This window comes from Colius striatus, chromosome 18 (assembly GCF_028858725.1).
Source record: "Colius striatus isolate bColStr4 chromosome 18, bColStr4.1.hap1, whole genome shotgun sequence".
NCBI classification, from domain to species: Eukaryota; Metazoa; Chordata; class Aves; order Coliiformes; family Coliidae; genus Colius; species Colius striatus.
In genome coordinates this window covers 3,031,490-3,098,925 of record NC_084776.1, presented here as the reverse complement: position 1 = coordinate 3,098,925, position 67,436 = coordinate 3,031,490, and the positions used below count along the sequence as shown (strand labels likewise).

General features: G+C 48.1%; 1 protein-coding gene and 1 long non-coding RNA gene across 4 annotated transcripts; one reads left to right on the top strand and one right to left on the bottom strand.

The window, feature by feature from the left end:
• The first annotated feature begins 11,634 nt into the window (after positions 1-11,634).
• Positions 11,635-37,036, top strand: AXIN2 (axin 2). Of its 2 annotated transcripts, none has more exons than XM_062010943.1 (11): positions 11,635-11,871; positions 13,006-13,935; positions 19,953-20,093; positions 25,281-25,383; positions 27,274-27,414; positions 27,823-28,319; positions 28,433-28,606; positions 28,892-29,110; positions 29,691-29,786; positions 30,973-31,140; positions 35,214-37,036. In XM_062010943.1, the coding sequence occupies exons 2-11, from the start codon at positions 13,112-13,114 to the stop codon at positions 35,338-35,340; spliced, it is 2,490 nt and encodes an 829-aa protein (XP_061866927.1). In that variant the 5' UTR covers positions 11,635-11,871; positions 13,006-13,111; the 3' UTR covers positions 35,341-37,036. The 2 variants fall into 2 exon arrangements, with proteins under 2 accessions (XP_061866927.1, XP_061866926.1); XM_062010942.1 differs by having other exon boundaries at positions 28,430-28,606.
• On the bottom strand, positions 34,650-42,407 carry LOC133627179 (uncharacterized). Of its 2 annotated transcripts, none has more exons than XR_009819991.1 (4): positions 42,257-42,407; positions 38,838-38,996; positions 35,188-35,367; positions 34,650-35,093 (listed from the first exon to the last, which is right to left on the bottom strand). It is a non-coding gene; the product is annotated as an uncharacterized LOC133627179 (long non-coding RNA). The 2 variants fall into 2 exon arrangements; XR_009819990.1 differs by having other exon boundaries at positions 35,188-35,313.
• Between the last annotated feature and the right edge of the window lie 25,029 nt (positions 42,408-67,436).

Sequence of the window (67,436 nt, the reverse complement as noted above, 5' to 3'; positions counted from 1 at the left end):
ACCCTGCTTTTTTTTCCCTTCTGGTTTTTTCCTCCTTTTTCTCTCTATTTAAGGACCATATCAGAGCTCAGTGTCACCCCCAGCCCCTCCAAACTCCCAGCCAGCCGTTAAGGGAACATTCACACCTATTTTCCTTGCCTTGTCTCCCCTTTATTCTTATGAAGCTCTCATTGATTATTGCCCTTAAATTCCTTAGTCCGGTCATAGATAAAAGGATAACCACTTCAAAGCAAAGTGTTAAGAGTTTAACCTCGAGCTAAAAGAGTGGACAACAAGGTAATTGAGGGTAATAACTGATCACAGACCTACTTTCAAAGGCACATGCAAGCCTCACTTTCAGATGGCTTTAATTTTATTAACATTTGTAGCAGCTCTAGATGCTTTTGAATCATTACAAACTTCAAAGCTTGAAGTAACACTCCAAATGGAGAACCTGACACCAGGTTTTTTGTTCAGACCCACATCATATCGATAGTCTCTGTTGCAAGCATGTAACATCTCTTCTCAAACTATAAAAACCTAGATGAAAAAAATATTGCCAATAGAAAAGATCAAAGCCTGAACCTCCCTTTGAATGATCCCAAAGAAGTCAAAACAGAAAACAACGTGCAAAAAAAGGGAGAAATGTATCTGTATTATTCCATATTTAAACTTGTCTGTGGAGGTGGGTGGATAATTCTCCCTGAGTTTTATCAGACTGTTTGGCTAATCATGTGTTTTTCTTTTGGGGCATTTGGAGATGGCCCTTTTGTTGCCTGTGGATGAGGCATTTTAAACCCAGGAAAGTACAAACATCACATAGAGGAACAGCCCTGACTGAGCTGGGAGAAATGTGGAAAACACACTTAAAAACATGAACTAAAAGTAAGATCACTGAAGTACACAAGAGCCTTCCTATCTCCAACCCCTGGTAGTTACAGGAAGAAAAGTCCTCTGTGGATGTCAAGGTGTTTTACAGCTCAGTGGGTCTCATCCCCCCTGTCACCCCAGCCCCATTTGCCATGGGGCTCCTCTGCAGCCATTCCTGTGGCCACAGGCTGAAACAGCCCCAGGAGTTGCTCCAGAGTATAAATAGCCTTTTCCTTTGTCTGTTTGGGGTGGGTTTTTCTGTGCAGGGGAGGGTTATTTTTAACTGGGTGATTTCCCTGAGCTCATGCACGAAGCATTCACAATGAAGGGGGTGGCCCAAGGAAATGGGGTGTCCCAGCTGCCAAAAAATACATCCTGGTTCCCCTCTGCAGAAGGGCAGCTGCCACTTCAGGCGGGTGCCCAGGCTCTGTGCACCTTGAGGTGGCCAGGGAGAACCTCCCCAGCTGCTCCAGCCTCCCTGAAGTCATCAAGAATAGAAAAATCACTTGATTTTCTGTTTTCTTACTGGTTTATAGTGGTGTACAGAAGGTTTGATGGTGTAAACATTTCCTCATTCACAGCAGTGTAACAGCAGAGAGAACTCTTAGGCACGTTACTTATTGTTTTTGCAATGCACTTCAGGGCTGGGTTTGAGTCCAGGGTATTGAACAGTGTGTCTGCTGCTGAAGGGGGCTGGTGCAATGTCCCCCCCATGACAACCCACTCTAGCACAAAACTCCCACTGCTCCAGCTTGGAAACACAGAGCTAGCCCCAAGTTTAGTGTCTCTGAAGCACTGTGGCTTTATTAAGACTGCTGAAGGCAGCCAGGGTTCGATGCTGATTAACCCCAGGTATCTGGCCCACAGGTTTTTGTCATTTTCCCTGCAGCCAGCACCAGGGATCAACATTTCCAGTGTTGTCTGGTGTCAGGTGTATCACATAAGAGGCTCATTATCTATGTTCACTTCAATAGCAGATGTGAGCATGTATAAGCTTGTGCACACTGCATGCTTTTAAGCGTATTAAATAACTTCATTTTTGGCCTGCACTGATGTTACACTCTTTGTGAACCAAAATCAATTTAATAGAAGCTGTTCTCTCTGTTAGATGTAATGAAAGAACAATGGTATGTTGGTTAAATCTATGGAATTGATGTTATTATCTAAAGTTCTGGCTAGAATAATAAGCAGCTATTTCAGCACTTCTGTTGTGCTTTTAATGAGTCTATTATCAGTTGCACAGACGGGGTGGGTAAATGGGACTCAGTGCTAAAACATACGTTACAAATGCCCAAGGCAAGCCCTGACTTGCAGACCTGGATCTGTACAAAACGTGCTCAGATATCACTGCCTCTGCTGCCAGTTTGTATCTGCCTCTGCCCACTGGAGCTGCCAGACATGCCATGCCATCCCAGTGATGGGCATCCAACCAGCAGCAGGGAGCAGGAGCTGCCCCATTGTTCTGAGAGCCACACTATCCCCAACTCACCTCAGCAGGGGGGACATAGTCATGGCAGTGCTCTTGTTTGATTTCACCACCCAGGCAGGTGAATGGGGATCACAGTTATCCTCACACATCCTTGTGTTTTGTAATGTCCAGTGACAGGACTGGAGGAAATGGAAATAAGCTGGAACACAGAAAGTTCCACTTAAAAGAAAAAACTACTTTAAGGGTGAGGGAGCCTTGGCCCAGGCTGCCCAGGGAGGGTGTGGAGGCTCCTTCTCAGGAGGTTCCCAAACCCTCCAGGACATGCTCCTGTGCCTCTTGGTCGAGGGGAACCTGCTTTAGCAGGAGCTGGGGCTGGAGGAGCTCTGCAGGGCCCTTCCCACCCCCAGCATTCTGGGATTGTGTGATTCTCACCATTGCAAAGCTCTCTTTCTGTAATATCATTTCCAAGCAAAACCCTTCATGCATGATTAAGACAATGGAGTGCTCACCTTTCAGCTTGCAAAAGGTTCCACTTACATTATTGGTAGTTATGTACACAGAGGTAAATAGACCCAGAAATGCATCACTAACAGATTCCTCAGAACCAGTATTGTTTATAGATTTGAAGTACTGCAGCAGCCTAGTCCTGTAGCTCTCACAACTTGACCCTACATTAGCCACGGGAGGGTTTCTGCTTTTCCTGCTTTCTAGGAGTTTTTAGAGCTTCCCCCAGGTAGAAATGTTCCTGTTACAAGACCAACTCCTCTCAGGAAGAAGCAGCTGGGACTTAGGAGGTGACAGCAACCTGTTGCTTGCCTCAGTGCTTCCTGCCATGGTCACTGTTCCCTACCAGGGGCTCCTGCTGCATCATCACTAATGAGCTGATCTGCATGTCTGATTAGAAGACCTTAGTGGGGGACATGGAACACCTGGGAGAGAATATGCTGACTTCTTCCAGTCTAATATTAGCAAGATAGGAACAGCTTCAGTCTCCAGAGGACCTTCATGGGGATGGGCTACCTCTTGTACAACCTCATGAACTGGAAGGGCTCTTGGAGAAATGGGAGGACCATGGGGAATGACCATCCTGACAAATGCAACAGCTATGAAAAAGGAGGAGGGTAGTTGTCAGTGGTGATGTGAAAGGGCCAGAAATATGTTCTCAGGGTACAAGGAGATTTTCTCAGTTAGAGACACATTAGGAAGAGAGGGAGAAGCCCAGAATATGGTTCCAGTGACTGTAGTTGGAGACTGAAGTGGGGATGGGGTCTGATAGCACCTTGGTTTTCCACAATTGTCAGTGATACAACGAGGTTCCCAGTCCCACCAGTTTCTTATGGGAGAAAGGATAATAGGTAAGTGATTTCCAGGCTTCTATAAAAGTATTAGAAAGCACAACTAGCAAAAGGAGAATAGATTAGTGTTTTGATGGTCTCTTCCACTCTTCTGCTAGACAGGAAAAATCATGAATGACTCTTAATGAAACATGTCCAAAGAGCCATTTTTGGGGTCTAGCCTGGAGTGACACTGGCTTTACATTTACTGAGCTTCCCCTACACTTAATGAAAAGGGGAAACAAAGATGCCAATATTATTTAACCTTTCTTGAAAGGATTATGATGGAGGTTCCCACAGTGGTAGAAAACACCTTTTCACACAATCAATAGGGCTTTGGCAGAGGAAGATAGGATCTGCTACCAAAAAAGCTTTAGATAAACTGGGAGAAGGGGGAGCAGTGCAACCTGATACCAGCTGAAATGGTACCAAAAAGTGGCACTTTGTGCTCGTTGGGCAGAAAGGGCTCAATGGAGCCAGTGCCACAGCACCCAGGCAAACTCTGCCAAGCACCATCAGGTATTTGCTTGAGAGCAGGTTGGCCCCATGGTCATAAATAAGTTTCTGGATGTTGGCAGCTGGATCTATGTGGTACCCCCAAATCCCAGTGACTTCAGGTACAACTTTAGGGTACTCAGCTTTGACTGTCCACCTAAAAATAACTGTGCATAAAGGGTTTGGGGTTTTTTGTTCCCCTGGAAGTGTTTTATTTGACTTTGTGATCTCAGAGTTTTCCACCAGCCAGGAAAGCCTGTTCCCTCATAACCATTGTGTCTCCTCCTGCTTTTTCCATTATTAGCATCCTTTAAGGGCTGTGTGATCAGGATGTTCAGGATCCTGCTCTACATCTGGGATACCCAGTATCAGGTAGGGCCCAAATTTACGCTGTGCCAGCCAAGCAAGCACCCCACTGCCTGGGAAGGGTTAAATTTCATGCTGCAGCTGCAAAGCCCAATTTCTTGATTTCCTGTTAATGACATTATTGCCTACATAAAACCATTGAAACATGTTTCTTTCATTTGTTTAATTTCAAATTCTGAGCACACTAGCTGGAAACTATGTTTAATAGTTAAACTCAAAACATTTGGATTTCCTTTCCTCGCTGAGATTTGCAGTGAGTACACTTCATACTTAGTTGAGTTTTTAAGTAACCATTTTTACACAGCTATAGAAGCCAGCCAGAAAAAGGGGGGAAAAAGAGGATTATATTGCAGAATCAAATCACATCAGTTCAGGCTAGTAACACAGCATATATTTCACTTCCTCCATGGTTGTGCCAAGGCACCATCAAGTCAGATCTGTTACCAAGCTGGCCATGTTCTCTTCCAGGAGTGCCAGCACACCCTGCTCACTCTGTGCATGCAGCAGGAGGACTTCCCTGAGCATGCATGGAAAAAATGTTCCTGTTTCCATGAAAAAATAGGATGGAATCTGCTTCAGGCCTTGCTAGCCCTGATGCTCCCATTACCTCCCCATGTTTCTCCTATGCCTTCCTGAACCTCCTGTGCTGGGTGAGGTTCTTGCTGCCAAGTGCTCTCTGGGCAAGGGAGAAGCAGAGCGCAGTGTAGACAGGATGAATGCACGTGTAAGTGGATCTGAACCATGTCCAATGTGAAAGGGAAGCCCTTAAATCTGAACCCTTTTGGCAGATAAAGATCCAAGTGGTCAGGGACACATTATCTGTTGCTGCTTTTAGCAAACTGCCACCAGTCCTGAAAGGAGCAGTGGGACCAAGGGTGATGGGCACCTGCCTACAATCAGTTGTTGTGTGAAGTTTGTCTGCTTGTGTGGTGAAGAGGCTATAAATCACTTCATAAGCACTCACAAGGTTAGTGCATGGAAAACCCCAAAGAAAACTTGACTTTAAACCATTTTAGACTGTGAGTGTACTCCATAAGAAGCTGATCCCAAACCAACAGTACGATGAGCAGAGACTGAGCAAGGGGAATGTGGCCCTGAGTTATCACCTGGTCCTGACTAAAGGACCACACTCAGTGCCTCTGCCATGGCACCACAGATACATCCTCAGCAGCCACAGCAGTGCTCAATTTTTCATCAAAAAATTCTATATTTGAACAAAAATTTTCGACGGGACTTAAATTCTACCTTCAAGGGTGAAGTTTGGGGTCTGTGTTGCCTGAGCTCAGCTGGAGAGTACATAGCACCAGGGAGTACAGAGCATGGCTGCACCCAGAGGCACACATCCAGGCAAGCACTTGCCCATCACAGGTCCTGTACACCTGGTCTTCTACCAGTTACTTAAATGAGATGCTAGCAAGGAAATTATGTCTTGTCTGTATATAGTGAGGAAAGGAGTAGTGGAAAAAAATGTCATAAATATGGGAAATTGGTCATAAATATCTTCATTTGCCTTTTTTTTGCCCCCATCCTCTTTTCAATTGCTATTCTGTGCAGGTGGAGGAAGCAGTTCAGAAATGTTAATAGATAGCAAAGTGCTTATGTGTGTTTTATCAGCTCTCATAGAACGGTTAATGCTGATACGGTGCCCCTTTTAAGTCTAAAAAATCTGGCCAAGCGTGTGCAGATAGCAGGGAGTGAGCTGAACAAAACATCAAGGAAAGAAGTCTGTAGGGGGCAATGGAAATGTTAAAAGGATTATAGGAAGGGAAAACGTATCAGACTTATCTGGCAATACTTGGTAACAAAAGTATGTCGGTTTGTGAAATGAACTTCAAATCCCATAAAACTAATTGTGTGTTTTCTTGTCTTATTTTTGAGTCTCTCTGGCAGTGCTGCTTTTTTTTTGTCTCCCCCACTGCAAAAGCGTGTCTGCCTGTGGATAACACTCTGTGCTTGCAGTATAGTGGGAGATTATACAGCTGGTTGGTTTTATACTTCTTAAACTAATGATGTTAAACTAGTTTATATATATATATAAAGAATAATAACTTCAAAGGTTCACATGTGAGTTGCAAGCCTCTCATGTCTTGTATACAGGGCCTTCCTCTTATTTTGATCAAGACTGTTCCCAGCACTTCTGTTGAAATATGTGCAAGCCTTTGATCTTGTTATCAACGTGACCACCAGTGAGAGCACAGGCGCTCGCTGAGCGAGTGACAGAGCAGGTGACGTCAGTTGCCGTCTCTAACTCTGCTTTCGGGGTTAGGTGGTGCCCCTGTGCAGGTCCTGCCTGGGCTGTGCTTATCACAGTGGGGTCTTCCTGTCAGGAAAATGATTTATACCCCAAGACTATGGCTATGCCATTTCACCATGGTGGAAAGAGTAAATAGTGCTGCTCACCCTCCTCTTGCATGACCAGGGAAAGAGATGCAAAGGGATGGAGCAGGACTAGGGAGGGGAGAGTCTGAAGAGTCTTGAGGGAGTTGTCGTCTCCAAGGGAGGGGGCAGTGAGAGGTATGCACAGAGAAGAGGATCATAGAATCATATCATTTCAGTTGTAAGACCTTTAAGCTCCTGCAGTCCCAGCCCTCCCCTCACCCTGCCCAGCCCACCACTAACCCCTGGCCCTCAGCACCTCAGCTCCACGGCTTTGGGATCCCTCCAGGGCTGGGCATCCCCCCAGCTCCCTGGGCAGCCTGGCACAGGGGCTGACATCCCTCTCAGGGAAACAGCTCTGCCTCAGCTCCAGCCTCAACCTCCCCTGGGGCAACTTGAGGCTGTTTCTTCTTGTCCTACCAGTCATTACTTGGGAGAAGAAACTGACCTCCACCTCACTACAACCTGCTGTCAGGGAGTTGCAGAGAGTGATCACAGCTCCCCTCAGCCTCTTCTTCAGACTGAACAACCCCAGTTCCCTCAGCTGCTCCTCGTCAGACTTGTGATGTCACTGCAGTTTTGGGGAAGAAGCACTGTTGAGGGCCACCAGTATCATCAGTGTCAGGCAGCAGCACTGCACTCTGGCCTGGCTGGGTTTGAGTGACATCTCTTGGCTTCATCACCTTTGGTGTTGTCCATAAAGAAGATGCATCCCCTGCCCTCGGTGTCTACCTCTGCACGGTGAAAGACATTGTCTTTGACCTCTGGTATAGAATTTGTCTGGTGTAGGACATGAAAAGCATGACCTAAAGTTTAGTTAGTACTCTTTATGTATTTGCTGAGGCTGTTTGCTTGTGCTCCTCATACTGCTGTCATCTCCAGAAGGCCTCACACAGCGACAAACAGAACAGCTGTACTGTAATCCCCAGAGCCTCAACACTCCTGGCATTTGACCTTGTGTTCTGCAGGAAGACAACAACCTGGAGACATCTCTTTTGAAGCAAAATATCAGCTTTCTGGGCAGAGAAGTCAGTGATGGAGCCAGATGCATTGGTGCCATGAGGGCAAGCCCAGTGTGTCTGGCACATGTGTCAGTGATGCTCTTAAGCCTGCACTCCAGTCCTTAATGGCTCCCACTGCTTTTTTCTTTCCTACTTTTATTTAACCTGTGCTAAAAAAGCTCTCACAAAAAAAAAATAGGATAAATTCATTTCTCTTTATTATGTAGCTTCACTGTGAAGTGACTCTTTTCATCTAAAATTATTCCTTTTTGGTGCCAAAATCTGACTTGAAGCTTCTTTGCTCTGCCTGTGAACACGACCTGCAGCAGCAGCAAGGAGAGGATGTGCCTGGCCTTTGCAGTGAGGGCATTAGCACGGCTACCTGGTGTCACTTTGTGCAGCTTTTCACAGTCATTTTCTTACACATTTACTGATTATTTGGGGGTTTTTTTAAATCTAAAATGCAGAAGGGCTAACAAACAGGAACAGCTAATTTTCCTTCTGCTCAGCCTGGGAATTCAGATTCAGGTTTAGCCTGGAAAATCAGAAGGAAATTCAAAGATACTCTCCTTTCTTGATGAGTGCAGCTGCTACCTGAACACAGAGATTCCCTGTAGATCTACGAACAAGGACTTCCAGAAACTGATAAAGATGAAGAAAACTCTGGAAGACCTTCTTGTACCTGCCACCGCCTGCCTAGTTCATGGGATTACTTTCAAATCTCAGGCACGACGTGACTCTTTTCTGTTGGCAGGAGGAGAAAATAGACTCCCTGACTGGACATGCAGAAGATGAAGAGGGCCACTGCAGCTTTTGGGAGGACAAACTGCTCCATGGGCACTTCCACACAAAGCCACATCCCCAGGGGGTTGCCCTCCTCTCATATTTGTTCCCAAAACATCCCTTTTTGGTGGCTGTCAGGAAATGGCTGGTGGGCTGGATGGGGCTTTGGGTGGGCTTACCAACGTGCCATCGCAAATAATGCAGTAAATCAAGTACCTGCTTGGTACAAGGCTGTGTTAGTGCACAAGGGGACTGGGGGGAAACTACTTGGTTAAAGGACATTTTTTATGAAAGGTAATAAATGGTACTTAATGAGATTTTCATCCAAAGTGGAAAATTCCAAGGTTTTCAGCCTCTGTTATAATGGCTTAATTTTCTCTGCTGTAGCAGTAAATGGGTCTCAGGGAGCTTTTTATGCCAACATCATTTCAAAGGCAGTTCAAGATGTAAGTAGCAGGAGGTGATCAATCAGTTGCTGGTGGCTGGGAGGTCCTGGGCTGGAGGGGTTCACCATCACAAGGGGCCCAGGGGATACAGGCAAGGATCATTTGGTATGGCTCTGTGGCATCTGGCATAGTGGCACATTGGGACTTGGCATTATCAGGAGTGAAATATTAGTAATTCTAACAATCCATTACTGCTTGTTGTAGCTAGAAATGGCTTTTACTGCTCACCTTGTGGGTTTGGCTGAAAGTTTGCCTTCTGTGACTAATGGTAGCCATTCCCAGGCCTGAAAAATGTGTAATTAGGCAGCAACAACAGATTCACCCACATGTTATTTCATATTATTAGCCCAGGTTGCTCAGCTCAGGCACCCAGCAATATGTGTGCTCAGCTCCTTGCTGCCACCCTCTCAGATGGATTCAGCCATCCCAGAGCTGAGGACATGGCAGCTTCAAGAGGATGCCACGTCCAGAGCCACAACACGTGGCCTCTGGTGTTTTGCTTGTCATCTTGGTAGAGATGGTGGATGAGGATGGTGATTTAGGATCACGTTAAGCCTCTGAAACCAGAGTTGGGGTTTCCCTGCTGCTGGAATCCCATGGGCAGGAGGCAGCTGGGTGAGGCTGCTCAGGATGAAGTTTGGCAGTGGTAGCTATGTCTGTCTCACCTCCATTTCTTGGGGCTGTGGGTATTTTTGCTGGTTGGCTTGGGAAGCTCTGGCCTCTCTGCCAGATGTGAGCTGGAGGGACAGGATAGGGATGTGCCTACATTGGGAGTGGGCAGGGTGAGAAGAGCTGTTCTAATGATGGGCTGAGTTTTTCTGCTGTATTTCTCAGGAAATGCTATAAATGATGTTCAGGCACACCAGAAACTGCTGGATCCATTGCCACCTGCATTGCCCTCCCCAGCTGCCATCCCTGGCCCCATGTGCACACATGCAGCAGGCCCAGCCATTGAGGGCAAGTGGGCTCATTTTCCAAAGCTTTTCCCTAGGAAAAGAGGAATCATGGGATGTTGAGAGCAGCTGCAAGCTTGGGTGCAGGGAGACAGGAGTCTCCTGCCCAGAGGCATGAGACTAGCACATGGGGTCTTCTGCTTATGTGCAGAAGCATTTTCAAGTGTGGGGTTTGATCCCAAAGTCGTTGCTCAGGGTTATGGTAGAAAGAATCCACGTGGGGCCTCCAGAAGGACTTGCAGTCTAGGAATTAGTAATGATAATTATGATTAAAGCAGAGTTTGACTTCAAAAGCTCGACTGACTGTGCCCTTACACTCCATCCTGCTCTGCCACTCAGTTTTGTGTTCTGTGCCTGCACATAAAGCTCTGGCAACGTTTGCTGCACTCCAGGAAGAGGGAAATGGAGCTGCAGAGCTGGGTGGGCAATGAGGATAAGGTGGAGGGCAGACCCCAGGCAGAGTTCTGCTGGCTGGGGCCACGGTGGGCTCCTGTGGCATTGAGGCAACCACCGAGACCCCTCATCCAGCCTTGGAACAGGACAGGGAGGAGTGCAGGAGGTGCCTTGGATGTGGAGGACAGGTTTGGGGGCCAATCCCTAATTAAAACCTTTTGTATGAAGTTAAAAAAAACTCCATTCCATGTCTGTTTAATATTTAACAGATGGGGGGGGGGGAAGATGTGAACACAACTGCAGACAGAGTTTTGCTGTTGTGCCAGTTCTCTCTCAGATATTGTGGAATTAGTATGCAGAGCGAAAACACGCCTTCGGATTATTTATTAAAAATAGATAGATATAGATGGGGACCTGCCCCATTTATCTCCCCGAGGTGAAAACTTTTCGCCAAGTTTTTAAGGCTTGAAAAGTATAAACCTTCCGCCCCGCGGTGCTGCGCCGGGGGGCGCAGGGGAAGAGGCAGCGAGCGCGGCGGGGCTGCCCGCGGAAGGCTGCGCGGGCGCGGAGCGGGGCGGCAGCGTGCGCTGTCCCTTTAAGGCGGCGGCGGCGGCGCGGGGGGCGGTGGAGCGGCGGCTGCCGATCGCTTCCCTTTGATAAGGTCCTGGCAACTCTGTAGCCGCTCCGGGATGCCGGCAGAAAAGGGGAAGGGGCGAAAAAAACCCCTAATCGATTCCGCTTCCCCCTGCCTCTTCCTTCCCGAAACAGAACGATGTTGTTTTCCTCGGGAATTGTGAAACGGCCGCCGTTTCCCCGCGGGCAGCGGCTCCCCCCGCGCACGCCTCGCACCGGGGATGCCGGGGGGGAGGCGGGAGGCCCGGCCGAGGCTGGCGTTTGGCTCCCCTCGCGGCTCCTTCTGCATTGGTTTTTAAATCGTTTTAACGTTGTGCCTGCCTTTTCTGCCTTTTTTCGGGGGTGGTTTCGTGTCGTGCTTTGGAGCGGCAGGCGGCGCGGAGCCCGCGCTACCGCCCTTGCAGGACCGCTCCGCCGGCCTCCGCTTTGATGCGCGCAGCGCTGGCGGGGAGAGCCCGGGGGCGCGGGGGGGGGGCGGGGAGGGGCGGGGGGAGGCGGGAGGGAGGGGGAGGAGGCGGGGGAGGGACCAGCGCTTTTGTATTTAAAATAAATAAAATAAATAAGCAGGGGAGGGAGAGGAGGCAGGCGCGGATCGCAGTGGGCTCCTTCCCTCGCAGCCCCCCACCTCTCCCCCCCCGACCCTCGCTCCCCCCCCTTCCCGATGCTCTCCGATGCGGTTGCACCGCCGGGGAGGAGAGGAGGAGGAGGAGGAGGAAGGACAGCGAGGGGCTCGGGGGGAGCGGGGCCATCCTGCGCGCTGCCGGCGGCGCAGAGCGGCGGGGCCGCGGGCGCGCAGCGAGCTCCAGCTCCGCGGTGAGTGGCAACTTCGGGGGGCAGCGGGCCGCGCTCCCGGCCGCGCGGCTTCTCCTGCAGGCGGATCGCCTCGGGGTGTTGTTTTTTTTTTTTCTTCAATTTTTAAAGATTTTTGTGATTTCTTTTTCCATTTTGTTAAACATTTTCTCCCGTTTCGGCGGTGTGCGCGCCGTGCGGTGCCCGCGCTGCGCGGGCGCGGGACTTCCGCGGGCGCGGCCGGGGCTCGGCTGTTGCACGGAGCTCAGAGGATCTAAGTCGCTCCGGACTTTTTCTCTACCTCCCTCCCACCCGCCCCCCTTTCCTCTCCCCCCCAGCTCCGGCTCCGACCTCTCTCCTCCCAGCCCGTCGCCATTGCTGGAGCAGGTTTTTATTATTATTATTTATTATGATGATGATTTTGCACGCCAGGCCAGCGCCGGGAAGCCCGGCTGCCTGCGCTTGGGGCTGCTCCCACCTCCCCGCTGCTCCTTTCCATTGATTTTTCCCCGTTCCAGAGACGGGTTCGGTGGCTCCCGGCTCCGGGGGGGCGGCGGGGGGCCCGGCCCGGGATGCCCAGGTACGGCGGCCGCGCCTTAATCACCCCCCCCCCCCCCCCGGATGATTTTGGGGATGGATTTTTTGGAAAGGGGGATATGTGTGCTCCAGCATCTGTTTTCTGCAGAGAAGTGCCTCGGTATTGTTTTCGGGGCGGGGGGAACGGACACGCGGGACCGGCCGCCCCCGGTACTGCTGGGGTGCGCAACGTGCGCGCGGGAGTGGGGGAGAGGGGGTTTGGGGGGGGGGTGCGAAATGGAAACCAGATGCCGGGGCAGGGACACCCGGTGCTGCCGTGAGCTGCCGCGGGGGAGGGTGGTCCCGCTGCACCCCCGGCCCCGCTCAAAGTGCGGCGGGAGTTGAGCGGAGCGGGTCCGGTGGTCGCGGTGGGGCTGCGATAGAGCCGCGCTCCCCCTGTCTTGCCTTTCCTCCCTCTCCCTTTCTTCCCCCCCCCCCCCTTTTTTTTTTTGAATGCGAAGAGTTGAAAAGCCTGTTTACTTTTTGTCTTTGATGTTGGGAGGATCTGGTTTTGATTAGATCAATACTCCTTTTTTTCTCTCCCCCCGCCCCCCCCCTCCCCCTTTCCCCCCCCCTCTGCAGAGCGGAGGCTCAGAGGATCCCCTGCTGACTCCAGGCAGAGGAAGGCAGAGGCACAGGCAGCTGCTGGAGGAACTGGGAGCCCCTCTCCCCACCGGGCTCCGGAGCCATGAGCAGCGCCGTGATCCTCGCCCACCTCCCCGACCCCAGCAGCAGCTTCAGGGAAGACGCTCCGCGACCCCCTGTCCCGGGGGAGGAAGGAGAAGCACCATGCCTGCCGCTCGCCAGCTCGTTTCTCCCCAAAAGCCAAAGCTTCAAGGCCATGCCGGTGCCTCCTGCCCCGCGCAGGAATGAGAATGGACTCGGGGAGCCGGAAGGCAGCGCGTCCCCAGACTCCCCTCTGGCCAGATGGACCAAATCCTTGCATTCCTTGTTGGGAGATCAAGATGGTGCCTATCTTTTTCGGACCTTTCTGGAAAGGGAAAAATGTGTGGATACCTTAGACTTCTGGTTTGCCTGCAATGGCTTCAGGCAGATGGACCTTAAGGATACCAAAACTTTAAGAGTAGCCAAAGCTATTTACAAAAGGTACATCGAGAACAACAGCATCGTCTCCAAGCAGCTCAAGCCTGCTACCAAGACCTACATAAGGGATAGCATCAAGAAGCAGCAGATAGATTCTATCATGTTTGATCAGGCACAGACTGAGATTCAGACTGTGATGGAGGAAAATGCTTACCAGATGTTTTTAACTTCTGATATATACCTCGAATATGTAAGGAGTGGGGGAGAGAATCCTGCTTACATGAACAGCAATGGACTGGGGAGCTTAAAAGTTGTCTGTGGCTATCTCCCGACCTTGAATGAAGAAGAAGAATGGAGCTGTGCAGACTTTAAAAACAAAATCTTGCCTTCGGTGGTTGGACTATCCAGCAAGACACTGAGGGTTACAGCGAATGTCAGAGCTACAGAGACGATCGAGAACGGATACAGGTAAGGGAACCCCTGGAAAACGGGCTTTGTTTTAACTTGAAGGACTTTAAGAGTGCTTTTCGGAGGGCTGTTGGGGTGGTGTGCTGGGGAGCTGGCAGGGAGTGGAGGGGAGGCTGGGCTTCCCGTGGGGCACAGATGCCTCCCTGCAGCTCCAAACACTGGAATTTAGGGGATGTTGGCTGGGGTTGGGGGCTTTTTACCCGCCTCTGCAGAGAAAAACAAGATACTGTGCTCTTAAGCCCTATTGGCTCTTCAGTTCTCTTATAGATCAAAAACTTCAGAGCAGCTATGTCCTCCAGACATACATTAATTATTGCTTCAACTTTCAAACCGATTAAGAGGAGTAGTGGAGTGGATCACAGGCACATGAATAATGTGACCTACTAGTTCCCCAACTCCACCATCAACCAGTGTTTAACTGCGTTGGTTATGTGGGAAACAATTGTGTGGTCATGGAGGAGGAAACATCTGCACCTAACTACATCAAACTCTGAGACTCACACAAAAATCTGCTCTTCTTTGGGCTGTGTGTGATGTACAGCCTCTCCCATTGCCTTGGCTGTCAGTTTCGTGTCAAAGCCTTTTAAGGGTGGCCCTGAGCCCATGTGTACAGGAGGAGGCTTAGAATGGAGTACTTCAGGTTAAAAGAGACTTTCCAGATAGAGAGGAATAGTAGGTCTTTGGTGCCCTCCTGTAGGTCTTTGGTGCCCTCCTGTAGGTCTTTGGTGCCCTCCTGTAGATCTTTGGTGCTCTCCTGTTGCCCGTGTGCTCCAAGCTGAACTGGTTGAAACGTGGTTGTGTCTAACGGCATCTGGCGAGGACAGGGGGGTGTTGTGTGGTGACGGGGTCTCGTGCCCGTGTCTTGGGCTGTGTCTGCCTTGCTGAACCCTTTGCTTTCCTTGGAAGTGTTGGTGGCACAGTGGTGTGGGGGTGAAGAAGCTAAGAGCCACCTCGAAATGAAGAGGGGGGTGGGGATGGGGAAAGAGAGCGACTGATGAGCAAATGATGAGTTGTATAATCCTCTGAAAATGTATTCTTTCCTCTCCCCACCCTTGCCATAAACGTGGATTGTTGAATCAGGGCTGAGGGGAGAGGGCTCTGCTGGCAGATGTGCGCTCTCCTCCGCTGGCCCAGGAGGTTGGGGTTTGGTGTGGTGAGTGTTTGACATCTCGTTTACAGGAATTTTGAGAGTGTGTCTGTGATTCATGGACATCAAAGGGCATCAGGCTTCTCCTGGGGAGGCTTTGCTGGAGCTCACCCTCCTCTCCTGCCCATGGAGAGCTTCCAGCTGTGCTGGGCTTCCCGGTGCCGAGGAGCCTCCTGACCCGGAGGGTGATGTGGAGCCAGAGGCCTCTTTGGTCCTCTCCGTCTCCTGGAGGCCTTCCCTGCCGGCAGAGGGGACTGATGGAGGGGTGATGGGCATGGGTGCAGACAGGAGGGATGCGCTTTGTCCCAGCCTGGCCTCTGGACCTCTCCTGCCCAGGGGGGGAGGCCAGGGGGATGCTGTCTGGCAGCTGGTCTGTGGAAGACTTGAGGTTTGGGATCTTCATCTTGTGCCTGTGTGTTACTGTCTGAGCATCTGCTGTTCTCCAGAACTTGGTTTGAACTGCTGCCCTTCGCTTGCTTTCCAGGAGGGGGATGTTTGATGCTTTTATCTCTCAGCCTTTGTTGGTATTCAGTGCTGGAAGGGCTTGGCTGTAATGTTCTACCAGAGCTGCAGGCCCTGCTAAAAACCCACATGTGCCTTGTCCAGGAGAGCTCTCGCAGAGCAGTGGCTGCTTGCCTGATTAGTGCTGGGGTTTTTTTTCCCTTTCCTTTCTTTTCCTTTTCTTTTTTTTGCCTTTCTTTTCTCTTTTTTTGTCCAAGGATTAATGCAGCTTGCTCCTCACGTGTCAGATCTACCCTCCTAGGACATTAGGTAGTGCATTTTGCTTTGATCACCTTCTGTTGAATTTCCAGGAGCTTTTGCTCTCCATGGGGCCAGGAGATCTCAATGCAAAGAGAAGGGAGATCAAGCTGAGATGCTTCTCAGTTCCTCCCTGAGCTATCCGTTTGTGAAAGCCACTTGTGCGTGCATGTGCTAGAGGCTGATGAGCATATGGATGGGTTATCTCTCATCACTCAGCGTTTAGGATTGCGCTTAGGATTGGAGCTGAAGCTTGCACAGAGCCTTTCCTGGTGAGTGGCCAAACCACACCTCCCTCTCCGTGTGCGTGATGGAATTAAAGAACTTCTGCTCGGCGCGTTTATGGTTTTGAAGTGCTGTGCAGGCTCTTGCCATTGGCTTCGGCGGGTTTCAGTGCGCTTACACCAGTGAAATGTGCGCGGACTGGCAGCTCCGGGCTGAGCACACCTGATGGGAGTGGAGCAATCCCAGTGTTTGAATGGGAGACCACCTTGGGAATCCCAGGGCATGGAGTCACGACCAAAACCACGGCAAACGGGAGATGACAGAAACCGTACAAGTTGAAAGACTTTGTTTGGCCCCAGCATCAGTGATGGACGTGAACAGGAGAAGTCAAGTGAAAACACAGTGTTGGCACCTGGCTGCCAAACAGGCGTATGCGTGCAAACTGCTGCCTTCTCTATTTGGAGCTCTCATATAGGGAATATTTTAAATGTAGAACCTCCCTCTTGTCCTTCAAAGTGACTCCCCTCCCCTGTAGGTTGTGGTGTGGTTAAAACTGGCCTCCACACGCTGTGCTGGACCTGGCCCCATGCTCCAGGAATTCCAGCTATTATTTATACACGCTTCTAAATTTATCACGCACGACTTTGTGTACACAGAGAGCGCTTCTTCCTTTGCAGTGCCGCCGTGTAACGGGGGTTTGTTCAGCCCAGGATGGACTCATCTGCCTCCCATTAAGCTCTTAACATCAGTGGGACTGGCCTTGCTTTGAGAAGGCTGGGGCTTGCAGATGGCCTTCTGCCGGCTCCCAGTGATTCCTGGCCTTTGAAAGGACCCGCCGGTGGAGCTCCGTGTGTGTGTGTGAAGTTATTGGAACCAAGTTTGGCTTCAATTATCAAAGTAAATGATGCCATTGTAAAGCTATGCTCCAAGCAGTGTTCTACAATTAGAGTATGGAAGCTGTGATTAACATAGTTTTGTTAAAATACTTTTTTTTCAGGCCTGTGCATGCATGTTTTTTCTTCCTTTGTTTTTAAACCCATGATTGCCCAGCCATGTTTGTCCCAAGAAAATACTTAACGAGATTCAATTTTGCCTCAAAATGCTCCTTGTAGATTTTCTTCTCTCTCTGTATAAATTGGTGGTTTGAACTGCCAGAATGCTTTTATTTCTGAGAAGCGGAGTTTGACAACAACCCACACACACTCTGAAACCTGCACACTCTGCACCCACATAACAGGGGATACAACCAAGAGCCCCTGAAATTTTCATGGCATTATAATACCTCTGATATGTCCGTTGCCTAACATAGCATAGAGAGAGTTACATGCTGTGTGTCATCGCATCAAGATAAGAATAGGCTGAGAAACATCAGACATTCTCCTTGAAGCTCCAGAGCAACTGCTACCTGACAGCTGAAAACACTTTGCATATTGAGTTTGGAGCTGGGCTGTGTGTGTGTGTTTGTGTGTGTGCAGCATCTGCAGCAGGAGACCACCGCTTTCCACTGGAATTTAAAACCCTTGCAGGCAACTTGATGCATCTGGGTGCAATTACTGTAGTAAGGTGGCCAAATTAAAAAGGAGGGGGGGAAATCAAACATAGTAAAGCAGCCTCCATTGGTTTTTTAGAATGATGTGGGGATTGCAGTGGGGCAAGGTGGTAGATGTGAAGGGTCACTTTCAAAATATGTCCACTTCAGGAATGATTTTTAGGTGTGTTGTGGTTTTTGAGGGTTGGGATTTTTCATGGTCCTTGAGGTGTTGGTAGGGGAATCAATGCTGCAGCCCAGTAGTGATGGGAAGGTGAGTTAGTTAAGCCGCTTTCTCTAATGACATCTTTCCAAAGGCCATGTTTGGAAACGCCTCCTCTCCCTGTGCCACATTCATACAGACTTGCTGCCTCCACCCCCATCCCAACCTCTCCAGCAATCTGTTGCTGGAAGAACATGGCAAATCAACCCTCTGGGGTGCAACCAGTGGTAACACAACTGCCTCCCAGCACGGTGCTGGCCCTGTACTGAGGAGCATCCTGCATCCCTCACACATGCTCTCAAGACCTGACATGGTTTCAAATCAAATAGCTGCATCCCTTGCACAACTGACCCAAAAGCCTACCAAGGACCTAGGAAGGGTCACTGGGGCTGCTCATGCCCCTGAATCAGAGCAAAAGACTACATGGTTTTTAGAGGAACCTCTCTTGTAGTAGTGGTAGGATAACTTAGCTTTCACCCACATGTGGAATTAATTTGTCTTTGAAGATTTAACTTCTTTCCTGTGGCATTCCTTACTATCTCTTTTTTCTCTTTTCATTTTTTTTTCCTGCTTCTTCCCAGATATATATTTTTTAACATCTTGATCTCCCCATCAGAAGTGCCTTGGCCTCCTCTGGAAAGGAATGCAGCCCCGGCTGGGCTGAATACCTGCCCGCAGCCAGCCCCGCGCCTTTCATACCAGAGAGGCCTATCTTCCCCAACGTGCTTCCCCCTCCTTTTTTTTATACTTCTTTTCTTCCCCCCCTCGTTGTTCTTGAATTTAAGCCTTTGTGGAGGCTCCTGTTTTTGGCGCTGGAGGAGCAGGAATGTGGGGCGGCGGGGGCGTGGGGTGCCTGGTTGGTTGTGAGGGATGGAGAGCCGGGCGGTGGGAGGATATTGCTGCTCACTTAAACCCAGCTGGTCCCTTCCAGCCCCTGTGGGGGAAGGGAGGTGGAAAGCCCATTAAAAAAAACCTGCCGAGCCTGCTGGCACATTCCTTAGGCCCCCAAGTCCTGGGTAAGTGGCCCTAATTATTAAAATCAGCAGTCCTTATCAGATGACAAGGCCTTTTGCTTTGATATACAAAGGCAGAAGCTTAACAACCCCATCTTCCCCTGGAAGAGGAACAGAATGTGCACCTTAACATGCGGCTTTCAAACCTCTCTGCATAATCCCCTTATCGCCTGTGAAGATATGTATTTTGATCCTGGCTGGGAAGTTGGAGTAATGGGAGGCAGTGGGCTGGGGGATGGCCAGGTTCCCCCCCTGGGAGCGGTGACCCTGCTGTGGTGACCCTGCCACACTCCATCACAGCCCGTGTCACTGCCCATGAATTTTTCACGCGACTGCTCTTGGCTCTTCGACTCAAACATCCAGCCTGGGCTTTGAGTTTGCTTCTCCAAGTGAAGCCAAAGGTGTTGATATCGGTAACCCACATGCCTGTTAATACAACCTGCTGCTCCTGTCCCTCTTCCCCACCTAAGTGTAAAAACACAAGCTGAGCAAGTAGTAGATTCTCTGAAAATCTGGGCCTTTGTGTTGTGTGTTTTTGTAGCGCCAGGAAGAGGGCACCCATCTTTGGGAGAACAAGCCTGAGGCAGCAGATTTCAGCCCTGTCCGTGCCTCCTCTGATGCGTTAGTGGTCCTGCTCCAGTAGCTTCAGGCAGTTCGCTTGTTTCAGGAAATGCAGATACCATAACCTGTGTTCCCAAAGGGGCTCTAACTCCTGTCTTCAGAGCATTTATTAGCTGATGCATCAGTGAGGCTTGAGCTATCAACTTCTTGATCTTTTGCCTGCTGATGCCAACAGCCAAACTCCTGCTGACCTCAGCAGTGCAGCACCAAGCTTTAAGGACCAAGTTTTGGGAAGTATCAAAGCATGTAGAGGTGCTTCCTGGGATTTTGTAATGCGTGCTTCCCAGACTAAAAGCAAGATCTTTATAGTTGGACTTTGGGTGTGTTTAAACAGAGCATGTCTGGTTGCTGCTGGCCTGAGATGGGTGCTTAGTTGTTTCTAAAGAGATTGAGCGACTAGTGTGTGTGGTTCCCATAAGGAGAGCACTACCGTGAAACTTGTGTGCTTTTCTCTAGCCCATGACTGGCTGATGACTAGACTCCTGTTTCACTTGTCCCTAGGTCCTTCAAGAGGAACGATCCCGTTAACCCATACCACGTGAACTCTGGCTACGTTTTTGCCCCAGCGACCAGCGCCAACGATAGCGAGATATCCAGCGATGCCCTGACGGATGACTCCATGTCGATGACCGACAGCAGCGTGTGAGTATCTCGCCTTGGCTGCGTCCTTTTGGGAGGCCCCATCTCCAAATCAGCTGCGCTGATGGCACTGTGGGGGCTCTGGGGTCATCTCCCTGCTTCTGCTCATTGTTGATGTGGGGCTGCCAAAACCGAGGCGTGTGCCCAGAGCCAGAGGTGTAGCAGGGCATGGCAGCCTCGCTCCTCGTGCAGTCGCCTGAGGTATCAGATGGAGTAAAATTAATGAATCTCTCTATTGCCATTTTGCAAGTGCAGCTGCACAAACATGTTTTCTTCTATGCTAATGGTGCTGCCTGACTAACCCAGGGAGCGTATCTCCCTGAGCCTTTGTCTTTAGGCCAGGCTTCCTTAACTAGTTATCAGTCATCAAAGAGGAGGAGATTACTTCCTGTAGGAAGTACTTTCTGTAATTAAGGTTTGTCATTAATGTCAGAATGTACATTCATAGGGCCAGTGACCTGAAGGGGCAAATAGCTGCTCATCTAGTATGGCTGGAGCAGTCTTCAAAGAGCTGTTTGAATGGTGCTGCATGGGACAGGTCTGGGTGTTTCAGGATTGTAGGGATGAGAGATGATACTGTGGCTGAGCCCAGGAGTCACAGGATCTGTCTTTTCCCCCTGAGTCTTGCAGAGAAGTGTGCAAGTGGGAGCAAGTCATTTGACAGCTCTTCCTCAGTTTGCTTTCCTCAGCAGGAGAGAAATGGTGCTTTTGTGTCTGGGGGTAGAAGAGACAGTAAATACTTAGTGCTCCTAAGGACCGTTTTCTTCAACTGGGCAGAAGGCAGGTCTTGCTGTTTGTGTTTCATGATCTTTGCTTAAGTGCTCTAGAAAAGCCCACCTGCAAACAGGGTGCTGCTTTCCTGGTGTTCATCTCATAGGTGAAACTTCTGCAGTGTCTCTCTCAGACGTGCCTGGTGATTGCTGTGTGCTCCTCAGAGAGGTTTGCATGCTGGGTTTTTAAAAGTCAACAGTGCTGGGTGATGATGCACAACAGAAAACAGGATTTACCAAAAATCCTTGATGCATAAACAACAGCTTTTGTTTTGTTTTGTGGGTTGCTTTTTTTTTTAATGCACATGTGTGTTTTCAACTGATATTATGGAAAAAAATAGTTTGTTGTCCCACCAGATTCCCTTATTGAACAATATTGGCATTAAATAAAAGAGCTGAATCATAGGGTGACTTCTTTATTTCTTCTTACTGGCTCTGGTTGTATGTGATCATGTGTCAACAGAGCATTCATTGGGTTAGTCATTTCTGGACCAGTGTAGGGTCACTTGGGATTCACAGGGCTAGGATTATACCCTCTCTTCACAGCAATGCCAATTGTAGGCCTTATACAGATGAGAGCACTGAGTGAGAAATAAAGTGCATGGTGGATGAAAGGCTTAACTGAATCGCTTTCAGCCCATTGTTAGTCCAGGGGAGCTTAGCGGGGATGAGAGGGCAGCAGCCCGCTTTGAAATTTGCTTGAACAAGTGAATAGGAGCTCCCCATAAAGCAGAGCCTGAAAGGAGCCTGCCTGTTTTTTCCTGCCGTAACAATAGCCCGCGCAGGCTGTGAGAGTTTGGGGAAGCTTGGCTGATTAAACTGCCCGCAGCTCCAGGTTGGGGGGCGGCGGGGAGGGATGAGGAGGGGGGGAGTGGGATGGTGGAGGATGCAAAAACAACAGCCCCAAGGAATATTTGCTGCTGCAGAACTGTTGCATCCCCAGAGCCACTCTCCCTCTGTCCAGGCCGGGAGCAGGAGGCCGGGCTGGGGTGCTGGGTGGGTTTTTTTGGAAGTGGGAGAGGTAAATTGGCAGTTTTGGAGGCTGGGCTTAAAGTTAAGGCTGCTGTAAAACTTCCCTTTGCAGAGGCGACGAGGCTGCTGCCAAGATTGCAGCGAAACACGTGGGGCTCGCAGCCTCTCCTGGCACCTGGCTCCGCTGGTTGCTGGAGATGCTGGGAACGAGTTGGGGACACAATCCCATCGTGCTGTGCACAGGCAGAGCCTGGGTGTGGGGTTTTACCCCTCTTTTATCAGAGGACCCCGGGGTTTATTCACTTTTTTGTCAGTGCTAATGCAAATTAGTCCTTTTGGCTTATGTTGGTATCAACTGAAGAGGAAAAACTTGTTCTGGAGAAGTCTGTCAGACACAGCAGTGACGTGAGGTTGGGTTTTTCTTGTCGTTTTCTTCAAATAAATCTAAATCTGAACTGTACTGGAATGAGGAGAAGTCTCCAAATAATCATACAGAGTGGTAGGGTTGGAAGGGACCTTTAGAGATCATCTAGTCCAACCCCATAATGCCTGATCTGCCTTTTTTATTTGATCAGAGATGCCAGGGATCAATCTGTCTGTGTATGTTTTGTAACAGCCACACAGCATCATGCAGATCCACATTTCCATTTCTTGATTGGGGCTGGGGGGGGCAGAGGAAAGGGGATTTTTTCTTCTTTTTTTTTTTTTATTTGCTTATATCTTATTTATGGATTTACTTTGGACACAGGGGAATGCTGCTGAGCAAACTTCAAATATTACCTTATCTTACAAACCAGGCTTTTGATGTTGGCAAGATCAGAGGCTTGTTTCAGAGCCGTTGCCAAATGAAGATGGGAGTGAATGCATATGCGCATGAGTCTGATATTTCAAAGCAGCAGTAAAACTACATTCAGGTTAGGTCAGGCACATCTGAGTCAAAAGGCTAAGATAATTGGCTCAGCTTAAATGGCAGCTGACTGGGTAGAAGACTTCAATCTAGTGTTTCCCCCAGAAACAGATTGGCTTAGCCCCAGCCTGGTTAGCTGAAATGTTTATAATTAAACTCTACTATTTAGTGCCTAAACTCTGTAGCTCTTCAGCCCACAGCTTTGAGTAGCCAAGAAAACGAGTGCAAATGTTGGCTGCTGGAGCAAGGGGAGAAGGTGGCACCTGGAGAGCTGGGGTTAACCCTTGTCCTGCCCTGAAACCTCTGGCTAAGCTCAGCTGTTTCATTTCAAAGGCAGTTTCTTCTGGTCTGGGGGCGGGGGTCTGCTTCGGCATCAGGGTTCCCCCTATCCCACATCTCTTGCTGTGCTGAGCCTGGCTCCAGCTCCATCCATCTGTCCCTCCTGCAGTCGGGGATCACTCCTTGGTCACCCTTTCAACCCTGGCATTGTCCATTTCCCTCTGTTTTATGTGGAAGGCCTAGGCTTAGACAGCACTCAGCAAAGAAAGGTTCCTCAGGCTGACTTTCCCAGCTGCCCCACAGCCTTCCCATCCCACTGAAATACCTCTTTCCTTTTTTTAAGAAAAAAACCCCCCTTTTGTAAAGTTCTGCACGTTGTTACAAGTTGTAGAACTCTTCTGCCAAGGCAGGGCTGCAGAAGCAGGGAGCGGGAGGTTTGATGTGAGGCTCTCTGATGCAAGAGAGGAGGAGTTTTAGGGGAAAAGGAGCAGCCTTTGTACTGAGCAGTCACAGAGGACACCTCCTCTTTCATCGAGTATGTTAATGGGATTAGGCCTGTGTGTATGTGTGCATGCAACATGCTCATCCTGGCGTTTTTACTCACCTTTAAGAGGCCTGTTTTACTGATTATTCCCTATATTGAAAGTCTTCCCTAAGAGACCCTTATCTCAGTAAGCCTCTGTTAACAAATGCTTCTCTGATCATTTGGTTTTCACTTTAGATTTGCTTTTCCCCCATCCTCCCCCAAAGCTGAGACATGTCACATACCCCATGGATCTGTGGAGGTGAAATGCTTGGTGGCCACCAGCAGCTGCAGTCAGTGGCCCAGGCTGGATGTGATGGCTGGTGCGTGCTGGGCTATTACCCAAGAAAGTGCTCCAGAGCCCTGTGTTGTGCAATGTGGACATGAGGACAATTATCTCCTTTCACTTGTAATGGAACTTGCATTCATGGTCCATGTCTAAGGGAGGCTGATCTTCATTTTATGGCATCAAGGACTTTCTCTTGTGGTCCCAGCTTGTTCTCTTTTTAAGTCCCTCTAAAGATTTTTCCAAGTTTATTAAGATGAAATTGTTCCAAGCTTTCACTCCAGGCTTTGCAGCTTAATCTTGCTCATTAAAACAATTTAATGGCCACTGAAGGCTTTGGCCAAGATCTTCACCAAGGCCTGCGGTAGCGTGCTTCGAACCTGCAGTGTGGGGTGATGGCATCTAGGCATCCTCCTCAAGAGAAGGGTCCTGGTGTCTCTGCAAAAGCCTTCCCTTACACCTTGTCTCCAGCTGTGTGTCCAAAACACATTGGTGGCCGTGGGAAGTGGCGTGCAGGGACGCTGTGCCACGTCGGCTCCTGGGCCACGGCTCCTTCTCCTTGGGCAGAAGCTGCTTTCTCTGCTCAGGAGATGAGTCAGGTGTGGGGGCAGGTGGATGAAAGGGATGGGACCAGAGATCAAGGTTATTCAGCTAGTCTGAGGGAAGGGGTGGAATTAGACATTCAGGATCTGCAGGCATGCTCTTCCGGCTGTCCCCACTGTCTGTACAGGGCCCTTTAATCCTAACGGAGGTAATTTTTTGCGTGGATGGATGAAAACACCCCACGTTGCCTGGAGCGGGCTGTGCAGGGGGCTGTTCCCACCGGTGCTCCTCACCTGGTCTCTTCCTGTGGCTTCCTGGCCATGATCCTAGGTGGCTGAGGTGAAGGAAGCAACGTTGTGCCTGGAGGGTACAGCCTGGCTTTGCTCATGTCTCGTGGTGCTGGCCAGCCTCGGGGCAGGAGAAACATCCCGGATCTTAAATAGGGCTGGAGATGAGGAGCAGCCTTTTGGTGGCCATCCATCTTCAGCCTCCTCCTTGTTTCCACAATGCCAGCATCCCATGGGATGTTTCACAGCTTGAGGAAAGTTGTCCCAGAGAGCTTAATTCAGTGCTGAAAAAGCAACAAAAATAAAGGGCAGAAGCATTGGAAGGGCTTTTGTGTAAGATGCCTGAGAAGTGAAGCCGGTGAGATCTTTGGGGTTCTCCTGCAGAGCTGCCTTCAGCTTGCTTTCCAGCTTCTGCATGTCAATGTAGATGGTGAGACAGCCATGTAGACAGGCACTTCCCAAGCTGCCAGATGTTTGAGGCTTCAGGTGATGTCCAGAGGGCTTGGCACCTCTGGGAACCTGGGCCTCTGGCATGCCTGGGTGGTTTCAGAGGTGATGGAGAAGCATCTTGGTTAGAGCATGAGGAAAGCCCTGACTGACAGTGATCTCTCTTCCATGTGCAGAGATGGGATCCCCCCGTACAGAATTGGGAGCAAGAAGCAGCTCCAGAGGGAAATGCATCGGAGTGTCAAAGCCAACGGTCAAGTTTCTCTACCTCATTTTCCGGTAAGTGCAGGCGGGAGCTGTAGGATCTGGGTTGGTCGTGGGGGATGCTGGGACTGGGAATGGGCAGAGGTACAGGGGAGGGTGCAGTGGGGGGAAGAGCATTCTGACCCCTGCATGATGCCATGGAAGGGATGCTGCTGCTTGCTGTTGGGCAGGAGCCAAGTGTTCTCAGCATCCTTGCTAAAACCTGCATGTGTGCAGTCACACTTTGGTCCTTCCCTGAAAACCAGGTGCTAGTTACGGCTTTTCAGTGGCACCGAGTTTTAACTCCTGATCTACATCCAAGCAGAGATGCCTTGGTTGGGTCTAGCGAGAGCTTTGGTTCTAGCCACCACCCTGACACCTCCGTGGTGCTGAGCAGACACCAGCAGCCTTCAAAAGTCTGTGTGCTGGCAGGAGCAGGGTGTCCCAAAGCAGAGGCGTGTGGAGCAGAGACGTGCCCTGCTTTGAGGGGATCCGACTCTCGGCCTTGCTCTCAAAAATTAACTCCCTGACTTGCTAATTCCATTGACTTGCAGACTCCTGCTTCCTGCAGTGAATAAACTGTTTACACAGACAAGTATAAACTTATCTTGTCTTGTGATTAATATGCTAAAATTCTTCTTTCTGCTGTCTTAAGCAGCAAGAAAACATAAATGATATTTCTGGGGGGGGTGCTGGTTTATGTGGTTTTTCTTTTTGCTGTGGTTTTTTTTCCCCCTTCCTCCCTAAAGAAAGTTCTATAGCCTGAGCTTGTAAATTAGATTATTTTGTCCCAGGGCGTGCAAATCGACTTTCTCTGTAAGGCAGTGCTTTGATCAGGGACTGAATAGAGCCAGCTTGTGTAAGAGTGACAATTTCCAGCAGAGTGGCCTTTTTCTACCCTCACATCATTTCTGGAGCTAAGTGGTTGCCGGAGAGAGGCCCCACCTCATCTGGTGGGTAGTATGTGAAAGAGTTGGCAGTTCAGCTTTCTGCTTTCAGGGTGAAAAAAAAAAACCACAACAGGGATAGTGAGGACAAGGATTGGGGTGTGTGGGGGGCAGGAGGGAGGGCACAGGCGGGTGGGTGGTTTCTTTTTCCTCTTCTGGGTTTTTTTCCCCTTGCCTCCCCTTTTCCTGCCATATTTGCTTCTTTTGGCAGAAATTTGCGTTTCGCCTTTTTATATTCTGCACTTGATTTGGAGATGTTCCCTTTTTCCCTTGATAGATCTGCTTGAGGCAGCCAAGCTCAGCAGTGTAGCACCGCTAGCCTGCAGCAGCTTTCTTCATTTTCTGTACAAAGAGATGGAGGGGGGGGGGGGAAAGATCTAGGACACTGTTGAGACAACACTACCTCAAAGGTGCCCAGTGTGTAGCCAGGAAATAAATTACCAGCACTTCTCTGATCTGCAACCGTTTGACTTCTTTTTTTTTTTCTTCTTCTTCTTTTTTTTTCTCCTTTCCCTTTTTCTCCCCCATCTTATTTTTTTTAATTTCCAACTCCTTTCTGTTTATACTCACTTTATTCCTTGAGTTAAAGTCTCTCCCTCCCACCTCAGAGGGGTTTTTTTTTTTTTGCCTTTTTTTTTTTGCCTTGCTTTTTTTTTTTGATGTTTGACAACAGTCTTTGAAGATTTTCTACTTCAGAGTAGCTACTGATGGGCTGGTTGTACTACAGAGAGAACAAGCGGGGTTCCTCAGAGTGCGACCAACTGCTCCTGCCGAAGGCAAACGCTGGTGGGGAGGATGTCACTCCATGAGGCCACAGCACTAGCTCATAAAAATCCAGAGCAGACCATGCCTAGTTGCGGTCGTCTTTTCATCCAAACATGGAGACACAACAAGCGTAGCGGGGCTGGCGATGCCTCTTCGGCCAGCCGCCCATGCCCCGCTAAACATGCCTTGTGCCTTCTGTCCCCGCTCCTTGTAGAGGACCCACCGTCTTCCCAAGGAGATGACCCCGGTGGAGCCCGCTGCCTTCGCCGCAGAGCTCATTTCCCGGCTGGAGAAGCTGAAGCAAGAGCAGGAAACCATGGACAGTCTGGAGGAGAGGCTGCAGCAAATCAAGGAGGTAGGAGGATTAACCCTCCTGGGGCCAGGCAGAGCTCCCAGCATGGGGAAGGTCGGAAGGGGCCGGATCCTGCTCACGGGGAGGAATGTGTTCTGCTTGTGCTGCGGTTCAGGAGCACATGGGGGGTGGATGTCCCAGTACACGTTTCGTCAGTTCCCCATCCTCATGTATTTGTTCCTCATACATTTATTGCTTGTGCATTTATTCCTTGTGCATTGATTGCTCGTGCATTTATTCCTTGTGCATTTATTACTCGTGCATTCCTTCCTTGTGCATTGATTGCTCGTACATTCCTTCCTTGTGCATTTATTGCTCGTGCATTCATTTCTTGTGCATTGATTGCTCATGCATTGATTGCTCGTGCATCTGTTCCTCTTGCATTCATTGCTTGCCTCTCTTGGTCGGCAGGATGAGGAGAAGGAGGGCTCAGAGCTCCCCACCAGCCTGCAGAGCAGTCGGGAGATGGTGAACCCACAGCACCAGCAGCACCCGCTGTCGCTCCTGTCCTCTGGCAGCTACGAGGAGGACCCCCAGGCCATCCTGGACGAGCATCTCTCTCGTGTGCTGAAGACCCCCGGTTGCCAGTCGCCTGGCATGGGCCGGCACAGCCCCCGCTCCCGCTCCCCCGACCGCCTGCCGCTGGGCAAGCTGCAGCCCGGCGTGGCCTCGCCGGCAGCGTGCGCCTTGCTGGGTAAGGGGTTCATCACCAAGCAGACCACCAAACACGTCCACCACCACTACATCCACCACCACACCGTGCCCAAGACGAAGGAGCAGATCGAAGCGGAGGCGGCTCAGCGGGTGCAGTGCTGCTGCCCAGCAGGCAGCGACTACTACTGCTACCCCAAGTGCAAGGGCCACCCGAAAAGCGCAGACCCTCCTCTGCCTCCCCTGGAGCCCTTTGCGTAAGTCACCAACACCTCTCTCCGTGGCCACAGGGTCACCACCCTCTGCAAAGGGGGCCGACGGGGCAGTGCAGGGGGCGCTAATGGTGGGCTCGTGTCTTCTCCATCAGCAGGACGGGGACGGTGCAGAAGAGGCCGGGCCGAGGAGGGGAGAGCGTGGCCGTGGGGGACGCGGGGCTGCCGGGCCCTGGCGGGGTGCAGCTCCCGAGCGGCGAGGCGGACCGGGCACAGAACGTCTGGCAATGGATGCTGGAGAGCGAGAGACAAAATAAGCACAAGCCCCACAGGTAAATGCGCAGCTGTCTGCAGCAATATCGCTCCCGGTAAATATTTATATATTACACGGGCTGTCTATTTTTACAATCGCTGAAAACAAATGAGACTCTTTGCTCCTCCGGTTTAATATAAAAGCTGTTCCGCAGAACCAGAAAAACCACAAAAATGTCATGTTTTTGGCAATAAACCTCCTTTCATGTTATGACAGACTTTCTGAGAGGGAGCGAGCAGAATAGGAGCTGCTATTAAAGTCATATTTTCCAGCTTTTCTAACCCGACTTCTTCCCCTCCCCAAGAACACAAAGCACAAAGAAGGCCTACGGCTCCGACTTCTCCAAGGGGCCCCCCGGCCGCCACCACCCGTGGGGCACCAGCAGCCACCCACGCGGGGCACAGCCCGCCCACCCCTTCGTCCAGGACCCTGCCATGCCCCCGCTGCCCCCTCCCAACACGCTGGCCCAGCTGGAGGAAGCGTGCCGCCGCCTCGCCGAGGTCTCCAAGCCCCAGAAGCAACGGTAAGAGAGACGGTCCCGGTCCCGTGGCAGGGTTTGGGGAGGAGAGGTTTGCTGAGGGGTTGGTTGTGCTGCCTCTCAGGCTGGTTTCAGGTGCTGGGGGTGAGAGGTGAAGGTGGATGTGTTCCTCCTGTGCAGGTAGGGGGTCAGCCACAGGGCCGGACCGTGGGGACATGTGACGGCATGGCTTGGTCGAGCCCCAGGGATGAGCGTCCCTGTTCCAACCCCACCCTGCCCCGGCACAAACAGTTTGAGTCTTAGACTATTACTTCCACTCTTTTGATGGCTGTAATTTGCCCATTTTCCCTCTGGGACGGGCTCCAGCTGCATAGCGAGTGGAGAACTGGACTGGTTATCGTTCGTTTGGGTAGGGAAGGGTAAATTAGCCCACAGCACTTTTAATTCTCCCTTTGATTGTTTACAACATGTGAGGGTTGATACAGAGAGCGAACTTAACGACCCGCAGGAGACTTCAATTAAGGAGATTATATTTCAGCAATTTCTGTTGCTAAAGTTGGGTTTTTTATCTCTGTTTTTTTTTGTCTCCCTTCCCCGCTTGCCCTCCTCCCCCTCCCCACCTCAGATGCTCAACCTCAAACCAGCAGAGGGACCGGAACCACTCCGCTGCCGTGCAGGGGGGAAACACCCCTTTCTGCAGTGCGAGCCTAGCGACAGAGGAGTGAGTATTGCAGGCTCAGAGAAGGGTTGGGGAACACATGCATCTCTCATAATTATGTTTCTGTTAAATGGATGGAGCTGTGAGAAGAGGGGTTGATTCTGATATCTGGGAGTTTGTCTTTCAGACATTCTTCTTAAAAGAAAGAACAAAACATTTTCAAATCTTGTCCCTGGCTCTTTTTAACTTGCATTCCTGTAAAGTGGACAAAGATTGGATTAGTCTAATTACAGGATGGTTCTTCTAACAAGAAATCTGCTACAGAGAGGCCTAAAATGGCCTAAATAATTAAAGTTTTCTTTCTTACCCTCTTCATCTTAAGCAATGAGTAATGTTTGAAGTCCAGACTGAGCCACCTGACTAGAGCCTTTCATTTTTAATTGGTTGACCTTAAGTCCACCAGCTGTCTTTGCTAGCAGCTTTTTTTCTGAAGCCACTCTACAAAGACTTAGAACAAATTAGGAAGACTAAATTACTGCGGACTAACACTTTGTGACCTTTTGACATGCCAAGTGTACGTTGCCTCAGAAGCAGTTGTAGATTTGGCTGCATGGTATTCACTAGAGCGTTGCCATTTTGCTGGCTAATATTGTTTTAATTATTCCTTAAGAAGGGTTTTCTCAGTGCAAATGAGGAGATCCAGTTAATTTTATCCTCGCTGGGGAAAAACAAGATCACCTGTGTGTGCTTCAAGTGAAGAGTCTGGTGGTGGTTTTGCTTTGTTAGCTGGTGGTGGTTGCAGGTGGTTTTGTGCAGGAGGAGAAAGCTTGGCAGATGCTTTGTTTGAAGGCAGATGAGGGGAGACATTTAAAATCAAGGCTGCAGGATGCTGGTGTTTGCCATGGACATACTGGCCTGTATGCCTGCTGTGATGCTGCCAGTGAGCATCCAGCCCCCATCCCTCGGTTCTGCCATCAGTAGTGAGACCAGGGCTCTGCTTCCCGTGGCTGGGAGCCTCATGCCACTGCAAGTGGCACCAGTACAGTGAGCAGGAGCTGTTGTGGGAGCTCAGCAAAGGGCTGTGCAGCACAAACTCAGGGCAAGTGCAGGAATACCTGACGTTTTGTGTCCCTGGGTGTTTTTTCCCAGCATTACTGGGCAGAAGGGCTGCTGGAGTGGGTGCAGTGAACCAGCCTGTTCTCACACAGAGAAATAACAGAGAGGTTTGTGTGTGTTTTCTGTTTTTCAGTCACAAAGAGCCAAAGAAACTGCCAGTTCTTCACACCTCTCAGTCCAGTGAGTTGGTTGTCACCTATTTTTTTTGTGGAGAAGATGTTCCCTACAGGAGGATGTTGAAGGCCCAGAGCCTGACACTGGGGCAATTTAAGGAACAGCTGAGCAAAAAGGGAAATTACAGGTAAGAATCTGTGATTTGTTTGTTCTTTAATATCTTCTAATCAGCCAAAAGAGTCAGCAGGTACTTTGCAGGTCTACTCACAATGACTATTGGCCTGGCTTTCCAGAGGCTGTAGAACTTATTCTCACCCCACTCAAACCAAGAGCAACTTGGAGATGGAGAAAGAGGCCCTCCCCCACCTCCTCCCCAGCTGCTTCTTTCAGTTGCATAAGGATGCAGGCTGGCAAGCTTCGTGCTCCAACCCTTGTCCAAAAAAGCTTGAATACCAGGAAGAGCTGGGACAGCCTTGTGGCGAAGGCATGGAGCAGTGGGGCTTTGGTTGCCAGCCTGGGGTCAGCATTCATCTTAGTGCTGGCCTCTTGTTTTGCCTACTCATTTGGTTTTCTTCATTTGTAATTAATTTGTGTCTTTTTTGCAATGGTCTGGCTGTAAATGGAGGTCAGTGAAGGGCTGGGGTGTTGGCAGAGGAGTGGGTATGTAGCTGTGATGCAGCAAGTCAGTTCTTCATTAGGGAAAAAAACCTCTGCCCTGCAGGGAAAGCTTTACCAGTGATACCGAGTTCCTCCCCAGAAATGCCAACCTGCCTGTCTGCTTTCCAAGGGCCAGCTCCCAGTTTAACCAGTTTGATGCTTCCCCTGCTTTCTAGTTCCCTAACTTCACATTGTCTGTTTTTGCTGTGCTTTCCCAGTGGACCTGGGCACCAGGGGGGTCATGTGGTGGCTCCTTCTGCAGAGTGAGCAGGAGAGGGGAGCTCCAGCTTGAAGTTTGGAGTTTGCATGAGATTAGGTGGTTCTTCAAGGAGCAAAGAGGCTTGCCCTGTAACTGGCAGCCTCTGATTTAACTCCTAAAGGGTCATTTGGGTTTGGTATGAGGACTTTCCAGCTGATGCTCTATCACTGGCTTGTCACTAGCTTTCGAAAGTCCACCTGTGCAGATCAGAAGGTCACCCAAGGGTGCTCTCAGGTTGGGAGATGCCAAGCTGAGTATCTCTATCTCACAGTGGGGCTGGAGCTGAAATATTGCCAATCCTTCCCCTGAACCATCTTTGCAGCCCGCCCAGCTGCCATCAGATGGCAGCAACCTGCAAGTACACCCAACCTGGACAACCTCCAGGAGAGGTCCCTGGGCTTGGTGCACCCTTGGGCCATTTTCCAGCCCCTCATGCCTCTCCCAACTTGCCACTCTCCTCCAGCTGATGCAGCCTCCTGCCCCAGTTCCAGACCAGTTTCCCTGCCCTCGCCACTGTTCTGCCAGTGCTCCAGTGGCTGTGCAATCCCCTTTTTGTTTGTTTCCTGTGACATTTTTCGTGTGGTGCCCAAGCGCAGGAATCGGCTCCTAGAAACCTCTGTGGCCCAAAAGCCCCTCCAGATGCAATTATTTGTGCCTTGTCAGACCGTAATTACTTTAGAAAATGTTTTTAAGTGACTGACAAGGATGAAACAAGGTTTTGCTTAGATCTCAGCCCCTTTACACCTGGGTAAAGACAATACAGAAATTTATAAAAGGAACTTGGGCACATGCCCAGTATTTTATCTTGCACAGACACAAGGTGAAACTAATTACACAAATGTGTGTACCTCCAGGGAATCATTTTGATCTAAGCTTTGACTTTTGGCTGGACTTTTGAGTGAAACTGCGGGTGACCTTCAGGGAAGAGGTCCGCGGTGCCCGGAGTAGCGTGTGTGTGTTACGGGGGAGCCACTAACTAGGCTGCTTTGGTCACATCTGGCATTGATTTCTTTTTAAGGCACATTTAATAAGCATGTCTTTGAAGCCGTTTGCCTTTCATTTAATGCACAAAAGACATGCAGAAATGCTCTGCTTTCCCCCCCCACCCCCCCTCCAAAAAAGAGCTCTTTCTTGATGGGATCGGTTTGTGAGGTGGGTACCTCACCCAGGCTCCTGCCATGCCAGTGGGGCAGATTGCCTCCCTGCTTTTCCTCCCTCTCCCCTCCCCTCCAAAAAGAAGGAGAAGGAGGAATTAAGCAGTGATTTAATACTGATGGCGTTAACAAAAAACAAACATACACGCACAGAGAAACTGGGTGGTGTCGGGTAATCTGGAGATGGCAGCGGTTCAAAACAGAGCTGTAAGGCCAGGCCCAGCTCGCCTCGATTGGTGCCAGATGTCCCAAAAAATAAGAGGGGGGGAAAAAAAAGGGAGCAAAGCTTGCCACATAAAATATGTTTCAATGGAAAGCCCGTTCCTGAGCAAATAAGAGCAGAGTGGCTCGTTTGAAGGTGGTGTGGGGGAGGATATTTTGTTTTGCTTCACCTCCTCTTTTTCTTAGTTTCTCCCCCTTTATTTCTTTGCTCTGAGAAATAAGGTTGTGATTATGGAAAAGGTCACAGCGTGTTTTCTCTAATAAAACCCCTGTAAACACAGGCAGTGCTTGGGCTTGAGGAGGAAGTCACTGGGAAGAGCTGCTGTTATCTGGAGAGGGGCGGAGAAGGGGAAAGGGAAGAGAAAGTTCTTTGTGATTCATTCAAACTCTCCTTGTGTTGTTTTGGTTTTGTTTCAAGGCTGCTGGCCTGGGGAATTGTGGCCTTGACCTGCAGCATGAAAGTTGGTGAGAGTAGGGCCGTTGACTTCAGTGAGTGCAGGCTCTGAAGGACTTAAATGAGATGTTTTTCCTTGCTGAGCCATTAAAGACGCAACATGTGTCAATTCAGCTTGGAATGACTCTACAAAAATAAACCCTGCCCTGTACCTTGACTGAATGGAGCTGGTTTCATGGCTTTGACTGAAGAGCCAGCTAACATCCCCCTACCAAAATAATTCTGCTGTACCCTACAAATAAATAGATTTGCAGGCTGAGTGGGTTCAAAAACGTGGGATGGAACGGTCACAGAGAAAAAAGAAACACCCAAACAAATTCTGAGGCTCTTTTGGTTTTAATAGTAAAAAGGAGCTTAATTTGATCTCTGTTTTTTTCCCCCCATCCTAAAAAAATGACAACTGCAAAGTCCTTTTCCCCTAACAGCCATCTGCCAGCCCCAGTTGTCTGGAAACTGGAGAGGAGGGGTGTGGGAGGAGGGCTTTTTTTTTGAAATATATTTATATTTTTCTTTGTAATCCATCTGATGAAGGAGTTTTTTTTCCCCCCATCCCTGGTGATCAGATGGCAAAGCCCTTTTCCAAGGGAGCAGGCATGTCCGAGGAGGTGCGCGGCGGCAGACGGACAGGCTCCCTAAATGCTACCCCTCTGAATGGAAGCCCTTCATTTGTGCATATGCAATTAAGCAGCCTTAGAAGGAAGAAAGCTCCAAACGGGATAAAAGGAACCTTTAATCAAGAAGCTGAACGGTCTAATTCAGGATAATAGAGGGGTCCTTACTGTTTGACACAGGAGGGGTGGGGGTGCTTTTTGTCTCTGGGAGCGTTGGCTTCATGATCTAACGACCCGGAGCAAAAGAGCAGGAATGCAGGACACTGCTACTTGACCTCCCCGTGTCACATCCCGCAGGCTGCTGGGAAGCCTGGGGAAGCAACTTCAGGAGTTTCTGTCACTTAAAATGGATCTGGGAATTGGGCACAGGGTTGTTTCGAGTGTGCAACTCCCGGTTTGGGGTTTTCTTTTTCAGTAGGAGCGCCACAGAGTTTCAGCTTGTGCGTTGCAGGAAGCAGGGCATGGTTTGCTTTTCATCCTAAAAAGCCTCTCCTTTTAATAACAGTTGCTAATTTTAATGTTGGGCTTCAGCTTTGAAACAAGAAAACACATGAAAGAAAGAAGGTGGAGAGAGAGGGGAACCTTCAGAATGCTTTGCTTTGAAATCCTATTTATTTATCTTTTAAAGAAGACATTTGGCCAGAAATCACTGTGCTTTCTAATTTTCCTTACTGCTGAGGATATCCAGTGCCAACATGTGTCATTCCCTCACTTGGGGAAGCTGTTGCCATGGCTGAGGAGTGTGCAGAGCCCTGCTCCCCGCATCCCATCCCGAGCAGCATCCTGTAGGAGAGAGAGAGATTGGAAATGCTGTGGTTAAAAGAACTGCCACACCAGCTGTTGCTTTACCTTTTGATTTGATTTAGGCCTTTCTTACCTGTGTTTTAATTCTCCTCCCCACAGATACTACTTCAAAAAAGCAAGCGACGAGTTTGACTGCGGTGCGGTGTTTGAGGAGATCTGGGAAGACGAAACCATCCTGCCCATGTACGAGGGGAGGATCCTGGGGAAGGTGGAAAGGATCGACTGATGGCATCTGCATTTCTTCAGAAAGGGTCTTGGGACACACAACAGTAGTGGTGACAAGGAAAGAGGAAAAGAAAGAAACCAACCTCTGAAGGAAAGTTTGGAACCAATGAAGAAGAAAAAAGAGGTGAAGTCTGTGAAGACTTTGCTGAATTAGCCTTAGAGGGAAAAAAATGGCATTTATTATTCATGAGCTGGGTACTGAGATGATAAAAAAACCCTGAACTATTTATTAAAAACATGACCACTGTTGGCTATTGGAGATGCAGACTGTGTTTGAGAGACTTCCATACATAATATATGATTTCCTGGGGATTTGAAATCTATGGACTAAGAGAAACTGTGTATAGCTTACCTTAACAGTAATCCCTATTGATATTTATTGAACAGTCTGTTTTCCCTTCAGTCCAGTTTTTTGGATATGCTGCTTTAACAATGGAGAGGAGAGGGGCTGGGAAGGGGGGGAGGGCAGGAAGGACTATTTTATGGGTTTTTATGTTGTTCCCACTATCTAAAATTGAGGAGTTTGGCTACAAACACCTGTGGGATTTGCTTTTGTGAAGGGGAGAGGAGGGAAGGAGCGACGTCACACCCAGTATTTCTCCAAGTGAAGATAAAACTTTTCTACAGAAATAATAGTAGTAATAATAACAAAGGCCAAAATAAAGATGCTGTCCTGCCATCCACCTAGAGACTGGTGCATTAACCTATGCTGCTCTAATTTGAAATAAAGGTCTTAAGCATTAAATATGATTGTTAGATGCAATGTAACAACAGCAACGTGTTATTTTTTTGTCCATGGATTTCTGAGGTGAGGTGGTTTTGCTTTGCTGCTGCCAGAGGTGAGGGTACTACCCTAAAGCCTCTCTCTATCCAGGCAAGGCAGAGCAAAACCCTGAGCCTGGGAAAGCTGTAGAAGAAGAAGCCATCCACTTCCCATGTCCATACTTTGCACACCTAAAGGACATATTGCAAAAGACAGGTTAAAAAAGAAACCACCCCAAACCAGCAAAGCTGTGTGTATGCCACAGAGGCAGTCAGCTAATGCTCTTTAGCCATTCTGCTTCAATGTCAGCACCAGAGGGTTGTGGAGCCTGGTTCCTTGTGTGTGGTGAGGTTTAGTTTGGGTGTTTTAGAGCCTTCCCTTTACAACACCCATGGAGCTGTGGGCTAAAGCTCTCTGCAGAGCTCCATGTGCCTGTGTTTTGGGGGAACAGAGTGACCCTTTCCCCAGAGAGAAAGACCTTTTGCATTTCTACAGTTGGGTTTTTGTGTTGATTAAGTTAATCTGTGTGTTCTGTTTGCCATTGCTACTTTCTGTAAGTCAGTCTGTATATATTGTAGAGAGAGAGAAAGAAAAATGTATGGTGAAAATATTAATACACTATCTCTAGTGTTTTTCCAATGGAATCAGTACAGTACCTGTGCCTGCATGGTGTTACGAGCCCATGCGTCGCCCTATATTCAGGGTTCAAGCTTTCCCTTGTTTGTTTAAGGGGTTTATGTATAAATATATTTTATGCCTTTTATTACAAGTCCTGTACTCATGACTTTTGCCATGGCATTTTGTTCTACTTATACTGTAAATTATGCATTATAAAGAGTTTCATTTAAAAGAAAACCCCACCAATTCCTTGGTACAATAATTATTGTAATTAAGAGATGTAGCCTTTATTAAAATTTTATATTTTTCAAATGAATATTGTCTGGCTATTTCTTTTCACACTGAATGGCTGGAAAGGTTTCTTTTTCCTGTATGGTGGGAGCTGGAAGGAGCAGCTGAGCTCTGCCTTGCACTCTCCCTGCTCTGCCTTGGCAGCCTTCCTGCTGGGAAGAGGCTCTAGCTGAGGTAGGCAGAGGCTGGGGCTGCACTTCAGGGCAATGATTAAATCATTGACAGCACCTTCAGGTCACTGAGCCTGATTGATTGCCCAGGCTGAACGTGCAGGCCTGCCCTTTGGGATGAGATGGGGCTGGTGAAAACAGGGTGTGATGTGCAAAGGGAGCTTTTGGTCCTGGAGCCATCCTGCACACAGATTGGAAGGGCCCTGCAGAGCTCATCCAGCCTAACCCCTGCTAAAGTAGTTTCCCCTTGATCAGGAGGCACAGGAACGTGTCCAGCAATTGGAAACCTACTGAGAAGGAGACTCCATATCCTCCTTGGGCAGCCTGTTGCAGGGCTTCCTCACCTCAACACCAAACAAGTTGTTTTTCCTTGTGTTCCAGTGGGATTCCCTGTGTTCCAGCTTGTGCCCGTTGCCCCTTGTCCTGTCAGCAGCAGAAAAAAGACAAGACACAGAAAAAGCCAGGCCCCAGCATCTTGCTACCTGCCCACATCAGAGGGCTTCATTGTTAGGTGTCAGAAGGTGGTCACATCCTTACCCAGGTGTGACAGGGCTGGGGCTGCACCCACCAGACAAACCTCATCCTTGTCAGGTCCTGGCCAACACGGCTGCATGGGCTGAGACAGCTGGGGAGAGCCTGGGGAGCTCTCACCCTTGTGCCTTCCCTCACTCATATTTGTGCTGCAAACCCTATTTTATAGCTGAAGGGGCTTAATTTGTTGCTGAGGGAAGCTGCCCATACCAGGCATGGATTTGTCTCCCAGCTGTTGCCCAGACCTTCCCAGGCTCAAGCAAGTAACCCTGGGAAAGCAATTGTGGAAATGCTTCTGGTCTGTCCTGTTGGGAACCAAAGCCAGCCTCTTTTCTTTTTCTACACCAATGGCACTGACTAGGTGGGGTTTGGGGTTTTTTTTTCCCCCCTTCCTCTCTCCACCCCATTTTTTTTTACTATGAGGCTTTAAATTATCTGGGTTATTTTGTGTGTGTGAGAAGACTTCATTTAAAACATCAGTAAAACTTCTATCAAAGGGCTCAACTTCACAGCGAGTACACAGAGCTCAGGACTGGATCCTGCAGTTCAAGGGAGCTGCAGGCAGTTTTCCACATTTAAATGGATGGTGCCTTGTTTTAAAAAAAAGAAAAAAAACACATCTGAAGTTCATGGGGTTCATCTTAATTGATAAGCTGGACATAACGGATGGGTGTAGGGAGACTTCAACAACATAAGGGAAGAAAGACTTTTCTTTTTCCCCCCCTTCTCTCTCTTTTTTCAGTCTGCCATCAAAGGTTGGGAACTTAGCACTGCATCGTAGTATTATTTTTTCTTCTGCTATTAAAATGAATCACACTGTGCCTAATTCTTCTTGGGAAGATGAATGTGTTTGAGGCAGCTTGAAGCCATTCAGCGCCTCGCAAGCCTTTGCATCTTTCTATCAATGTTCCAAAATACTCACCTCTGTTTTTTTGGATGTCTGTAGAAACAAAATATAAAATGGCTTCAAATACATGGCAGGCTGTTTAGCAGAGATGAAAGGGTATTTGAATAGTCTTTTAAAAATGAATGAAAAGTGAATACTCTCTTCTGTTTCAATTATAAGTGGGACATGGAGCTCGTTAGACACCACCTTAATATGTGACACTGAAAACGTTCACCTACCTTCAGCGTTTCAGAAACATTTTGGTTTTTCAGCTTGTCTTGGGATAAAGATGGTGATTACAGGTCTGGCTTGTCAGCTGCTAAATGGAGAGGCAGCGTGGGAAAGTTCTGCTGTTACAGCTGAAAATGTAGAACATCCAACCAAGGCTTTTGTAAAGGCTGCAGAAGACAGGGAGAGAGCGAGAACGTTGTTTTGACTCGATGGTTGTTTTTAGTTTAGCTTATCATGTTTGATGAAAGCTCTGCAAGCACATGCTGGAAAAAAAAAATACCCATAGAGCCCCTTACAGCATTACAGTACTAGCCAAAACATCTCAGTTTGGATTCTTCCAGAGGAGAGACCCAAAATGTCCCAGTTTGGGTCCTTCCAGAGGAGGAACATCAAGAGCAAGAGCTAGCTCGTCAAAAGCAAACCTGAGCAGTGCTGGAACGCTGCAGGAAGGATGGCATGAGGGAGACCTAACCACTCCACACGTTCAAATCACACTAATACTTCACACTTTAAAGCCTTTTTCATCTTCAAAGCATGCTGGAAACATTCATTAAGCCCCACAACACTCACAGAGGTGGGTAAACCTGCCCGCGTATGGTGGATAATTGGCCTGGCCTGGACAAGTGGTGTCCAGGAGAGCTTCAAAGCTGCCTGTCTACTCTGCAGGCTGGGTCATGGGCCAACAAAAACACCAGCCCTGGCTACTGCACAGTTAAATCACGTTGACAGACCTTTAACGGTCCTCGGGAGTGTTTGGGTCATGGAGCTCGGAGGGAGCAGCGGGCTGGGAACCATGGACATGCATCACCTAGAGGCTTTTTGGGGGAACAAAACAATGCTTTCCCAAACTGGGATTTGTCAAGAGTGTGTGGTGATGAGCAACAGTCTTGCTTGGTCCCATATAAAGTCTTAAAATGGTGAGGAGTGGGGCTGGGCTGTGCTGGGTGGGGAGGAGCCATGGGATCATCTCTCCGAGATGAGCGGGCACAAGGACCCTGGAAACGTGCATTTTGCTTCCCTCAGCAGAAAACAGGCTGCATTTGGATGCAAAAAGCATCCCAGCCCTTGCTCATAGGTCTCACACTGGATACAGGGGACAGGGAGCAAGAATTTGGGGATCTTTTATCCAGGAAACCAAGGCACCGAGCAACCTGCTACCACACTGCAGCCCATCTGCACCATCAGAGGAGACAGGAGGCTCCCGTCCTTCACAACACACTGCTTATATCATCCTGAGGCACACCAACTCTGTCCATACCCTTCCAGTGCTCTTGCAAACCCGTTTCTCAGACAGTAAAACAAAGACCCCCAAAAAGAGACAAAATCCCTCCTCCCTCCATGGACATCAAGGTAGACTCTGTGTTATTTGTAATGGTGCCAGTACTGGGGAGGGTGCTTTGCTTTGGTAAAGTGCCATAAAACTCCCTCCTTTCCCAAGTGCCAAGATTGGGAGCACTGATGGTTCCCCCCAGCCAAGTCTCCCTGAGGTTTTTTTCTCCCCTCTACTTGGGGAGTTTATTCCCTCTGAGTCAGTCACACACTGGCTGGAGTGTCTCCTGCTTCACATTCTGCTTGGCAATTTGATTCCCTTCCTCTTTCACCTTCCATTAACCTCATGTTCCTCAAACACCTTCGTCCAACTACTCCAGTAGCAACCTCAGATTAATTAAAAAGGAAAAAAGAAAGGAAGACTCAGTTTTAAAACGAGGTTCCTATCCCATTGCTTTCAAATGCTCTCTCTCTTAATCACAGAGCCCAGAAAACACCCACACAGAGAAGGCTGGAGAATTATTTAAGGCAAATCATCTTCCTTCCCCTTCTGTAAAAAAGATCAGACTGGTTCTGGATGGTGAAAGCAGCTCTGGTTCAAGTCCTTTCCATTCTTCCCAGCAACATCCCCAATTCCTGCCTGCAGCCTTGCCCAGCCTCCTCACACAGCCCTGAACAGCCTTTTCCCCTTCCCTTCATTAACATACCACTAATCCTAATGAAGAGACCCAAGCTGCTTTTTCCCTAACATTTAAATTAAATGAGTGTTGGGATGCTTTTAATCTTCAGGGAGCATTGAATCCATGTAGTGAGAGAGGAGGGTAATTTTGGGCATCAGATGTAGGTGACAGCACAACTTCAGACAGTTTTGGCTGACCTCCCTGGGCAATGCCCTTCATCTTTTCCATGAGATCTGGTTGTAGGGAAGGAAGCCCATTAAGTCTTCACTTCCTTAATTCAGTGCTTTGTTTGATAAGGTTTGACAGGTAGAATGTTTTATTATTGTTATTAGTATTATTTTAAAACAAAGAAAACAGAGAGACCCTCTGGGAATTCTGGCTTTCAACACTTGTCTTGGGCCCTGCAGGAGTCTGGAGCATCTCTGAGCCCTACGGCTCGTCCTGCTTTGAAACAACCACCTCGTCACTCCCCCTGCACGTCACCACCAGCCTGGCAGCTCTCCTCCCATTCCCCTTCTTCTCATCTTCTGTTGTGTCAGCTCAAAGTGAGCTCTCCTTCCCCCAAAATCCTTTAAAAGTCAAAGGATAAACGGGATGCATGGCTGGGAAGCTCCTGCCTTGGCTTTTCCCCCAGTGTGCAGGAATTTACCCTCAGAATCATCCCTGTGAGGGAGCCCAGTTGACCTCTCAAGGTCTCACCCAGCCATAAAACAAACAGCAAGAAGTCCAGCAAAAACTCTCAGCTCCTTCAAAGATTTGCAGGTGTCTGCAGCAGCCTGACAGAACTTGGAACAAAAGCTTTGTGCATTTTCCAAAGCTCCTGTTTCCCAAAATCCTGACAGCTTTCTGGTAGCCCCACAAGCACAACAACCTTTCCACACATTTCACAGCAAGCTGCTAACCAAAGTGTCTCTCCTCTACAGGCACAAAGTTAAAGGTGAGGGGTCTCTCTCTTCAGAAACTAACCAACCAACCCATCAGCCCCAGTAGGATGGAGGTGAATGGCAGCGTTTGGGTAGCAGACACTGCTCGTGGGACAGTTGCTGTCAAACCAGATGGTACCCAAAGATGATGGGGGAATGACACAGGGGCAGCTGGTGAACCACATAGGTGGGAGCTCACTCCAGCCAGCATGGCTGGGAAGGGGTTAAACGTTGCCCCGTGTTGTTGCCATGCAAAAAAAAAAACCCAGGCAAAGCACCAGAGTTTTGCATTGAGATTCAAATGCCCAGATCAAAGCCCAGCTCCAGGAAGGAAAGGCCAATTTAGGTTGGAACCAGAGAAAACTTTCTCAGCTAACTTCTGGGAAGTAAAACAAGCAGGTTTCAGAAAGCTTCCATCAAAAAGGTACCTTGGAGGGAGCTGAGTTTCCACAGGAGCAGAGCAGGTGGCCTCTGCCTCTCCCTCTGCTCCCAGACAGGGAGTTACGGGCTCATTACGGTGCATCGGATCCCAACACACCCCGTTATAATACTCACCCTGCTCTTTCAAAGCCGTCACCCAAACGCCCTTATTCTTCCCCCCAGCCTCTCAGAAAGGATGAGTTTGGGTCCTGCCAGGCACAGCCTGGCTCTGGTGTCCCTGTGCCACCCATGAGGGTGGCATTTTCCTCCCGAGAGCCTCCAGACTGCTCTGAGCCAAACGCCTGCAGCCTTCAGAGACAGCCCGAGGCCAAACTGGGCTCCATGACCCTTTGGAGTGGCCTCCAGCCCATAATCCAACATTTGATGAAGTGGCCAAAATACTATTTCCAACTTTTTCTTCCTTACTGTTTATTCCAAAGCAAACAAACAAATGAAAAGAAGAGGGGTGAGTGGGGGGGGGGGGGGAAGAGAAAAGACGTTTGAGAGTTGAGCTCTTGCTAATTTCTGGCTCTGTGCTCCAGCCCTGCTCCTCTGGGACTCGCTGCCCTGACCTTGCTTAAGCCAGGAAGAGGAGGGTGAGCTCTTACCTTGCCTGCCTGACAGGTTGCCAAAGCAAGGAGAAAGTGTCTACTCACTTAACCCAGTACCACGGAGTGCTTTTGTGTTTCAAGTCTTTGTAGATTCGCAATGCCTCTAAAAAAAAACCACCCCTCTTGCAACTGTCCAACGTGGGGTGTTTAATTACCAGGTAAAAGACAGGGCTGCTTTTTTTTTTTTTAGACTCCATTTAATTATTTGATTGCACAGTAACCAAAGAGTGTAAGAGGGCTGTAGCCAGAAGGCACTTCAAAGCAATGCCTTGATGTTTCTTAGTGGGCATTAATGGTTTCTGAAGGCAGGAGATTGTTTAAAAAAAAATATTAAAACCCTCCTCATGATCCTGCCAGCAATCTCAAAAAAATGCATAAACACTGGAATCCTCTGCCAGGGAGGGAAAAAAGAGTTCAAAGGGATCTGAGAGTTTTCATGTAAAGTTTAGAGTTTAAGGCGTGACTGTTGGCTACGGAGCCCCACTGTTTGAACTCTTGTTTATTAAAAACAGTTTCCCAGCATTTCACAGGGTTCAGAAAGACAACAGTGAAGTGCAGCCTTTTCCACAGAGCGCTGGTTAAAGGCTCCATTGATTTCTACCTCGATGTTTTATCTTCTCCCTTTTTCTTTTCTTTCTACCAAACGCTGAAGTTTAGCACCGTATCCAAGAGAAAGCTGAGCTGGGGCTGTGCAGGAGAGAACTGCTCCAGAATAAGGGGCTGTCTTTAGTTTTAAAGTACTTTTTAGCAGTTCACTCCAGACCCTTCAGTGCCCCAGAAGGCTGGATGACAGCAGCAGCAGCATTAGGAAATGACAACTTGGCTGGCCCCAAGCTCCGACTGCCTTTTTGATATCATCGCCAACCCTCCAGCCTTTATCTGAGCCCGAGCCCTCAATCAACGTCCAGCCAAACAATCAGCCACTGGGAAAAGCAAAGTCTTTTTTTCCCCTTTCTCTTTCTCTCAGGGTGGGAGATAATCTTTCAGCCTGTCCTGTCTGGGCATGCATCTTATTTTTGATGAGCCCACCAACACGCCAAGAGCGGTCTCATTCTTCACTGCGCTCATACATCTCCCTCTCCTGTGGCTCCAGTCAGCCTCATTTGCTTGAAAACTACTTTTCAAGGTCAAGGGTTTTTATCCAGGAATGAAGCAAAAGGGAATCTGCAGCACATTGCAGATTGGTTCTGTTGGCTGTGGCTTTGAAGGAGCAACAGCCAGACCCACTGTGTGCTTGACAGCAAGACGCAACGATGCCTGCGAGGGCAAGGAAAGGAGCAGAGAGACACAGGAGCACTGGGAAAATCCTGGGCTGCCCTGGGAAGGGAGCTTACAGCTGAGTGTTTCAGCAAGTTCTCAAGTCTAAGAGGAGAGATCTGAAGATAACACAGCTCAGAGCCGCCCAAGCTTTGCCTTTACCAGCAGAGACTATCATCCATCCAGTGCAGGTCTGGAAGTATTGCCAGAAGACATTATAAAAGGCACATTAGGAGCATAATTAAAGTAAACATAAAACAAAACAAAGAGAAAACATCTGCTGAGCAGGTAGCCTGAGAATAAACTCCTTATTAAAGCTGTTCTCCAGGCTGAATCCTCGGCCCCAAGTCACCAGGGCACTGCCAGGTGACACTGACCGAGGTTCTGATGCAGGAGAGAAAGAGCTAATAACAGTGTTGTGTCAAAGCCTGGCTTTGCTTTGCTCCAACACAGCAGAGGGAAGGGAAAATAGGATGTGCAGGAAACAAACAGGGGTTTGTTTGAGTCTCTGGGCTCAATCCTGCCAGACTAATGAGACATTGCTGATCCTCAGGAGGATGTCTGCAGGCTCAGAGGGGGTCGCGAGCTGGAGCAGGATGGGGAAGGATGGAGAGAGGATTTCTTGGGGTGTGTGATGGGCTAAGGCAGGTTGAGGTGAGATCAGACTCTAGGCATTTAAATCACACTCAGAACTCTGCACTAGACAAGTCATATTCAAACCTGAGGAAGAGAAACCCCCTCCTCTTGAATGAGGAGATGTTTGCCAGGAGTGACTGTGTGCCAAAACGTCTCACGTGCTTTACGGTTACAGAGAGAAGCTTGGATATTAAATACAGTGGGGAGAGAAACTGAAGAAAGCACATGCACACACACACATACAAGTCTTAAAAGGAAGGAGCACCAAAGCTCTTGCTCTAAGCAGCTGATGGCAGGCTGCTGCTCCAAAGATGCTCCTCCCTTGCTGCGACCGACCGCCAAGCAGAGTGATAGCAGAGAGCTGAGGTTTTTCTCCTGCCATCCCCACTCACAGTAAAAATCTCCTCCTTCCAAACTCCAGGGCCTGATGGAAAATATGAACTTAATTTTGGGTTCTGTTTTCCTTAAATCGGCGCAGTTCCAGTAAAATCAGATTAAAATGCCTCCAGTTCTTGATGTTGGGGGATATTTAAAGTCAGATCAAAGCGCTCCCAACCAGTCCTTTTGGTAGCACATTTGATGAGAAACACAGGTGCACTAATAGACTCCACTAGCAGCCAGGCTGATTTAAATGCTGCCTTGCAATTCTGCTTCTGATCCCCTTAAATATCAGCTGGGGGGGGTGGAGGGACAGGAATGGATGGATGATGTTTTAACAGAAGACTACTCTCTTTTTTTTCTGGATGCAATTTGAGCTGCTTCACTTTCTGCAAGGAAACATTCACTTGCCTTTTTGGGGTGGGTTTTTTTTTTGTTTCTTTAATAATTACAAGGAGAAAAAGACTATCAGACAACAGAGAGACACAGAAAGGTGGAGGGTGAAGTGATTTGCAGTCTATAATCTTTTGAGAGCAAGATGTTTGCCTGTGCTTGTGAGGAACCAAGCACAAGCTCCCTGTCTCGTGCATGGAGCCCAGACCTGGAGACCTGAAGACCCAACCCTGCCATGCAGATGGATTTTTCACTGGTTTTGTGCATGCATGCAGAATTATCCAGTGCTGGTGGCACTGGGGGATTGAAAGCTGCCCCATGGGTCAGGGCAGGTGAAGAATGAGGAGCAGGGTGGGCTCAGCCTTTCGGCCATGCTCCCATCTCCGGTGGGGAATGCTCTCCAAACCCCACAGAGCTTCACAGGGGAGTTTCACAGACATTTTCCCAGAGGCATTTAGCTGGGAATTTTTTGCTTTGGAGATTAGAGAACAAAACCAAACCCAACCCAACTGTACTTGGCGAATAAAAAGGGGCTTTAGACAATTCTCTGCAGAGTTAACCCAACTCAAAGCAGTGCTGGTAGTGTAGGGGACAGGATGCAAAGCAGAGCTCTCCCAGGGACACTGATCCTCCCTCTGGTATTTTGGGTACCAGCATTTGTCAGGGATTCTGAGATGACACATTTAACCCAAGAAGGTTTGATGCTCTGGGGTCTTTCTTGTCCTGCCTCCAAAAAAATACCTCCTCCATCCCAAACATATCCAGCCACTCCAAAATGAAGGCAGTTTAAATTTAACCATTTGACATCACCAATTAAAAGTTGTTACTGTCATACTTGAGGAAAATCAGTGTGTTTGTTACAAAGGGCTCAGTCCTTTTTGTTGACAAATGACATGACCCCAGCAATTCGTCCCCAGTGGGACAGGATGGGAAGTACTATGCGATTCTCTCTGCTGGGAGCTTTCAAGTTTTATTGTGTGCAATTAAAATGCAGATGAATAACATAGTAAAATAATAAAACACTCCTCATAAAAGTGCCTCAGTGAAACAAAACTGTGGAAACACAAGGGAAAAAAAAAAGCCCCACAAACAAAAGAGCAAACATTGCTTCCTCTCAAAAAATCATGAAAGTTTAAACAAAGTCATTGTTATCAGGAGATAGGAACGTCAGGGGTTTAGTTACAGCTTCCCACCTGCTCATCTACAGCTCCTGGAGCAGGCAGTTGGGGCTTACAGTGCCCCATGGCCCTGCAAAAGGTGGGCTGCCCTGGGGACACAGCCCTGCACCACGCCAGCTACACGCCACCATCCCCACGTGCACACCCAGCTGGCATTGGAGGGAAGTACAGAGACACCATTCTGCCCCAGACAAGAGCCTGCTTGGGTGAATTGCTTTTGCTAGCACAAATGACCCCCAAAGTTCAGATCTGTGAACCCTATGTCCTTTTTGCAGCAGAATGACATCACAAACGCCATCAAAACCTCGCTGACTGCCCCATTAGAGGATTGCTGCGTTGGTATAAGATGCATTATTTTAACCAAGCTCCTGTCAAGTAATTAAACAAAAGGCATAAAATATGCCAGGCTTGGAATGTCAGCTCAAGTGCTGAGAAGCCAGAAGATGCTAGTTTGTGATTCCCATTTAACCTGAACGTGTGCATAGAGGGGGATAAAGCCACAACACCCTCTGGGATGCAGCCTGGGCTGGATGTGGCCACGCATGTGGGGACGTGCTCCTGCCAGTATCACTGCCCAGCCCTCAGCCCTCTACCTGGCAAATCCTCTCCTGCAGATCCATCCATCCATCCTTCTCCCAGGCTCCACCTGGATTTTTACAGGAATAGGCTTCCCCCTGTGGTTTAAAGCACAAAAATCTTCATCTCTCTTTTAAAAAGAGTGATGTTTCTCTTGTGGTAAATTAACGGGGCTGAAGAGCAAACAAGGCCAAGAGCAGAGAAGAAAAACAAACAAGGCACACAGCCTGCACATCTAGAAGGAAGTCAGATATCAAAGCTGAGTGGCAGCAGCTGCTTTGCAGGGCTTTCCTGGTGGCTCTGAGTCTTAGAGCTGAGCACTGCCCCAGGAACCTCAGGCAAACCAAGGTACAACTGGGATAAGGTACCAGCAGCTTGTGTTTCAGCTGGGTGATCCAGCAGTGAAGAAAACCTTGAACTCAGAGTGCTTGAAGGGGATGTGCTGCTGGGAGGTAATTTTATTCCAGTCTGTGCTTGTACACTCTTAGTGGATGCTCTGGCACATTTTGGGTGGGTATGGGAGATGGGGTGATCATTGCTGGACTTTATCTTGCATTAGCTTCATCCCCAGGGTTCAGAGCTCCCCAGCTGCAGTTTATCGGAGCAGGTCCCAACTTTGCACATAAAGAATCCCTCGTTCTGAGACACAGGTGGGTCTTGGCCTTGTTCTGAACCCCAGGACCAGAAACTGCTCCTCTGTCTCATGCAGCATTAAGGCAGCTGAAAACCTGAACTGCAAGCAGTGGCATGGGCACAATCCATAGCTGAATCGAGAGCACCAATAACATAACATATAACACCCCATAACCTCCCCAAAGGTAGTGAGATGCCCCCTTAGGCCTTTCTGTCTAATGCAGCCAATTGGCAACCTTATTTCTCCTTTCTCTTCCCTGTCACATCAGCCACTGTCACCAAACCTCAGAGGCAGAGCTCTCCAGATTTACATCATACAAGGATTTGCTCCATGTGGAGCATTTCAGAGCAGTTCCCATCTTCCCCCGTGGCTCCTGCACTTACAGTTGTGATTTTTGCCCTCTTTCATACGGTCATTGAACTCTTGTTATCTCCCTGAATTAATATTAATGGCTTCCTTTAGCTCTCACTCCTTGATGATTTTGATTCTCCCAGACTGCTTTTTTCCTCCATCCTCACGCTGCTTGTCTGCCACTAACCCGCAGCCTTTCCCCCGAGATGGCATCAGCGGCACTCGCTGCGCCGGTGACCCGCAGGGGCTGTGAGCAGGGCACAGGGAGCACAGCACGTCTGCCTGATGCCCTCAGGACTGCAGGTGGGATGAGGGATTGTGGACAATACTGGGGCTACATTGGGTTCAAGGAGCAGATTTGAAGCCAACTCAGTCAAGTCACAAAGCCTTGGCTTTGACCACACACAGCTAAAGAGAGGGAGAGTAGATTACCTGATGGATAACCAAACTCTACCCAGCCTTGTTTTTAATGGGGAAGATGTGGTGCTTCACTTGTCAGTTGGTGGGGGGAGAAGGAGAAAATCTTCTATCTGCATTTCTTAATAGGTGAGACAAGCATAAAAAGCTAAACACAGCTCACTAGGACATCAGGGTTTGCATCTGAACATCACCCAAGAGAAAGGGCAGGAGGAACTGCTGACTACGAGCACAGCTTTCCCTCTTTTCCCCCCCTACTATCTTATTGTCTCTTCCACATCTCTGGGTCAGAGGTTGGAAGGCTACTGGTGGACAACGTTTCACAGCAGCTTTTGTAGACTTTTAGTAAGTGCAGATGAGCCCAAGTGTTTGTTTCTGAGGAGTGGCTGCAATGAAACAGCAAAGCTGCTGCTTTTGCACAGCACACGGGTCAGCAGCTGCTGCCACAGGAGAAGACATCAAGTGATGGAAGTTTGTTCCCTTTCTCTCTGTCCCTCTAAATTACTGTAAAATATTGCAATCAGATGGAGAAATCATCTTAAGCAGGTGGTTCTGCCCCATAGAAAGCCTGCAGAAGCCTTTCCAGTTACTGGGGAGTCTCTGTTGTACCGACTCTGCCTTCATTTCTCGGCAGCCTCAGAGGTACAGAGAGACAAATGCTGCAGTGGGGTCTGACCTGATCTTGAATTCAGCCCTTCCCATTTCCCCCCAGAACGTGCTCATCCCCTGAACCACTGACACAGCATCTCACAGAGAGCAGCTGGTACCCAAATCCCAGCGGGCAGCCTGTTTGGGGATGCCTGCAGGCTCCCTCGCTGCTGGAAAGGCAGCTCACGTCTCAGCTGACCAAGCTGGGCTTGGATGACACAGAAACAGATATTTAATTTCTCTATTTCTTTAAAGGCATTGAGCAATCCCCCAGCATGTGCAAACTGGGACTTTTGCAAAGCGCTGCCCGACGCCAACTTTCTGGGGTGGAAAAGGAGGATGCTGACACGTTTGGTCCACATTTACTAGGCTCAGCAATGCTTTTAACCCTCCACCCTGCCTGAGCTTCAGCCTGCTCAGCCTTTCACCCTGCCTCCCAGCTAGGGGTCTCTGTGGATGCTGCTGCATAAAAATGCCAAAAGAGGGGCCACATGGACAGGCTCTGCAGAGGTTTCACTCTTTACACAGCACAAGAGGGACGAGGCAATGCCCATCCAGGCTACTGCATTAGCCTAAATCCATCCTTTCACTGCTCTAAAGGGTTTGCTTAAGGCAGAGTCTTCTCTGGGGTCCAGGATCTCTTTCTTGCATTTTATGAGGGTTTTTTCCTAATTATGGAATCTCTTTCAATCCAGACCTCCTTTGATCATGGCTGGCCCCAGAGAGAAGTCATCTTGTCTAGATCGACTGAGGAAAGAGATGATAGGCAGAAGTGACCTGCCCTGGATGACTAAGAAAACATGCAGCAAAGCAAAGATTTGAGCACTAGCTTTGCTCAGCCATAGCTTTAGAGAAACAGCAGGACAAACCTTCCTCCCAGCTTGTGATCAATCACCACATCCTCCCAGGTAAACCACATTTCAAATGGGAACTAGAGGTGAGCAATCAGTTAGTGCTTTCTGTGGCTGCTTTGCTGCCCTGATATAGAAAGGAAGAGAATGGACCATTTCTGGTGCAATCTGAGCATCTAAAGGGAATCTCTGAGTCAGGACGTGTCACTGAGGCAGGAGAAAGCCATCCTGGTTAAGCAGTGCACAGGAGACCCCGCTCTGATTCAGCTGATGGATCACAAAGAGCTTCCTATAAAACTCAGTTAAATAAGATTTCTTTAGGAAGGAAAAAAAAAAGAGAAGAAAAGGCTATTTTGAGTGCCACTCTGATTATTTGCCCTCTGTTGTCTTCCATAAAGGATACTGTGAAGTTAATGATCCAGCCGTGGAATTTTAAATAGCTGCTTCATGACTAACAACATGTGCTCCGGATCAGCTCCAGCCTGTATTTACATATTTCCCATGATAAGTCAACATATGGTTCTTGTTTGTAATGTGGAGTTGCTCTCTTCACATTATTACCTTCCCCCACCACCACCTTTTTTAACTTCTTTTCACAATTACAGGAGAAAAAAAACCCCCTTTTCTTATAATTATTGTTAGGAAAAGCACCATACAAATAAGAAGCCACTTGGGTAACTAGAAGGCTGCTAATTGCTTGATTTTGACTCCCACCCCATCCTGAGCTGGGTTGTCCTGTGGGGGCTCACGAGCGCCGTTGGATGCACAAGGTCAGCTCCTTCCCCATCACATCACGGGATGGAGTTTCACAACCCTTCTTGGCAGTGGCACTCCTTGGGAAATTTGCACTAAGGGTTTGAGTTTCTTCCCTTTTGAATTTGCAGTTTTAACTATGTAGATAATTTGTTCAATTGTTGTTGGGGTTTTTTTTTTGTTTGGGGTTCTTTTTTCCTCCTCTCACTTCCCCCTCTAGTTCCCTCCCCACATCAAAGCATCGGCTGATGGCTGGATATAAACATCCTAAGTGCTCTCATGGCACGGCTGGAATGGCAGGAACTGGCATTTTCCAAACTCTCATGTTGTTTTCCCTGGTGCTCTGCTGCCCCTGAATCCCCTCTAAAGATTCAGACCCTGAGGCTTCACCTATATCCTTTGGGAGATTATTCCACATGGAAACAGGCTCTAACCATGAAGAATTTTTTCCTTCAACCCCGTCACAAAGATTATTTCCTTTATTTAATCTTATTACTCCCACTTGAACCAGGCTAAACAATTCCCATCCTCCTTGGTTATTTACACCCCTCTCATACTTGCAGACAGATACCATATCCCACCCTTAGTCATCATTTTGCCAAGCTAAACATATGTAACTCTTTTAATCCTTCCTCATAAATCAGTCCAGCCCTTTCATCGTTTTTATTGCTCTTCTCTGGATCCCATCCAATTTGTTGACCTTGTTCTGCTCTTTAGGTGCTCGGACAATGGATATTCCAGGTGAAATTTCACTGCTCACATGTTACAAGGTTAATTAACACAACCTTTGCATGCAGTTGGCAAGACTGAGGCTTGATGCTGCAGCCTCTACTGATAGGAAAAAAGACTCACCAATATCACTTGGGCTAATGAGCAAGTGATCCTGGGGTCAAGCTCCTGTGGACCTCTGTTATAACCCGTTTGAGAAGGTTTGGTGCTTGTTTCATCCCATGGAGGTCACAAGTGTGACACAGAGGGTGATTCTGCACACAAGGCTGCATTGGGGAATGGATTTTGCTGGGGAATATTTGATGCTTCAGAGAGGCCAGGCAAGAAATTGGACACCCTGCCACCCCAACAGCTTCTCTTTGAACATACACCTAAACTCTTCTGGGGACAGACCTGAGCAGTGCAAGTGTATGTGGGTCAACCCCATCCCTTCCCATTCCATCAACCAGCCAGTCCTGCACATCTGACACTACGGTGCTGCCATGGAGCCAGCAAGTGCAACTGTGTTATGGCTCACAGCTGGAAGCAGGGCACTGAGAAATAACCACCATTCCTATAAAAACATGCTATAAACTCAATGCACAATGCACAGTGTACACTCACACCTGTGCCACGTATGGAGAGCCAAGGAGCCCATCTCCATTAATCAGAGTGCGACCTTGGCCCTTTTGGGCCAAGTAAAAGGAGTGATGAGCCTTCCATGGGGGCTGACACTTGGGTCACTCTGGATTCACACTGGCTTAATTAGTGGTTTAGTAATTAAGCTTTTCAAAGCATGAGTCTCCTCTGGAAGGAATTTATAGCACAGCTCAAACCCTTCTGAGATCTGTTGGGTGTTCAGTGGTCTTTGTGGGTTACTTGTATTCCATTAACAGTGAGGTTTGGCAGAGGGGAATACTTGTGGGGCAGAGGCTTCCCCTGGGTGAGGGGACACAGGCTGAAAGCATCTCCTTTTTCTCCTCTTCCTCACATAGAATGGTGAGGGTTGGAAGGAACTTCAAAAGATCATTTAGCTCAACTGTCCTACTAAAGCGGGTCCACCTAGATCAGCTAGCACAGGAACATGTCCAGGTGGGTTTAAAAACCCCCAGAGAAGGAGATTCCACACCCTCCCTGGGCAGCCTGTGCCTGGGCTCCCTCACTCTTACAGTAAAGAAGTTTTCTCTTGTGTTTAAGTGGAACTTAAAGATGTTCCAGTCCCCTGATTGACCTGACAGCCCTTTACTGGCCTCTCTCCAGCAGTTCCCTGTCGCTCTTGAGCTGGGGAGCCCAAAACTGGACACAGTACTCCAGATGAGGCTTCACCAGGTCAGAGCAGAGGGAGAGGAGAACTTCCCCTGACCTGCTGGCCATGCCATCACTCATAACAAACAGTCCATGTTACCTCAGTGAGATCAACAGATCCTTAAACAGCCTGAATAAAAAAACTGAGGGAAGTGCAATTGGGTACTGCTCTTCACCATTTCTCTTTGCAGAAGATGACGGCTACGTAACTTTTACATTTCAAAGACCCACATCTCATTGTATCTCGAGAGGCCGGCTGAGAGCTTTGTGTTTCCCTTAGTTTGGTCCAGCAGTTGTCCCACTAACCAGCCTCCTGCCAAGGGAAAGGGATTTCTCCCTTCACCTGCTGACAGCGTTTTTGCTTTGAAAGTGGGAGTTGACTGCTTCTTAATTAGTGCCGTGGGGCTTGGGGCTCTGAGGACTGAGGCTGGTGAGGGAGCGCGGCCGTTCCCTCCCGCTCGCGGCCCACGCGGCCTGCGGATCCAGCACCGCCTCAGCCGCTGCTCCCGAGGAGTGTCCTCACAGCCCTGTGTAAACCATGAAACACATCTCAGAGGCCCTGCAAATAAATGCAGTGCGCTTCAGAAAGAGCACAGAGATGGATATGTTATAAAAGAGGTTCCTTTCAGCCCCCAGGTATCCTGAGGTGCTTTACAAACTAACGTTAGAGGCCTCCTCTGCTCGGATTCTGTCATCATGCTTCTGCTCGTGGAGCCGCTCGCACAAATCCTGCTCAACCATGCCCAAAATACACATCATTACACTCTGAAGAATATATAACACTGTATATATTGGAGGAACGTGTGAAATTATTGCTATCACTAGTATGTGTGTTTGTTACAACAGTCTGGGGCCAGGTGGTGCACTGGGACATGTGCTACACAAACAAGAGCAAATGATGGGACCATAAATGACAGCAGCATCGCCTCCAGCCCTGTCTTCCATCACCCTTCTTATTTCAGAGAATCATAGAATCGTTTTGGTTGGAAAACACCTTTAAGCTCATGGAGTCCAACCCGTTCCCTCTCACGGCCAAGCCCACCACTAACCAATGTCCATCAGCATCTCAGCTACACAGCTTTGTAATATCTCCAGGGATGGGGAATCACCTCCCTGGGCAGCCTGGGACAGTGTCTAACAACTCAGTGTCTCACAATCCTCTCCATTTCATCCACAACATACAATAAAATCAATTCCACCAGCCAGCACATCTCTCACAACAAGTGGGTATTGCCCAGTGCTTCATAAAACTCCTACTGTTTTGGGGTTCTTTTGCTTAAACAGTATTTTATCTTGAAAGTACTAACAGCAAATAAAGATGGAGACTTTTTGACCAGACTATGTTGCAGTCAGCGTCTCTCCATCTCCCACCATGCAGATTCCCCTCTGATTGCTGGGCTTACAAATATGCACTTTTTCCTTTGTGTGTTGGTTTGAATCCACACAAAATACAGGATAAATTTCCTTTGAAGAAAGTGGGAAAGTAGTATGGCAACAAGCCTAGGTAGGTATTGAGTTACTTTCTGTTAACTCGTGCTTTCTCTAATGGGAGGCTTGCAAGAAAGCTATTCTTCTGGTTGCCCTTCAAGTCAGACAGGTATAACAACAAGTACACCAGACAGGTAAATGCAACCTGGAGATGGCTTTGAACCAGCTGCTGGGATACAAGCACTCCTGAACTTTAAAGGTATTTAGATCCAGATCTGGATCTGTGTTTTGTGGTTGACCATTTATCCCACTCTCCCACCACACTATGTATATATATTTTCTTTTTTCTTTTCAACAATGACCCAGATCAAAACAGGAGATGTTAACAACTTCTGACTTCAAGGCAATTGTTGGCATCTCAGTTTTCTGACTTACATTTGTAAAAATGAGAGGAGGACTTGCTCAAATGTGCCTGGCATATGACTTGCATCATTTTCCTGAAAATACAACTCCATTCTGCAGATCACCCCAGCTCGAAAGAGTTAGAAAACACAGCACAAAAACACAACAGGAACACATGAAGTAGATGCAAAAGCTTGTGTGATTCTTGTGCCAGAGCACTTTATCAAATCTCTTTTTTTTTCTGCTAGGATCAACACAGTAACTTCCTAGTGCTTGAGACAATGTCCAATGTAAGACTGGAGATGAGACAAGCACCCTGGACCAACACAGGCTTCCCTGACATTAGCTTGATACCTTCTTGGGAAAACTGGAATTTCAGTGAATTTATCAAGAAGCAAGGAGGGTGGGTAATAAAGATACGGAGTTCAGGCTAAAGCAGCTCCTCAAATCTAGTCTACTAACTTGCAGATCTCAGGTAAGAACAATTCCCTTATTTTTTTCATGGCATTTCAAATATATTGTTCCATGGAGTGACTGCAGATGCTTTGGGTATGTTCTGCCCACATAGCTACATCTGCCTGCACTGGCCACATCATGGGTTTCTGCTCCTTGGCTGAATAAACTTGCAAATATCCTGCCCTGAACATTTCTATGAATTAAAACAATTAGTTCCCATGAATTCATTGCGGATGCAGCTTTGAGGTTTTCCTTTTGTGAGCGTCGGGATCATTAAGAGTCACCCATTGCAGCAAGCTGGGGATAGGTGTCAGGATTCGGATGGTTAAGGACAGCCAAGGAGTCACAGTGTCATTTGTACACCTGATAATCAGCTTAGAAGAAAGTGTCCCAGAGGATTATGTGGCATCACTTGTGATGTTTCACAGCAGATATCTAGTTGGAGAGCAGACAATGAGATCTCTGAAATCTTTGGGGGTTTTTTATCTCCATGATTTGCATTTGCAATAGGCATCAAAAAAAAAGAAATACAAGACCTTTCATGAATTTTCTCTCTCAATGGGAGAAGCACCCATGAAACTACAAGGTAAATTTGGCCCTTGAGCTACATTTGGTGGCTCTCTCAACTTGGAAAGCCTAGGCTGTGCTAACAGGGGAGAAAAAAAAATCTTGGAAGAAGAACTTCTCCCTCGTTTGAAGTCAGAATGGATTTGCAAGGGTCTTATGTGATGAGGGGACAATTTTAAGTAGAGGGGATATGTGTATAATTTTAACCATGTAAATAGTTCCTTTGCAGCCTGGGAATCTTCAGACTTTTCAAGGCTTTAAGAAGTTGGCACTGCATACTTGTTAAAATCAGTTTAACCACTTGCCAAGAGGTTTAAAGAAAGACGACACCTATTTTGCATGAATAGTAATATTACTCTGATGAATTTAGTTACACTAATGGGAGAGCTTAAAGAATGTGCTCCTGCCCATGATGGATTTTTTTTAAGGCAAATAATAAGGTTCTGGAGGGTGTAACCTAAAATAGACATTTCATAAAAGATTCATCCTTGAACAAAAATGTCATGAAAGCATGAAATGAAAACTAGACGACAATCAGAATCCCTCTTGAAGTGCTTTGTAGTAATTATTTTAAAAAATCCTCACAAAAGACTCTTTTCAATTGCAGAATAGCAAGTGAGGTCTGTATGGTTCAAGGCCAAATAATTTCTGCAATGGAAAAAAAACAGCTTCAGTTCTTGGATTCTGATGGAAGGTGTTTTAAATGGGCACAGGCTTCAATTGTTGCTTTTCTTTTTCCCCGGCTTCTGTGGGACGTGAATTGCCCGCAGATAAACCCCCTGCTCTGCAGAGTGATGACCAACAGCATTAGCAGCTCTAATGCTCACGATTCCACGGTGATAGCGAGTATCACAGCCTTTGGAGATGGGTCAGTGGACTTGTGGGACCACATCTGGGGCTCGAGACCCCTCTTTGCCAGACACCAAATGGTCCAGCCATGCTGGTGCATGGAGGCTGCTCCAGAGTGACACAGAGATTGGGAAGACTGGATTTTTTCCTGTCTCCTTAGTACCCTTGCACCCCACAGACCCCACAACCAGCTCTTTGCTTTTCCAGCACAATGCTGGAGGATGAGAGGTGGCCACAGATCAAAGGAAGTGCTATGCTTCCAGCCCCTTGTCCTCCTTAATCCTGCAAGGAGAAGGCCATGAAAGTAGCACCTCCACAGCTCAGAAGAAAAGTGGCATGGAGAGAAAGATGGGCCCAGCAAAGGTGCCTAGGAACCAAGCACAGATGTGTAGACATCATGATAGTATCTAACAGTTGTGATCAAATGAGCATCTAACGACACCACAACTGACACTATCTTTAGAACTTAAATTACTACCATGGTGGAAGCAGCTCACCACCATTGTGCTGACACATCTGCTCTAGGTGAAGACATTTTCCTGCTGCAGTTGTACCTTTAAGTCATCCAAATTGTAAATATGGTCTGGAAAGCATCAGCAGCGGGATTATCAGTCAGGATTTGTCCTGTACCAAAGAAATCCTGCTGATCCATACCACCATGAGGGAGGTACACGCTGCTATCCTACCTCAGGTCTCAGTGATGGCTCAAGTGGAACCTGATGGGAGTGGTATGTGTATGAGACAACCCTCAACAGTTCCAAAAGCCCCACTGCCAGCTGAGCCTATTGTGCTTCCCTTTGGAAACAGGCCCCTTCCTGTCTGTTTGGGGGTTTTTTTTGTAGTGATGCCCAAGCAGCACAAATGGGTGAGAATGAGTCAGTAGCCCGATGGCACATTGGCAAGTGCTCACCAATGCCTCGACATGCAGGCTCCTGCTCAGCAGGGAACGGTGGTGAGGAACAGAGTGAGCCAGGCTTGGCTGCCAAGATCTCCCATCCATCCTTCCCTGTCACCCAGGGCTGTTTCAAACTGAGCTCATCTTCCTTTCATCTCTTTATTTGCCCTTCTCCTGTCTCGTGCAGGAAAAGGCATTTCCCGAGCTGCCCAAACCTGGACGTGCTCTGCAGGTGGTTCTGTTTGAGACCTTGGCCCTGTGAGGACTGAGCACAGACCTGGGGTGCAGCCATCATTTCCCAGCTCCTCAGCACGGAAGAGCCTCTTCAACATCTACAACAGTTCCCATCCCAGAGCACAGACATGTCTCCACTGAGCACCAAGATGTGCTGGTCACTGGCAAGTGGCCACTGCTCTCCATTCAGCGGTTTGCTCAGCAGCGCAGGATTGGTCCCTGGGGAGGAGAGGAGCAGACAGAGCAAGACAAAGGGTTGACACTGCTTATTTTATGCACAAATGTTGGTGTTTTCCAATGTATGCAGCTTCACTCCAAGGCTTTGCTGTGCCTGCCTTGCCCAGAGGAGTCAGACTCACTCCCCAGTATCCCTGAAACACAGGTGACAGGGACATCATTCCAGCTCAAACAGTAGAGACTTCTTCACAGCTCAATACCAGGCTGCTGAAACACTGAATTTTCAACTGTGTTCGAGTTGGGGCTTAGCTAAACAAAATTCATTTTCTAAGGCAGGTTGAGGGATTCTCACAAGCTGGATGCCTCTATGGCCCCAGCTCAGACCTGCTCCTCACTGTCTCTGCCTTCCCCCCTCTCTCTTTCTCTCCTCATTTATGCTGTTTGTCCCTTTGGTAATTCTAACTTTGCACTGAAAATCCTCCTGGTCCTTCTAAAACCTAGGGCTAACCCAAGTTTAAGACTACGATATTTGAAGCAGAACCGATTCCCCACCAGAAGATTTTAATTTGGAGCTAACTGCTGTGCTTTGTTTCCAAATGCTTTAGTTAAAAATTGCTTCAATGTGTAGCTTTCCAAAGAAAAAAAAATCATGTTCCTTTTTCTGAAGCTTTTCTGGCTTTGGATTTTTCCCTCCTGATTTTTACAGCTTTTCTGTCTTCTTTCCTGAGGAAATATTACCCCTTGAACCAGATCTCCTCCAAACTGCCTCTGGACTTTCCCACAGATGCATCACCTCTCTGTGCCTCAGTTTACATAGGTGTAAAAACCCAGGGAACATCATTTCCCTGCCTCAGACAAGTATGGTGAAACTTAATTAAACTCACTAATGCCTACAAAGGGATCCCGCATCCTCAGGTGGACAATCTATATGGAAAACATACTTCTAAGAGAGTGCTACAAGCACTTCAAGACAGAAATACAACAACAGGAGATCACAGGGACTTGGCTGCGCTCCTCCTCCTCCAGCAACAGCACGGGCTGTGCATCTGTTTCCCCTGAGGGACTTGTTCAGAGCCTGTGAAGGGAGAGCACTGATGGGAGATGGGTGCCTGGTCTTGCCACACGGGATGATCACTGGCCAGGGACATTGGACTGAGCAGCCATGGAAGTGCTCATGTGCAAGGTTTGAGTTGGACTTTGGCAGAGCTCCTGGGTTGGTGCTTGGGGGCATGAACAACTTGTGCAGCAGACACTAGGTCTCTCCATCCTTCTAAGTCCCTTCAAAGCCCTTGGAAATGGTACACAGTGCTCCCGTGATGTGACAGCAAGAAGAGAAGTGCTTACCATCAAGGAGGAGAAAGTCAGTGAAAGCAGCAAAGCAATCAGCCTGGGTTTAAAGCAGCAGGAAAGGGTTTCAGACAGCAAGGCAGGCTTGTGAGATAGTGCAAGTCCTGAAAAGCGACCAAGGACTGTGCTGGAGACAGAACCCTGTGAGCCTCCATGGAGGAAGCAGCAACCTAAACTGCCACTGTCACAGGCAGGGCCATGTAGTGTGGCACAAGCTTTATCCTAGGGGCTACACTGCACCAGGGATATACACATATACTGTTGGGTTTTTAAGCATTTGCTCCTTCCCTTGCAATGGGTTTTGGAGAAGCCAGCTGTGCCTGCTTCCTCTGATCTGCTGGGTACCACCGCCTTCCTCCTCCTGATGCATCAGGTAACTCTTCCCAGGGGAAGTTAACTATGTTAATATGTATGAACACAACCCACAAGCAAAAAGAGTTACATTTTCTGAGAGACAACAACATACCTGCCACCCTCTCCAAGCAAAGCTATGCTGCCTACGTGATAAACACAGACCCATGACTCTTTGCAAGGAGAGGGGAATACATATTTCATTACAATGACATTCCAGCCACCTACGACCAAAATAATTAATGACTGCTTAATGGCCTCAACAGATTGGGATTTGGGTTCTTTTCTAAGCACATGAATAGATTCAACTTTATTCCCAGTGAAAAGCTATAGATCATTTTGAGCTGGAACAAATAGATTTTACATTATTCACTGTTCTGTATTTATCCAAGCCAGTAATTTCTGAATGACCAAAATAACCTTCACAAGTGCTGTACTTTTCCTCAGTGTTTCCAGAAACACTGTCCTACATTCCTCAGGCAGAAGAAAACACTATTTTTTGTTTAAAACAGTTTTGTGAGATGCCAGAGGAAAAGCAAGCTAAACCAGGTGACAGGACCTGTCTGCAGCTATCACCATGCATGTCAGCATCCACCAGCTCCTGCAGCTGGATCTGTGGCAGGAGTGGCTGGGATGTCATGGGATGAAAAACGTTGCTGGAGATGCAAAGTATCATGTTTAAAGTTAGATGGGAATATTGCATGTGCAGCACGTAGCATTGCATTCCTCTCTCAAAGGACAGCATTGCTGACAGAGAGGCTTTGCCACGGCTGCTGAAGTCCATGGGTGTGAACACATGTTTTTGGCACCCATGAGGCAGCAATGGTGCATCCCACCCTCAGCCAAGGCTCAGCTGCGGGCCCAGTGCGAGCCCAGGACACCACTGAGGAGCACGTTCCAGCCTGCTGGACATCCTGAGCCATCTGCTTGCAAACTCCTGCAGCTTCCACACTGCTGAGCTCACTGGTGTTCAGAGGGGCTCACTCTGTGCCCCCTGGCAAACATCCTGTTGCATGCCCACACGGCCACAGCCAACACAAGCAGCGTCAGCACCAAGGAACTGCCTGTTCCTCACCTATTCAGTGCTGCCTACAACTGGGATGAGGGCTAAAAACCAAAGCAATGCACAAGCAGTTAGAGATTGACCAAAATGAGCAGAGGAATAGGAGCAGCCCTCTGTCCAGGCACCTCTCCTGCTTTCCTCCCTCTCCAAGCCAAGTGCCCACTACAAACCAGTATGGATGCTACACAGCAAAGCCAAATAGCACACGCTGTTGAAGGAAGAGCAGCAGGACCACTGCCACATCTAAGCACTCAGGAAACTATTGCCAGACGAAAAGGATCACTTTGTAAGAAGCCTGAAGGAGTTCAATTTGTTTCCCGGGTTCATAAACCTCACGTTCTCTGTGCTGAGGCTTTATTGTGTCATGGTACCCTCTGTTCACCATTTCCCACTGTCCTTGGATGGCAGCAAACCCCTGAGAGCTACTGGCCTCCCTCACTGGCTTTTTAGGAGGAGCACCAACAAGAGGTTTCCCACATCTTTTGAACCCTGATTTCCCAGTCCGTCCCACTTGATTTAAGCAAAATCTGGACCAGCCACATGGAAGAATTTGGGGAATCCCAGGGTTTCTGTGCCAGGCAAGCATGTCCCTGGCCATTTGGGATCACAGGTAATTAGAAAAGTCTGAGGTGCATTTGCTATTGTTCTGTGTGCTGCAGGTTTATTGCTGAGCATTGCTACAATATTTATGAAGTGGTTTGCATTCCTCTGCTAGACTGACACGTTTTGAGAAGTCATAAACAAATCATCTTTTCAAGTGGAATTTAAAGCTGTTTTGCAGCGTTGTGTTCTCTAACAGCCCCATCACTTTTAAGGCAGAAACGTTCAAAGTTCAAGCCCTGCGTTTACTACTCCGTTACTACCATCAGCAGCAGCGTTACTCAGCTGGAGAACAGGTCTAGATTCCATCTCACCACCTATACAACATCCATACAACCTTCACACAAGCTCTGTTTTTGAACAAGGCTGTATTTCTCCTGACTGACTCTATTTGGGAAAGTATTTCAGGGTCTTACTTCCCTGAGGGCTACAAACACATTCTGTATTTCATCCTACATTAGTAAAGTGAATCCAGAGCATTTCATATCCAGTGCACCAGTGCCCAGGGTGAGCAGTGCTCTCTGAGCACATCCTAACCTCACTCTATTGGCTTTTGTACTGCCTGCCTGCTCTTTCAATGTGCATTTTCCTCAGTTTACTGCTCTGCCCCCAGTTCAATTCTTTTTCAGTTCCTGCTGAGCAGGATGGAGATCTGATGATGCTTTGCTAATTTTCAGCCAACTCCAAAACTGGACATAAGAAACACAAGTATGGGTTCAAGCACCAGTAATCAATCTCAGTGCTCAGCTCTGAACACAAGATGAGTCTCAGTGGAAAGTTAAAGCTAGCAAGAAGCTCTTAAAATGCATTTAAAAGGTAAAATTCAAACTTCAAGCAGTCACTTTGGAGACACAATTTTCAAGTGATGGTTCAAACTGTCAAACCTTAACATATGATACTATTTATTGCCTTCCATTGAGTACCTTTGGCACATCACACTAAGGGTTGTCCTGTTATTAACCATGGATTTCATGGTCATTAACTTGAGTTCAGCAAGTCACAGTTAACATTATTAGTCATGGCTTTTATAATCACTATTTGAATTGCTGTCCTCTATGCCCACCCTGAATAGAAGCTATTTAAGTTGAAGCAACATCACCCTTTCTGCTGGGCAGCTCAGTCTGCCATCACATGAGGCATGTTGCCAGCAAAAGAAACCAAATAAAATAATTCAGGGTAAGAACTTCCCCATTTCTGTGCTGCTTTGAGTTACAAGCCACATCTGATAAGCAATTCAGGAGAAGTGGGACCACAAGAACCACATTGTCCTCATGTTTTCAATCAGAAGATGAATGAAGGAAGAGGAGGATGTGGGGCTCAGTCAATAGACTGGATCAGGCTCATGGCCACCAAGTCCCTGCAGAGGTAACACAAGCAGGTTGCACCAGGAGCAAACATCATGTTGTCATTGCTCAAGCATAAACTGTCCTGCTGCAAATTCCTGCCTCCTTATGCTGTTGCAGACCCCCAAGCTGCGGTGCCCAAGAAGGACAAACCAACCTTCTTGCCTGGGTCTGGTAGGAGAGAAGGAATCCTTTTTCTCAAAGAAAATGTAGTTTAAAACTAGAAATGAACAGAGAGCTGTGCTAGTCAAGCATTTGGCCATCAGCTTTGGAGCTGGCCTATGCCTCCAGTACAGAGCATCACCTCCCTGTGTGCTGTCATCATAAACAGAGCATGACTGTTCACACTGCTCAGCCTCTGGTGGGGGGAGAGGTTCCCTCCTCATCCCCTCATCTCTTCCAGACATGAATTTCCACGTGATAGGTGACCTCCTAGAGAAAGACATCCCCCAGCACACTGCTGTCATTCTTTGGTTGCAGAGGAGAGGGTCCAACTTGTTTTGGATATCAAAGTTACAAAACGAACAAAAAAAACCACCCTCAACTTAAACCGAGCAAAGAAACACCCCCCAAAACAAAGAGGGGAAAAAAAGAGTTCTTTTTGAAGTGTAAGAAAAAGTGGATAAATACCCACCAAACTGGATTCCCCACCGAGCCAGGCTGTATGACCGGCACGGACAAATTCATTTCTGCATGAACTGCGTTAAAGCACATTCACATCCCCAGGGCATGCAAATGTGAGGTTACCACGCTGCAGCTGACACAAGCCCTGATATAATCCTCAGCTTTCAAAGTGTATATATATATTTTATATGTGTATATATATATATTTCCCAGCAACTAAAGTAGAGCCTCCCCAGGTCAACAGATCTTTCCACAGGCACAGGAAGTCTTCATGGATATACTAGAGGACCACAGCCTCAGATCTCCCCCCTTCAGTCACAGATGTATCACTTCTGCATTTTCTATAGACCCTTCCTGATAACTTCTATTGCACAGTATAAAAACATAATATAGCATGTGATAACTGTGTCAGCTCTGCCTGCACGAGTGGCTTTAACTTGCAGCTTATAATGAGTGTCAGAGTAGCTGTTAATACAATATTTAATCACCATGGTGCAGTGTGTGGATACAAGTTTTGTAACCTAATGCTGTTAAGTTTTCATGTCATGTGAACTGGTAACATACAGTAGCGAGGAACAGGCATCCCTTTGGATTGTACAGATGTTTTGTGCTCCCAAGAGAGAGCATCTAAAGAGAGATGTGCACTCTTAGTATGTATCTATTATAACATTATTAGCCACACTCCTAATTAATCCTTAGGAATTCCAGGCATTTTTCATTTGGTTCTTAGCAAAGGAAAGGGGGGGGGGGGAGGTGCCTTAACAACTATTTGCGTCGTAGGGTTCATAAATGAGCCCATCACCCTACACCAGAACTGCTATAATTTTATCGGAATGAAAACCATTCTCTTTGATCTCCTCCAGTTCTTAAATCCAGCAGTTGTGTATTCAGACATCAATGGAAATGTGGTTTCAAGCTTCCTCTTTCATTATCTTTCTCAAAGATAAAAAAAGAGCAAAAGAAAAAAAAAGTTCTGAGCTTTAGGGATGAGGCAATATTTTTACAGTAATTTCTTTATCTGATTCCATCCTGTTTACAGAAGCTGCTGTTTGGAAGATCCCCCCCTCCACACACACACACCATTTTTTGAGATGTCTTTTCTTTAAATAAACGTGCATTAAAAAATAGAACAGACAACAGAGGCAGCTTCCTGCTTGCTCTTTATTGTAAGGGAGATAAGGCTGCTAAATGCTGTGCTATCTGACTTTAGTTTGGTGCGTGACCTACATGGATCAAGATGGAGATTTAATGATTAAACTTAACTCCTTTATCTTCAGCTAAAGGACGGGAGGAAAGAGCACCCAAACAAACTACTTCTGTTCTGGCATGATAGAATTACGGTTCAACACGATAATTAACTATCTGACACAGCCCTGTGAGGATGCAGATGTCAGTAATGGCTCCAAAAGGCCCCCCTCTCTGTTGTCATAACCCAGAGCTCTTCTCAGCAGCCAAAACAAGCACATCCTCAAAAGAGGCAAAATGCATTTCATCCCTTCTCAGCTGATTCATACATGCCACAGGTGTGTCTCATGGCTCATGTACCACTGATACACAAACCCAGAAGGAAATGCAACTAAAACAGAACAAGTCAATCTGCAAAAACCACAAAAGCATTTCAATCTCTTCTGTCCAAGGCTCTGGACTCCACTCTCCCTGTTACCTTCTCTACAGCTCTTGAAACATATACTGATCTCTCACACCCAGATGATACAACCCACTTCACTGACTGTTACGCATCCAGTGCCTCTGAACCAACTAGGAGAGGACACACCCCTCTCCATGGTTCCCAGGCTGCTCATCCTACACCCAAGTCAAGCAAGGAGAGCCTAAGAAAGCTTGAATTAACCTGCTGCAGCACAAACATTTAAAAGGCTGCCACTTTGGATTTGATGGGTAGTAAAAACTACACCCACTTATGCATGAAACCCCCCTGCAAGAAAAAAAGACTGACAATGCATCCCAAACCCAAGCAAACTCAAAGTTCACCATAGGCCTCCTGGCTTTTGCAAGTATACAGATGAAACTGTGGACACTGGCAGGGGTTTTTGTTTTTGCATGAAAGCCACATGACATGCAGCAAGTTTAATGAAGTTTGTTCTTCACATTATTTCAAACCTCCAGGGCTGCTGTCACCCACGTGGATCAAAACAGCAGGATGTATTTGCATCAACTCCCACTTGAAACAAATAGCAACAGCCATCAGCTCCAGCTTCTGCAGCATCCAGAAAAGCAACAAGCTCCCTGTACCTCCAACACCAAGAGGTGAGGATTGCATCAAGAGCAGAACTCTCTCTCCACCTTGAAGCACCAAAGTTCATTAAAAGAAAGAACAAGTTTAGGACCTTACCTTCCAAAAATCCACAAAGCTGCAAGACCAGCTATTTCAGGTCCCAGAGGAGTTTCCCTGCCAGGAGACCCAAGGCAGCCCCAGCAGCACTCCTTACCTACCCATCAGGAAACATTTACCTTAATTAATGAACCCAGATGGAACTGAGAGAAGCATTTCTGCCCCCTCCTCCTCCTCCCAGAGCATTAGCATAAAAACCTGGCTGCCCATAGTCAGAAGGGGTTGATCAATGTTAAGTGGTTTGTAGGGAAACTGGTTTTGCTCAGCTACCTTGTCTGTGTTGGAGGGGAGTGGGAATAGCAGTTGTCCTCATGTTCTGCTGCTGAGGGGCTTTTCCATTTTCTGGTACACAGCCTTGAAGACTAAAGTAAGTTTTATCACTTCCCAGAATGCTTTTTCTCCCATCTTTAATGGCCTTCTTATGTTCCTCACCTCCCTTTGACCATGCAATAATATAACATCCTGAAAGTTTTACTGGGAAACTTAATGTCAGTTTAATCCCATAGACCATTCCTGGCTGAAAGTGCTGGAGGGAAGCAGCCTGCAAAGGCAGTGCTTGCCCCTCGTCAGGGGAGAGGAATTTCATCCTGGAATGCCACAAATACTGTCATCACAGCCAGAAACCAAGCTGCTTCCAGAAGATGCTCTTTAGTGCAAAGGGAGATGCTGCAGCAGTGGCTTTTGGGCAGCTCTTCAGTTACATTACGTTGGCCTCTACGTTGCCTGGTGTTAGATCATCGTCTGTCTTGTTAGTGCTGGAAAGTTTGTAGCTTTAGATTCCTACAGACAGCCATCACAGCTTGACATTTTAGTGCTAAGGAATAAATTAGCTAGTGATGGGAAACCAGATTCTGGTATAAAAAAAAGAGTAAAGGACAACACTCCCTGATTAGCCCTATCGCTCCCAGCTCGTTCTAAACAAGTGTGGGATGAAGAGCAGATTGAGGGGGATGGCCTGGATAGAAAGATGCTGTAATGAGATAAAGCTGCTTTGGACTGAGGGATGGGAAGTTAAGAGGGTGCCCAAGTCAAACTTCAGGGACTAGTTTCAGACTCATGTATGGAGTAATGAACACGAACTACCCTGGTATTTGGGGATATTTGGGCTCAAAGCTGATTCAACTTCCAAACTTCGTTATGTAGCTGCTTAAAACCCGAAGCATGAGGCAAGGGAGAGCCAGGAGAAGGTAGATTTTTCCTGCCTTGTGGAAAGACAACCAGAAACACTTCCATGCTGCCACATGAGCCGTGCTGCTTGTCACACTGATAAATTGGGGACGTTGCATGAAATAAAATAGAAAACAATTAAACAGCACACGCCTCTGGGAGGGGGTAGATTTGCTTTGCGGGATTTGCATCAACGTTTTCTTTGGCTACCATCCAGGCAGCTCAGCACCCCTTTGAGTCACTTAAACAAACCCAACTTTGAAAGCAAAACTCTGTCAGAACTTCTGAGTCTCACCCAGCTCCATGTTCACACCAGGGGAAGGGTAAATCGCACGCGAGGTGGTCGCAAGGGCCACAAATCTTCTCTGAAGGTCTCTGCTCCTTACACACACATGAAAAAAATCCTTACCAGTCTTCATGTGCTTTTTCAGCTTTGTGATGAAGATTCAACACAGCCCAGTACAATCCAATGCCAAGCTTTCTGGGCAGGGTTGTAATGGAGCCATAAAGCTCAGCTTCGCCTTTGATTCTTTGCTAAGGTTAAAGGAGGTGGTCAGATGAGGGATTCTGATCAGCACACTCTAGAGGAAGGGTGTAAGGGGGTCTAATGTTGGGCCCAGATGTTTTCCCCTTTCCCTGACACTGATCAGTTGATGAATGATCCAGGGCTCGAAGTCAGACTCATCAGTGACAGGAGATTTAGTGGGCAGATGATAACCACCCTGGTAATATTAAAGAACAGCCACAGGTTTGTTCCAGCAGATTT

Coding starts and splice junctions, on each gene's coding strand:
- AXIN2 (XM_062010942.1), top strand. CDS start 13,112: ATGAGCAGCGCCGTGATCCTCGCCCACCTCCCCGACCCCAGCAGCAGC. Junction 25,384..27,273: donor TTTCTCTACCTCATTTTCCG/GTAAGTGCAGGC, acceptor CGCTCCTTGTAG/AGGACCCACCGTCTTCCCAA. Junction 29,111..29,690: donor TCCAAGCCCCAGAAGCAACG/GTAAGAGAGACG, acceptor TCCCCACCTCAG/ATGCTCAACCTCAAACCAGC.